Genomic DNA, 72,089 nt, shown 5'->3' on the forward strand with positions numbered 1-72,089 from the left:
CAATGTTCAGGATAATGCCATGTCCCCACACACAGTGACTAGTACAAAGGGCGTTAAAGCCTAACAAACGAGCACAACACGTGCGAATGACACAAATCCCATTGTGGACATCCGAGTCGATGCGCAGGAATAAAAACTAAGTGTTTATTCACATATCCAGATGCGCAATAGATAAGTGACGATGGTTAAACTTCAGAGCTTTCACCCATTGCTCTCTCCAGTCTTCCTCCAATAACCGTCTCCACCCCCTCTTTTCCTATTCGCTCGCTCTCTTATGATCAATTACACTTGCACTGCGCTGGGGCGAGGAGGCCATAGGCTGGCGTAAAGAAAATTCCCGGTCAGTTCCTGTGAAGACCAGCCGCCTTCACACATCTCAAGGTAATTCGTTTCCAAATAAAAAGAGAAGAAAAACACTGTAGCCTAGCTCGAGCGAATGCTCGTCCGTCGCGCTTTCCGGGAGCTTCTCAGAAAACAAAACAAATTGAACAGCCAAGACCTCCGACTTTGTAGTACCAACAGCAAAGCCTGCTTTGCATTCGAAAAGGCGAAAATTCCCCTCACTACTTCATAGGTCGCACGTAGAAGAAATGCCACACTTGAGTGACAAAGTTTTGAGTTCGTTTGGTTGCGAAGGCCGTCTCGGCGAACCATGCAGTACTGCGGAGAATATAGGGCGGAGACAGCCGTAGTACATACGCCGAGTTGGATAGTTAGCGAAACCTTTGTAGAAAACACGCCCTCTTCCTGTCCCAAGCGTGTGTGGCAACGGCGCTTCATGGTGCACGATTTAGTGGCGAGCAAACTAAAGCGGCCCACGCAGAGAAGGCCTGTGCGACCGGTGAAAGCGAGCAAGCTACCAGGAATGAAGAAGAGGATAAAAAAAAGAAACCACGGCCTCGCACTGCAAGAAGAGACTGAAAGAAGTGGGAAGAAAGAAAACGATACAGCCGGTTGCCGCTTGCGTAACTTGCGCCCGGCGAGTCGATAAATCGTCCGTGCGAAAGCGAAGACCGCGCGCAAGGCACGCGAACTGGGCAGAGGCGTTTCCGCCCTGCGTCGCTTCGTTGTTGGGCGCGCGCGCGCCTTGGGTAGAAAAGCCGTTCAGCGGATGCGAGAAGTTGCCGTCGCGTGTCTATGATGAATGCCGCCGTGTGCGCGACCGGGGAAAACAGGAGCGCGCCCAAGGATCGCGCGACGCGCTCTTGGCAAGCCTTCTCTCGGCGTTACTCTCTCTCTCTCTCACTCTTTTTCTTTTTTTTTTTGCGGCTGAGCGGAGCTCGTGCACGTACGCACGCGCGTGGAATATGGCTAGTGGGTGCACGCCCGTTCTTCATCAACAAGTGTGTTTTGCGTGCGTCCGCAATGTGAGCGTTTGCGAGTACGTCCCTTTGTAAGAGTGTTTGCGAACGGGCATACGTATCGCAGCGCGAATCAAAGTAGAGCTGGCTGCCGGTGCCTCGTGCGCGCTCTCGCGCCAAACCACGCGATTTGCATAATGGGCATCCGCCGACTCCCTCGTTGGCTGCACCTCGTAGCTGGCTCAAGTGCGCGTGTGCGAGCCCGGTGTCCCTTCACTGCTCGCTTGCTTGGCGAGCCATTACACTCCTCAGCATCCCCCCCCCCCCCCCTTTCTTTTACTTCGTACGGAGATCTCACGTGAGAGAGGGCGCGGCTAACTCTAACCCAAACGATCAAGTCTATCTGGCCTGTTCCTTGGGTCTCAGGCCTTGTGGCTGGCTCTGGGGTATTATCTGCGCGACCTAAGCCGGGTACGCCGTACGTGTGTGTTCTTTATTGATATGCGAAAGCGGTTTTTCTTTTCCTTTTCGCGTTGTAAAGTGCTTGCTTCGACGTCACCGATGCCTGGTTAACTGGTCGCGAGTAGGTTTCCTGTGCACAGGAAGTGGTAGCAAGCAGCCGGAAACATGTACAGTGTATCCGCCCGAGCAGAGACGAAGAAAAAAAGGAGTTTGCGCTAGACTCCCCGTCCACTTTTATACGTCTACCTTCGCGTCTTGTAGATAAGTCCTTGTTTGGCTGGAAACCTCGGTAGGATTATCTCTGCCGCTCTACCTTTGCCTGTGTCTGCTCGTAGCCTTGTCCTTATAAAGGTAAGAAAACATGTAGTTCATTCCAAAAAAAAAAAATCCAGTCGCGTATTTGCCAGAGAAGAAAAAAAAATTCCGGTTATATGCGTCTGACACGTGTAGCTGTACGGAGTATCAGTATAGTTGAACACTCGACAAACCCTGAGGAAAACAGCGACGTTGCCTACTAGAAAGAGTTAAGGAAACTGGCTCGCTTTGTTGGCTTTTACGTCTCAAAGCCACTGAGGCTATGAGGAATGCCGCAGTGGAGGACTTCGTGTAATTTCGACCCCCTTGGGTTTTTAACGTGCACTGTAATCGTACAGTGCACTGGCCTCTAGCATTTCGCCTCCATCAAAGTGCGACCGCCGCGACCGATGTTGAACCCGCGTTTTCCGGGTCAGCAGCCGAGCACCGTAACCACTGAACCACCGCGGTGGCTCAAAAAACTGTATCTATATTAACTGATAACAAGAAAAAATGAACTGTTAACGTGACAAAAATGACCAATTCTCTTGGCCTTGACATACTACAAAGACACAAATGCCAACAGCAGGTTAAAATATTTGTAGTGAATAAATAACAACAAGATACAAGTTTACTGTCAAACCGTCATTATCCCTCACTCACTGCGTGTAAACCCGCATTTTGATTATGGGAAAACCGACCCCTGATACAACAACAAATATCGAGATGACATATACATTTAAATCTTGATTTCTCCGAAGAACCATGACCTAGTGGGATATAATGAAGAAGCAGATTGCCAACAATTGTAGTGTTGGAGCGTTTATCCCAAATTCGGAGCAAATGCGAGTCGGTATCTCTTCTGATATTTTGCTTTAATTGCTACTGCTGATGGCTTGATGTGATGTAGTTTGTTGTTGTTGATGCGTTATTTATGTCTTTAGTTTTCTCTCTCTATTCTCATTTCTACTTGTAGTCAAGCGACTCTCTAGCATGTTAAAATAAACAAGAGTCTAAATAAATTCCAGAGTTCCACTTAAACAGCGGCAGCGCCATCAGGACTGAATGGAGGCGGACTTACCCATAGCATGTTTTTCTTGCATAGAATGTAGCACATCTTAAAAGGAAAAAAAAAACTTACCCGAGGCACATTTTTGTTCTCGTACCAAATACGAAATAGAAACACTGTTTTTATTTTGTACAATTTATTTCGTTTTCCGCTGCTCTGTCTCGAGTTCTCGCCTAAGACGCGAACAATGCCCCAAGAAAGGCTTTTCCTCAAGCGCGTCATTCACAATACCAGCGTCATCTTTTTCAGGTTTTTCACACATGCATATGAACGTACTAACTAGTTTGACTTGTATCCCTGCAGATCTAAAAGCTGCTGCTCAGACAAAGTAATGAAATCGCGGAGGGAAGACTAGGCTGCAGAGTGAAGTGAAGAGATCAAGATAAGAGGCATCGAAAGGAAAGTGGACTTAATGCTAGGTTGCACCCCGAGCATGGAACAGACCAAGGAACTTGCGAAAGAGAAAATTGGCAGTGGCTTAACTTGGCCAACCCTAGAATGCAGCAAAAAGCAAGCACACTTGCTAGGCGTCCAAGGCTCGTCCATGCCTGCTCCGCTACACGCTGGCGACAGCCGTTCTTATATATATCCACACGACCACGTTGCTATGACGTGTATCGCTTGGTCTTACGACACCCTCATCGGATGTCATCATGTGGCTTCACATCACCACATCAGGTGTTCTTAAGGTCAAAGGTCAAAAGTGAACCAAAAGGTCACCTAATTTCAAAGGTCAACTCAAAGTCAGAGGTCAAAGTTCGAAGCTCATAGGTCAACTAAAGGTCGTGAATAAAGGTCAGAGGTCAAGGGTTCGACACCATAACTTTACCACATATGGTCATACGCGGCTAACGTGGTTGGGCTGAAGGTCGTTCAAGGTCATTCTCCGACCTACGCGACGACAGGCTTTTGCTAGCGTGGTGACGCGTTTCGCTTCAAAATATATTGTCTATGGCGTTATAAGCTCACTCTCCTGGCGGCGCTTGTGGGTGGATAGCGAGAAGAGAAGGCGTATAGTCTGTAAGCGTATGCTCCGTCTGTACGTTCATCTCGGAAAGCTTTCGAGTAACAGAGGTGAAAAATGTTTCAAGCTCGTTTAGACCTGTCTCGGCTGAGTGTTATAAAGGTATACTTCGCAAGAACGACAATCCCATGAGCGCTAGTAAAAGGCACACAAAGAGCGCCCGAAATGACTGAAATCTGTAACACTGTTTTGTACCATATAAGTGCTTCCGCTGAACATTTTTTGAGCTATTGAAATGATGGAGCTCATAGAGGCATGAATATTCCCATTTGAAGAAACGAGAGAAAAGTGTCCAAAATATGTCAACATATCCTATTTTGTCGCAACTACAGGTTTTTCTGTGTTGTTACAGTGATTTTCTGTTGTACTGCAGCAGTTTTCGGTAGTTCTATGGCTACAAAAAGATACAGCACAATACTGTAGAAAAAATTATGTTGTTAGTACAAAAACTTCCGTAGTTACTACAAGTTCATAGCCAAAATCACTGCAAAAAAAATGGTTGTGATGACAGCAAATGTTCTGTTGTGTTATTCGCTAGGGCTGGGTCGGTTTTGATGAGGGAACGCTTCATAATACTTTTAATCTTAGGCCACTCTAGTGGGATTCCCGAAGCGTGAAATGTAACTAGTACCCTAAAAAGAAACGTCCGGCCATATGCAGCCTTCAAGTAGTCTGTCTGTGGCGCTTGAAGAATACAGTTGGCCGAGACAAAAGAAAAAAATTGAACGCACCGCACGTTATTTTCATTTCCTACGCTATCCTTTCAACATGTTTTGCTTATGTTAGAAACATTGGCGTGTTTCGCTATGTTACCTTTCCGTTCTCTTAAATTATGGTGCATGGATACGTTGCATGGGATTTTGGTTGCATTGAATCGCACTTGCTGCTTTGTTGAGTAATACACTGGGTCAGATAGCAAGAGCAGAGGGATGCAGCAGTATCCTTAGGCATCACGAAAAATTAAGGGCCGCACCCCCTCACTGTAGTTGATACTGTGGAACCTAATACGCAAAGATATGTATTATTTGCGTGTCAAAAGTGACTTCTCGGCAGCTGATAGTCGATATAAGATAAGGTCACCAGAAACTGAAAGCATAACAGGATATAATTCAAGACGTTTCGGCTGGAGGACCACCCTTTTTCGAGAAAACTTGTTCCTCGAGCCGAAACAGTTATTCACTTTTCTTCTTCTTAAATGCAACGTATCATAAACGTTCTGATAATTTTGAGAAAAGGAAAGGCGCATAACTGCGTCAATTTACAAGTGAGCGCCACCGCCTACTCACAGCGCGATTGACGTGTCCACTGACCCAGTGAGCCAGTTGCACTTGCTCCTCAGAGGATTCACACACACACACATAGACACCGCTGAAACCCGGGGAGTGCTGCTAGAAGTGAAAAAGCATGCGAAGGGTTCGATAACAGAATCATTAGAAAATATGATCCCAAGTCTTGTTTTACGAAATATCGATCGGCGCTGGAGCTAAGACCACTGCCGATTCGAGTCTTCGAACCAGCGTGCTGCAGCTTGCAGGTAAACAGTGGGTCCCATTTGTACTCCAGTTTTAGCCGACGCCTTAGTGGTAGAAGCCACCGAAGTGACCGTAACCACCGAAGCCTCCGAAGCCGTATCCTCCAAGGTGCCCGAGACCGCCGAAGTGACCGTAGTCTCCGTAGCCTCCGAGACCTCCGTATCCTCCGTAGGCGAGCACGGGGGCAGCAGCAACGGTCGCCACCTTGGCTACCGCGGGCACGGCCGGCACTGCGGCGACTGGCGCGACAGCGACAGCTGCCGCCTTGGCCGGTGTGCGGAAAGCGGCGGCAGCGGGCTTCGAGGGAGCCGTGCCGGGCTCGTTGGTGCTGACCACGGCGCGGAAGCCGTGCGCGTCAGCCACGTAATTGACCTTGCGCGTGATGCCGTGCGCGTCCCGGAAGCTGTAGGAGCCGACGCGGCGGTTGTACGCGTCCGACACCTCGTTGCGAGCCTGAGTGTTTCCGTACGGGTCGACCGTCAGGTAGCCGAACTTGGTGGCCTGCGGAGCCTGCGATCGCGAAGGAGGCGAAGCAGATAAAAGGTCAGAGCAGAGGAAAGTTTGAAGGCTACAAGATTATTAGACTCAGATACGTCTAACCTAACTCTAGCCAACAAATAATTATTTTTAAAATGAAAAATAACAAAAATAGAGCGAGAGAGATTTTAATGAATACGGGAGAGGTCGGCCTGGTTATTAACCTGGCATGCTACTCCAGAAAAGAAAAATACAAAAACTGAAGATACTAGAGAGAGTCAATGGTCTTAATACGTATCTTTAGGATTACTCAACCTATAAGGGCTATTATAATTTCGTAATAAATGGTTTTAATTGACATGTGTTGACTAGGTATCTATAAACTGTTCGGTCAAGAAGTCTTTTTTGTTTGCTTTATAATGTGTTTCGAGGCAGCTGCATCTGCTCTCTGCAATAAGATGGCAATGTCCTGAGCAGATGATTAGTGTAAGCGATTTTTGCTGGCCTTACGGTGTGGAGCTCTGACCGGCGCAGCTTTCTGCCATAGAGCCTAAATTTCTTGCTTGTGTAGACGGAAATGTGCATGTAAACGCCGCTCACAACAAAGTCAACGGCGGCCTTGGCGACGACGGGAGCTGCGGCCACAACCGGAGCCTTGGCAACCACCGGGGCTGCAAGGGCCACGCCATAGCCGTGGCCGTAGCCGTAGCCTCCTAGACCGCCGAACAATCCGAGCCCTCCATGGCCTCCAAGGACGCCAGCCGAAGCGGCAGCCACAGAGAGGCACACGAAAAATGCCTGCAATGCAAAACGCGCACCAAAATAAAAATATTGGAATAATATATCTTTGTATGTAAGACAAAGCTCTCTAAGAATGTCCTCAGGCATGACGTCAATAAACTATCCAGCACTTTTCCGCCGCCTTAAGCTCTCATGCATTTGACTTCGCTTCTTTACGAAAGCTGCTTATAGCGTCCAGTGATATCATCAAGCTGTTTAATTATTGTTATCGACATTTTAATGCGAAGTAACAGACGAATGGCATACTGAGGTGGGCAGAACCACGTGTACTTTCTTGTCAAGAAGAGGGTGGGCAATCTGACACCTATAAGTATCCTGTTTTACAGACAACGGTACTCCTTCTTGGGCAAGCAGAATTTTCCCAACACACTAGCTTTCACTGCCTATGTACTCGTACATCGTACATGCTCTGTTACGCATAGAAACTTGAATATTAATTTTATTGTGGCTGAACCTTAGCACTCAAGCCGTCGTGGTGGCTGAGTGGTTATGGCGCTCGGCTGCCGACCCGAAAGACGCGGGTTCGATCCCGGCCGCGGTGATAGAATTTCGATGAAGTCGAAATTCTAGAGGCCCGTGTACTGTGCGATGTCAGTGCAGGTTAAAGAACCCCACATGGTCGAAATTTCCGGAGCCCTTCACTACGGCGTCGCTGATAGCCTGAATCGCTTTGTGACGTTAAACCCCCCTAAACGAAACCAAACTTAGCACTCAATAAATATGCCGTGAAGGGATGTTATATCAAAGAGAAGCGCTTTCTTTTTCTTACCTTTGCCACAAAGCTTCTCAGGCCAAAGGAAGGAAGACTGATCACGAAAGTTTAGCGCAGTCGTTTGAATACTGAACTCAGTGGTAACAGAACATGCACAAGTATTGCGGCCCGAGACGAGAATTCGTCAGTGTGATAAAACTGCGAGTAACTGCATAACGAAACAACCACGAAGTAAATGTTTCCTTCCGACCAAAACCTAGAGCCTCTTAGAAGCGGGAGCCAAATGCAGCGTGGAAGTCAAATGTTTACCTCGGCCACATTTACCCATTAAAAACAAGACAAAAGAGTAAGACCTTGTACGTGATACTAGTTACATATAGAAGAAGAATAGTCTGGCCGCCTGTCAGCATTCTTATATGTGCCGCTGCAGTGGACCATTATATGCTCAAACAATATTAGTGGGTAGCATGGACCTTGTCCGCGGTAATTAATGAGTTGCCGTTTAATTTCTGAATGCGTCAACCACTAAGTGTAGCTGTCAGTCATGTTAATAAGGAAGGCAAGTATTGTCATTTTTGCGCGACGTTGAATTTGACGGTGACATCCTTGAACACCGGAGCGTGACAGGAAAGCGATAGAAAAGCGGCTGACAACACGGCACTGAAGTGAAATAAAAAGCGAAAAAAAATACACAAAGCAGTAAATGGCAAGAACAGTGCAAAATAAAACAAAATATTATACAGCTCAATGACACAATTTTTTCTTGGTGAAATAATTTATTCTCAAAAGCAATTTGTAGAAGCGATTAGTTAGTGCCAGTAAACGCCGCTTGGCTCATAATAGGCAGAGATAGCTAGTATCCTAAAGAGTGGAGAGCGAGTGAGAGTTTTTGGGTAGATTATAGCTTGTTCTTTTCCCTGACGCTTGAAAACAAGCTAAAGAAAACAAAAAGAATAATAAAAACCGCTCGAAAAACAATAAGGAAAGAAGTCACGCTTACTATTTAGAGCTAACTCCCAAGTAAAAAAAAAGATAAAATGGCCACCTATAGAAACCCGATTTGCACTCCTCGAAGTACATGGATTTTGCAATAATGAGCTCAGATATTATGCAAATGATGCCGTACCGGTGCACGCAGAAAAAAAAAACTCGACGTTTTATTCTGCCTAGATTTAGGGGGCTTGACATTTCATTACGTTCGTGGCATTAATATTGGCAACAAGCATTGCCAGCAAAGATTTGCTCTACCGATTAAGCGAAGGCCTAGAACTAAGAAATATGTCCGCACGTCACACTTTCATCTCCACTACATGCTGCTCATCATGATGTTTGAAATAAAAAACAAAAAGTTTCACCCGTCGTAAGAACAAAACAAGTCTAGTTGATGGAAATAATTATTTAAGTTTATGTGTTTTTGTTTCGTTTGCAGGCGTGCGTATCACAAATTGCACAACTCTCGCTCAGCAAGCGCTGCTCTCGCTTTTCAAACCAAGAATTACCATTTTTTGGACCAGAAGAAACGTTAGTAAAAGGCGGTTGGTAACAACGAGAAACTGACTCACTTGTGCGATCATGTCACGATGTGGGTCGCGTAATCCAACGCTCGCGGTGCCCTGAGCTGCCGGCGAGACTGTCTGCCCCACCTTATATAAGCGCGTATCGGAATACGGCCTAATTGCCGAGCGCTAAGTCGCGTCCTGCCGCACTGGCCAATGGGCGAGCTTGTTGCGAAGTGCGTGCAAGCCTTTCGAGAAAGATAAAACAAAATGGCCTGCGGAAAAAATAAAAGTGAAACAAACAGAAAAGGCCACGTGAAAGAACAAGTAAAAGCGTGCACAAGGGGATCGGCATCGGAAGTGCCCGGCTATTAGTATTGCGAACAAGGCCGCTCACCATACAGCCGCTTGCCTTAGCTCTGCGAGCGTTGATGTATAGGGGCGGTGATGTGTCGTGATCGGTCGGACACGTTTTCTTCCCATTCGAAAAGTTCTGTGCCAAAGTTTATAAGTTTAGGCGCTACGTGAGCTACCAGCACACTGCGGCAAAAAAAAATAAAAATACTTGCACAATGCTTTTATGAGGACATCTGCATGATTTCTAAGGGCTGCACCTATAGGCTCTTCATAGAGTACACGTTTTCTTTTCATTTGGACGGGCAGTCCTTCAGCTGAGATTAAATCTGTTGTGGCCAAATTACCTTGCGTGCAGTGTAACGCGCCAAAGGTCGTTATGGCGGTTGCGGATATATTTATTGCTTTTTAGCTGCTGTTATGGCTACTGCAGTTGTGGGTGGCGTCACAGCTGCAGTGTAATGCATTTCCTGGGGCATGCCCTCGTCTATGGCTCCTTTCTTATTTTACATCTCGTCAGAATAAAAAGAAACAGGCAAGAGGAAATGAACATATCTCGCTGGGTATCACCATAACTTCCCGTTTAGGCGGCGCCTTCCGGTGCACTGCGGAAACGTGTAATTGTATCGCTTAACACGGAACCTGCAATAAGCTGAAGATGCCGTTTAGCTAGTGCAAGCAAATCAGATACCACGCCTTCATCTCTCATGCTTTCTAAACGATCCCCTCGAGGAGGCTTCAGGCTCATGTTAAATGGTGGGCTCAGACTGCTGTTACTGTGCATTCCTGTTTATGGTCTTGTGCGTTCTTGCGCCATTTTATCAAAAGTACGCACTCGATGGTCTTAACAAGCATCTCAGTGATGTATGCCTTTAGACGGAGTCCAGTCCTAGGACAAAGACCGCGTCACCCACATGATTCTGATTCACTTTCAGAGCACTCTCATGGGCCTGCAGATAGGATTTTCTGTTACGCAGTGACCAACAGACAATGAACAATGCAGGAAACGAGTGTCATAGGAGAAGAAAAAAGCCCACCATAAAGGTATAGCTAAAAAGAAACTAATAAAAGTATAAGACAAGTGGGGAAAGGAAAACATATCAGCGGTTCAGAGAAAATCGGTACCAGTGGACAGCTTTTTATGTGGGCGAAGCACCTTACAAGGTGCGTTGAAAAAGTGTCGAACCTTCGTCTTTCCCGCATAAACCAATGGAGTGCGGGAGGCTTCCTTCGGTAGAGGTGTGGAGGGAAATTCGTGCGGATTCGCGAATTTTTTTCCGCCCGCAGAAAGCGTCAGTCGCTGGCAGTGGCCCTAAATTTGAGTGATGACGTAATTCGTAAAATGACAGAACAACATCAGCAGCTATGTTGCATCAATTTTTGCCAAAACCCTTCGCTATACCCAAATGAAAACCCTTCGCAAGATTCAACAGGCTTTCGGGGACGATGCCATGAGCAACTGAGCAATGAGTGGCACAGCCGCTTCAACGATGGCCGCACACTAGTCGACAGCGAACCGCATTCATGCAGACCCTCAATAAGCCGAAATAAGAATGTCATTCAGGATGTGTGGACTTTGGTCATGGATGACCATCGTACCAGAGTGCGAGAGCTTGCGAACAAGATAGGTGTAATCATTGGACCGGCACGTTCAATTTTGACCCAGGGCTTGGGCAAGACGAGAGTGTCCACGAAATCCGTACGGAAAGTGTTAGCAATGGAGCAGAAGCAACTCCGTCAGGGAATCGCACAAGGCATTCTGGACAATGCATGCAAACTCCAAGTTTCTGCATGCCATGATCACATGCGATGAGTGCCGCGTTTATGGGCACGGCGCACAAACCAAGATGTAGTCGTCAGAGTGGAAACATCCCACATCCCCGAGGCCAAAAAGAATGTTTGTGGTTTAACGCACTTAAACCGAGTACGTGTTCGAAAGGAGGGCTCACTTAAGCTCCGCCATAAGATCTTTAGTGGGTTAATGCCCATATATGCGGAATTGGTGATTCTCTACTTAACGTAGATAGATCGCGGCGAGTCCTCATACCACTACCAGGGCAGTGGCGCAGCGGTTAAGCGATGCACCGCTGCACTGGCAGGTGCCACCGGTGGGGCAGCCACCGGTGGGGCTTGTGCGACCCATGTTGCTCTTCGCGAACAATCTCTCGCGACCAATCATTAACTTAACTGCCACCTGCCACGCAGGTCGGTTTGCTTACAATCCGGTGGACAGGTTGACATGACGCCACAAGGTCACAAGACAAGATTCTTGCTCCGGTTTGGTACGTCTGGAGTCGTGCTTTCGCACCACAAAGCACGGCAGGTCCGCAGCAATGTCAAGATCCTGTTGGCCGTTTTCTTCGACTCTCGTGGGGTGGCGCAGCATGAGTACTCACCACAAGGCCACATAATCACAGAGGAATACTAAGGTCCATCGTCCCCTTCGTGCTTCTTAATGGTGCATACGACAGTGTGTGCGGGCAGCGAAACTTGGCAGCTCCATCACGAAGCACCCGCCCATTCTGCGCATTTGATTCAGACTTTCTTCACCAAACACACCATTCCTGTCGTTAGTCACGCTCCCTAAGCCCCCGACATGGCTCCGCGTGAGTTTTGGCTTTTTCCTAAGCTGGAAATGTCCCTGAAAGAACAGAATTTCAGTCAAGAAAAGACATGCGGAATTTGACGGCCCGACTGATTACCATTCAAAAAGACACGTCCCACAAGTGTTTCCAACAACACAGGGTGCGCTGGGCGAAGCGTGTAATCGCGGCTGACCGTTCAAACCGCCAGACCCCACATTGTGATCACGCACGCTACCGAGCGCACGCCAGCCACAGCGGGCCTTGCTCTGAGGGAACAAAGGAACGACACACTGGCTGACACAAACAGGCATTTATTGCTACAGCAAAACTAACGCCAGCTAGCAACAAGATACGCTAATTTATCGAGGTCATCCGACTCACCAGCAAGGTTACGAGCGAATGTTCGCCCACGCTAGGGCAGGGGATACTCCGAAGGCCGGACGGGACGAGATACGGGAGCATCTCTCTCCACTACGTGGCGCCGGGGAGGGTGCACCGCGGGAAAGCAAACCGTAAGATAAGGCTGCGGGGCTTAGTGCCCCACAACATGACGCTAACCATGTAAGGCGAGCCAATTAAAGAAGTACCATAAGCATCTCTGAGTAAATAACAGGGTGGGCGATGTAAAACGGGATAGCATACCTATTGACAGAAGAGTGATACAGCAATGATCTGACAGAGAAAAAAAAAAGAACAGCGCCAGAGCTACCAGCGACATACGAAACGCGCACATTGCAGGTGAAACACAAACAGCAAAATGAGAAGATGATAGGCGGAACACCGCAATACGAGCGCAGGTTAATTTGACTTCCAAGGAGCTAAGAATATCATTTACAAGCGTTAACGTCGTTCGTATTTCTTCCTAATAGCTGATATATTTGCGTGTTTCCGTTAGATTTTCAGTTTTCCTGTTCGCGTTTCATTTGTGGCTGGCTTTGCATTATCTTTATACATGTTTCGTCTCTTAACAGCCACAGGCAATTGAGTTGATGACCTTCCCTCCCCGCCCACCTTTCACTTCACCCTGTAGAATGCAATCCCACTACCATTGATCGCGTGGGAGAGTGGTTCTGATAAAATTGCAAAAGAGAAAGAAAGCACTGAAAAATAGCTAGGAGTAAAAAGAGGAGGAGGGAGAGAAGGAAAGGAAGGGACGTTAACCGGAATAAGACACCGGTTTGCTACCCAGCAATAGGAAAAGGAATGAGGGATATGAAGGTGAAGGAAAGAAGGGAGTAATAGGATTATGAAGTCAGTATGCGACGTCAGTAAGCACGCGGCGAAGTCACAGCCTATCGGCAAACCACACGCTCACAAGGAGCGGAGCAGTGCCTGGGAAAGGTTTTCAACGCCGACGATCGCCGCGGCCAGTAACCAGGACCTTCATTTCAGTTAGAGGGCGTTTATCTAGACGCTCCAGTGCACGGCAGGGAGTCTGTATTTCATATACTAAGAATGTGGGCTAAAGTCTCGCCGCACCCGCAGATGGCACATGCAGGGTTATGTGGAGAAAGAAGATAAATGAAGGCGAGCATCGGGCAGACATGGCCACACATGCACACGAAGAAAACAACACACTGTACTCTTTAAGTTCATCACACAACCCCTTTTGTCCTGGGGAAACCAATTAGATATGCCGTTGAGGGCATTGACGAGAAAACCGGCCTTTTCACCAGTGTCTCAGTCAATACTACGACACTCAATGTCTTGGAAGGCTCCGTTCTTGACGAAAGTTGTTTCCTACCTACTTTCCTTTGCTGCAAAGGTGGGAATACCCTGGAACTGCTGCTATCTACCTGTTCGCGATCCGCCGCGTTGTGCAATTCCTCCGGCCTGGTTATTCCTTATTCGTGCTAATCTTTGTTACTCGCCACTACACTGGTCATAAAGCTTACTCGACAAAAACATTTAATATATAAACCGCTACATGTGACAGATGCGAAGGATTTTCCGCTCTTGGCTGGATATTTTTATGTTGTGGACTTTAATTGAAGGATGATAAAGTCAACTGCAAACTTGGATGATTGACCGAACGTTGGGCGACATTCGTGGCTCTGTCCATGACATTTTTTAGCACTGTCGTCGTGAGCAGCGATATCATCATATTTATTGGACGTTTACTACTCTTGCAGTAGCGAGGTCTTTTATAAGAAAAAAAAAGAGAGAAGAATGCTTCGCAGTCGATGGCCGCTTGCTGAACTCCTCTTGGACTGAAGAGTGAGAAATGCCTGCACTCTCGTTATCGGCGCTTCCACGAAACGCAGCGCTACGCATTGTCTTTCCGCTGTTCCGGTGATCTGTAGCTTGTGCTAGTCTTCCTTACTCGCCCCTGCACATTAACAACAACGCTCAGTAACTATGTTTAACCGAATATGCTTGGAGGAATTGATATTTAAATCCCCATTTATTGTTTAATAGCCTAGGGTAGTGGCGGTAAAAAAATGATGAGTTTTGATAATTCCGCGTGTAATGAAGTCCAGCCTCGCGGTATCCATTGCTACAGTGGTCCCTGAATTCACCTTGTGGCTCCATGCGGGTCGCACATCGTGCCGCAAGTGCTGTCTCGACTTGGCAGGCTGGTCACATTCGTCTCTTCGTTTTATTTCACTTCATGGACAGATAAGCTCTCGTTTCCTCTAGAGCTCGTAATACTCTATCGCGAGCCTCGATTGACACTTTGATACCCTCAAAAACGATATCTTTATCAGCGAAAAATGCACCAGCGGTTTCGTGAACAAGTCCGCAAAATAGATGGCTGGACAACTTCCAGAACTTCTCGTAAATGTCTTCTTTTCTCTAGATAGGTTCAAGAGAAATGGGAGGTCAGCGAAATAATTATTTTCTTTGGGAGAGGGGGGGAGGGGTTGATTACACGCTATCGGCTTCAAATTTGTTTTCCCCTGCACTAATGTCAGGATGCATAAAATAAATTATTATAAAATTGCCGTTTGTTTGATAAAATGTCTAAACTGCGCACTCAACTATGATCCCTCCCCTAACATCCTGGCATTAATTTATTTCCTGTTGCTGGATTTTCGATGAGTGAATTTTCATTTCATGTGGGTAAGTTACGAGGTAATTCGTATTCTGCACGTGGCTGATTTTTTATTTTAAAGAATCAAAATGAGAGGTGTACATATTTGGTATTGCTTGAGAAAACAACCCCACATCATTGGTACCTATAGACTTGCTGCAAGTCAAATTCCTTGAATGGTGCTGACGCACTTCAGAAGACACTGCTCGCTGTAGGCCAAATTGTAATTTTACTACACACAGTTAGATATAGCGGCTTTTACTTAAGTCATCTTATGGGGTTAAATGAATTAAACATCAGTCTTTAATATGCAGAATGTTTTAAACAGTTACTCATACCCATGCTTATTTATCCAAAATAAGATACACCCCAGCCAACAGAAATGTCCTTCAAGCCCATGGAGCGGAAAGACACACATACTATATCGCACCACATTCTATTTTCTGCACTCATCAACCATCCCGCAGCACAAGTCGAACGGATATTGACACATCGACACATTCTCCACTGAACGACGACACAGATAAGGCGTTTTTTTTTTCATTCGGCATACGCGATTGTTGTTCAAGCATGTAGTACGGCCGCAAGGAAGAGCTTTCAATTATACACAATCTACGGCCGTGACCATGTGCATTAAATCATGACTCAAAGCGATGCAATTAAATGACCTCAATCTCTCGAGCTAAGACGTAAAGACGCACTCAAAGAGAACCATGCGCCGATTATTACTAGATTCTCCAGGTGTGCAGTTGAGCCTTTACCCTCCTATTTTATATCTAGAAGCGCTAGCAGATCTCATGACATGACCATGGAGTCGTCACAATGTTCCATGCATTTACTGTCTGGTAATAATGTCCCGCCATGGCGTAGGCATGCCATGGACATTTATGGGTCCTGTTGATATAAGATTGTGATGAACACTTTATACGGTAACAATGGGAAATCACATAACACTGCACTCAGACAAGATGGCTGAATCTCTATCTCTGTCCTCGCCCTCTTCTTGCTCATTATAGCCCTTGCTATTATCCCCTCCAACAGCGCGGCGGGACGACGCCGGCAACTAACAGAAGGTAAAGGGGGCAAATTAATTAGGAGATGCAACACAGCGCTTACATCCTTTAGTGGACAGTCTCGGTCTGATGGCGCCGCCATAGTGAGGATCTTTGTTCCTGTGGTACCAGCTTTGTAGGCAACGTCACTAAGACGCCGAGCTATAGACCTCGTATAGACCTAAAGAGCGGCGGAGTAACTTTTCGGAGAGCCCTCGATGGCGCACGGGCATCCATACCCACGCAGAATCACTGGGCTCATACAGGACGTCGCGGCGTGGGAGGTTGCAGCGACCGGCGTCGAGGTGTTGCTGGTGTTGAATTCGATTTCCTGTGGGCTGTCGAGCTTCCTAATCCAGTTGGTTGGATGCGTAGACGTCAGCAAAGGCGTCGGTTACATCTTGGGCGTTACGAGTGGGCAGCTTAGCGTCCAGCATAGTAGTGACATGATGCCCGTAGACCAGTTGGAAGGCGGTAAGACGGGTCGTTTCCTGCTCGACCGATTTGTAGGCAAAAGTAGCATACAGGAGAACTTCGTGCCACATCCGATGTTCAACATCTACCTATATGGAGAGCATATCTGCGAGCTTTCAGTTGAGGCGTTCAGTCAGTCCGTTTGTTTGCAGATGATAAGCAGTGGTCTTCCTGTCACTGGTGTGGGTAAGCTTAAAGGGAGACTGCAATAATTCAGCCGTAAAGGCGGTGCCTAGGTCTGTGATGACGACCGATGGTGCACTGTGACGCAAGACTATGGATTTTACAAAAAAATGGGGAACTTCTTCAGCAGTGAAGCGGGGAAGCCGCTGTGCCTCGGCGTACCACGTTAAGTAGTCTGACATTACGACAATTCATTCGTTCCCAGAGGACGACTGGGGGCATGGGCCAAGCATGTCCATTCCCACTTGTTGGAAGATGCTGTAGGCCCTGGTATGGGCTGGAGAAGGCCTGCAGGTTTCATGGGTGGCGTCTTCCACCGCTGATAATCGCGACATGTCTTCACGTAGTGCCGGGCCGAAGACAGCAGCTTAAGTCAATAGTACTTTTCATAAATGCGCGCGAATGTTCGAGCGACACCCAAATGGCTCGCCGAAGGACCGTAGTGGCAGGCGTGCAAGATTTCTGGACAGAGTTCGGACGGCACCTCCACAAGACAGGTTTACTTGTTATGTACAGGACGTGATATCGAATACTGTATGAGCACAAACCCCGGACGAAAGCCCGCGGAGCAGCGACGTCAAGGCTGTCGACATGCTCCACGAGTGGGCGTAGCTCGGAGTCAGCCTGTTGACGCTGGGCCATAACGGACGTCATCACAACAGCAAACAACGAGAAGTTGTCCTCGGTTTCGGGTGGGACAACACCAGCAGGTGCACGCGACAAACAGTCGGCATCGTTTTGCTTACAACCGGACGTGTGCGCATCCTTGGAGCCGGAGGTTCCACCTCGCAATCCGTCCCGAGGGGTCTTTGAGGTTGGCTAGCCAGCATACCGAATGGCGGTCCCTCACAGCTCGAAACATGCGGCCAGGGAGATGAGGCCGGAATTTGCTCAGGGCCCAGACTACCGCAAGCCATTCCTTTTCTGTGCTCAAATAGTTTACCTCAGGTTTCGAGAGAGAGCGCCTAGCATGCGCTATAGCGTTTTCATTGCCGTCTTGCATTGAACGAGAGTAGCGCTGAGACCAAGATTACTGGCATCGGTATGAATTTCAGCGGCAGCTTGTTCGTAAAAGTGGGCGAGTGTCGGGACAGTCTGTAGCCGCAAGCGTAGCTCGTTAAGGCGGCCTCTTGATCATCTTACTATGCGAAATGGACATTGTGTCTGGTAAGAAGCGTAATGGGTTCGGAAAGTGTTGAAAAATTTTCGACGAAATACCTGTGGTAGGCACAGAGGCCCAAGAACCTACAAACGGATTTCGGTCGGGAGAGTAAACTTTGCCACAGCAGTATTATTCTCGAGATGAGGAAAAACTCCTTCAGCACTGGTGACGTGGCCAAGAAAACGGAACTCCTGGGAACTGAAGCGGAATTTCTGTGGTTTTATCGTCTCCTTACCTGTCTGTAGCACAATTCGCAGCAGGTTGAGATGTTCCTCGAAACTAGCATCGAAAATGGCGAAATCATTATATTTGTTTGTTATGGGAGAGACTGACGACACAGCCCAGCCCAGTTATGAACAGAAAAGGAACTGAGGTTTATTCAGGATTGGGGTTTTGATGCTGTTGTATAGGTGGCGCTCGATGCGGGGTCTTGTTAGGTGAGGGATCTATGGATAGATGGCTTGACTGGAACAGATGTGGCGCTGCCGATGTTCGTTTACATAACACGCCCTTCTTTATCAAAAATTAAGAAGCTTGCACACAAATATATCCCGTTTATCTGTAGTCACTGCTTGTGATTGCATAACTCGCAAGAGGTTTGATTTTTCTTCCTGAGTGAATTGTATGCGGTTTCCGGGCTGGGGAAGGACCGAGTACTCTGGGCTATGTTCTGAAGGGCTTAGGTAGATTATCTCGTAGTCTTCCGGCGAAGTTAAAGCAGCAAGACGTTCCGCTGTTCGGAGTTCGGCGTAGATTTGATTTCTTATGAAGATGCGTCTGGTGTCCGTTTAGATGGTGTATTTTCTAGGCTCGTGGCCAACATTTACTACAGTGGCTTCTGTCCAGGTCCATTTAGTGCGTAGCCATACGGGCTGACAAGGATCAAGCCGGGGAAGGTTCCTGTTGTGCAGGTCAGCGAGCTTGGGCTGTTGCTTCTGCCTTGCTTGCAGGAGATTCTGGTGAGGTTTGGTTGCAAAGCTTGGCGTCAAGGCACTCGAAAGAGTCGGTAAGAATATTGATGTGGAGCGATAGCTTTGCCTCCTTCGTCTACTTTACTGATCATCGACTTTATGGTCTGTATGGTTCCCTGCTTGACCGTTGCTGCAGGGGTACAAAGGAGGAGATGGCTGGTGTGTCACGTCCACGTCGCAGAAATTTCTTAGCTCGTCGCTGTCAAAGGGTGGCCCCTGGTCTCAAATGATGGTCTTTGGAATGGTAAACCTGCCAAAAATTTCCATTAATACTTGTATCAGTGAACTTGCTGTGGTTGTCGCCATCTGTTGAACTTCTACATAGTTGGAAAAATAATCGACAATCAGTAGGTATGTCTTTACCCTCAGGTGGAAAAAGTCCATGGCGAGTTGCCACGGAGAACCGGTATATGTGCTGCGATATCGGGCTTATCTCCTCGTCGAGGATAATGCGGTGTTGGGCTACTGGGATGCGCCTAGCTTTGATGACATAGCAAAGCACCCGGCGAAATCCTGAATGGCCCTAACAGGCCCTGCCTCTGACCCGCCGACAAGCTGGGGTTGATGTCCATGGTAGACAGAACGTTGTCTGCGTCGCGTCCTGCTGGTGACGGCGACTCCAGAACACATGTTTCCACGGGCTCAACAAAGCCGGTAACATATGCGAATGTTGGGCCTTTCGCAATGTGCTGAATAGGCGTTGTCTGATCGTAAATGCCATTGAGAATGTTCGACTGTTCGGTCGTCAGCGGCCTCACTTTCTCAGGCCGCTGGTTCTAGTTTTCCCGATGGGGGCTCGGTGAGAGGCCAAAACGGCTTGTCGCGGGACGTGTGCTCGGTGAACAATAGCGCAGAGAGGTAGGTGAGGAAGTCTCGGAACGAGGGAGATCAGCGTAGTTCCGGCACGTGGACGTGTAATACTAGATAGATTTCGCGTGGACGTTCATCACTGCTAGGACCCGAGGACCTCGGTTGAAAACCACGATGGCCAGCTCGGCGATAAAGACACAGCCTCAACGTGTGGGTTGGTGGTGCCCACCACACGTCAGTGTTCCGGAGGCTTGCTTCAGCCAGCGGAGGGACACGGCGGGGGCTCGGCTGGAACGCAGTTGAGTTGGCATTGGAAGAGTTGCGGCCACTGTTCTGCCGGAGCACCGACGCGCATGTCTGCGGGATGGGCGGCGGCGGTAAGAACAGCCGCAACCAGTTCAGGGACCGCCTGCTACACTTTGTCGCGATAAACTCCCGCTAAGGACGGAAACTTCGGCGTTGATGACATTTCAGAGAGATGCATTTGCGCAGCTCTTATTTCACAACAGACCGCAAGAGCTACCCCAGGGCTTCGGCGGAGCCGCTGAAGCCTTACACAAAGACACCTGGTGATACGGCGTTCACGTCGCGGTTGTAGTAGCGAGCGCGTTGTTGACAGGTGTTTTTGACGGTGGCGGGCTCCGCTAGAAATTCCGAAGTGGTCCCAGGTGGGTTGCGCACAATCCCAGCGTATAGTTTCTCCTTGATGCCACACATCAGGTCGCGCATTTTGTTGTCCTAGGTAATGTTCGGATCCAGCCTTTTGAACAGGCGGGTCAAGTCTTCATAGTACATTACGATGCTCTCACTCGGTCGCTGGTTCCTGGATTGCGGCGCTGACTGTGTTCGTTCCCGTCAGTCGGTGTTGGCGTAAGTCGCCAGTAGCTGGCTACGAGACCTGTCCCAAGAAAATAGCGTTGTCTCGTGGTTCTGATACCACAACAGCGCCGAGTCGTCGAAAGAGAAATACACATTGTGGAGCTTGCACGCCGCATTCCCGTCGTTCTACCTGGCGACCCGTTCGGACTGGTCAAGGCCGACCTCTGCGTCCTCGAACACCTCGCCATGGAAGGTCTGTAGCGCTCGCGGCTGGAGGACCAGAACCTGAGCGGGTGAGCTTCCGCCGCTAGCGGTAGTTGTGGCATTCCCCCTGTGCATAGTCTCTGCTGCTCTGTTCGTAGGGGATGAGGGCCCGGACTCGGGTGACTGACCTGAGAGTGGGCGGCTCACACTGCGGTGAGCCATAGTTAAATCAGCGTTCATAGACGATCTTCAAAGGGCGCGTAGGAATTCAAATCAACCCAGCACATCCACCAGATTGTCTAACGAACGCCTCGCACGTAGCACTGGGACAGCACAGAAGACAAGATGGCTGACTCGCACACAGCCACGCTAGATCATCATGATGGTCATGATGGATTTTTATGGCGCAAAGGCATCTATGGCCAAAGAGCGCCATGATGCAAGGTATTCTCTTTTTCTCAAGGTGGGGTCAAAGACCTATTTCCCAAGAATTTCACCCTAAATAAGCCGAGCACCAGGGCACGGGAAAGCTTGTACCCATTTTATCACTGGTGGGTACCCGGCGGCACTGGGGATCGAACCCCGCACCTCCCGCATGCGAGGTGGATGCTCAACGGCTTGGCCACCGCGGCGGTACAGCCCCACTAGAGTCACGAAAACTGGTCTAGTGACTCTAAGCCGCACACACACTTTGTCCTCGTTGTCAGCTCGCCCATTAGCGCGTGGCAATATGAAGTATAGCCCTAATTTGTGAAGGATTTTTTGTCATATTTATTATATTCTATTTTTGCGGGATACAATGTTGTTAGTAAATATATAGTAGCTATTAAGATTGACAGAGCGGCGCAATGTCACAAAGTGCACGACAGGTAGTGCCCTCAAAAATGGCCGATGTTTTTATCAGCGCGGCAAGCGCCAACAGCTTGCTCCGCTACAAAGCCAATCTCTGTTCGCCGAGCTCTGGGATCCAGCCAAGTGCCGGATGCCAAGATGCAAAGCAGCTAACTGCACGCTGTGCAAAAGGATTGCCCAGCGTCAAGCCCTTTCTTTAGGCAAAGCGAGCTTTTTTTTTCTTTTTGGCACGACAGAAGGTCGCTAAAATTTCCCCAGTCGGGCGACTCAAACAAACAAATAGTACTCTGCAACAAAGCGCCCACTGCTAACAGGATATCTGATCCTCAAGTGTCTTCAGCCGAATCGAAACTGGGAACTGCGCCGGGCTCTGTACGGCCGTCGTTGAAAAGCAGATATAGGCGTCGATTCAAGAATCGCACTTTAATAGTCGAGGGGATGGTAACGCAGCAGCCGGGAAAGTGTACATGATTATAATACTGCAGTGAAAGCAGCTGCTAGCGGCGCCGCTCACGAAGGTTTGATTTTTCGCAGCACAAGCGTTGCTCCAGAGTGAGTTAGAACTCTGCGATGTTGTCGCTAAAATGCGCAAATTTAGACCTACGTTCGTGTATTGTGCACTGTCATCGGTATTTTGTCCTTATGGCGAGGAAAATACGCCTTATCGAAGGTCCTTTGTGGTATATCCACCCACTGATTCGGGTAGCTCTTTTGCTTCGTGGCTACCGTTTTTTTTTTTTTTCGAACATGAGTGTACGAAGCACAACTACACGAATGATTGGGTGGATATGCCACAAAGATCACTCGAGCAAGCGAAGTTTCACCAGCAAAAAAATATAACAGTGATGATAACGCGCAATGCTCGAACGGATGCCTAAATCTGTGCTTTTAACGGCCGCGTCACAATGTTCTAGTTCTTGGCGCATTTGTTAGCACCGCTTCTTGCAATGGGGATTTTGCGCTCAAGTTTGCGGTACCGATTGCAGCGCCATAACACTGCCTAGCGAGAAGAGCAAGCAGTCCTGGGTAGTACTCTTAGAACTTTTCCGCGCCACCTTCAAGCGCTTATTGGCGTGAGCCTCCGCGCTCTGTCGAAGGCGCACGTGCCGTGCGTCAGCTATTTAGGCTACGCCGAGATAAGCTAGGCAATGAATTCTGTCAGCCAAACGCGGGTATCTAATCGCGCAGAATGTGTTCTCGCATTTGCAGTGCACAAGCGGCTGACAAAAGCAGTTTTGAGTCACCGAATGGAACAATTGCAGTGCCACCTTGGCAGCGCAGGTTCCCCATATTCAGCTAGAGCGCTAAACTTCAAGCCAAGTTGAAAATGTTCGAGAAACACTTATGGTTAGCACCGCTGGCGCTGACTAAACAAAAAGAAAGGAGCTGCATTTCGCAACAGATGATCGCTACAAGCAGCGCAGTGCTTGGCTTTTGAAATTCCACTCACGAGATTCGATGAAGCTGCACTGGAATAGCCGATATCAAGAACGCTCACACACCAGATGACCAACTAGCGGCGCAGTGTACTATTCTAGTTAACTATGCCAGTGACGCGAGGTCGACAGGACCAATATGGCGAACGAAAACTGCATACGCAGTGTTGCCAGACCTCCAAGCAGTTTCACATATCCAGTGTTGCTGAAACTTGTCTTAGACTGTTTCTTAAACGGGGCTCAATTAGCCTGCTTTACTTCTATTCGATTTCACTCTGATTCTAATGAGCGTGGGCTATAATCGGTGAATTGTTCAGGTTAATACGAATAAGGGCAAGCAAGCTACAGTGATGCATTCGACAGTTGATTCATTTCTTAAAAGAGAGAAGTAGTAAGCGGCCGCAAAAATTCTTCGTCCAGCTGTAGCGGTGAGCGGTCAGGTCAGGGCATGTACCTCACCTCTCTGTTGGCCAGGTCTCCGGCTAAACTCTGAAGTTTGTCTTGAAAGCGCCTAAATCTATGATGCGTCTGTTTGGTCACGGTCATTCGGAATATATAACGGGAGAATCTTCTACTGAGATGGGAGAGGTAAGTGTAGAATGTGTCAACCAGGCGTGGACTTTACTCGAGCCTTCAATTTGTAAATACCCTTGCCTTACAGTCAATGTCATTTTACTCTCTTGAATGAGGAACTATCAAGACGTTGTCAGCTAGGAATAATTCTGTGAATGAACAGCAGCTTTTAAATTATATATCTGGGGGAACTTTATAAGCTGATTACATTCAAGTCAAGATAATAATTATTTCCTTGACTTAATTACGCATGTTTTAAAGACGCAGTTGCGCTCAGCAGAAAGCCCAGGAAGTACCTCGTGTGATTTTGTCCTGCAGCAGTACCTGCAAACGCACGCCAGCGGGCTTACGGTATAGAGAGACCTTAGTTTACGGAGGAAGCTAGCGCCGACTGGATGCACTTGGTGCAGTCAGGCAGCTCCTTTCCCTCTCACTTTCGAACCACCTCTCCCTGGCACACATATCGGTGAGCGCACGAGTGACGCTACCCGTGCTCGTCGTGCCATCTCTTGAACAGAGCGCGAAAGACGCTCGCTTTAAATTGACCTCGGTGAGCTGCAGAGCCAAGTGAATGCTCCTGCTTTTCTGAAGCCGTTTAATGTCAAAGGTAGTTCTACAAGATTGGTGGACTTTTCAAGGATTAGATGGCTGTCAATTGTAGCTCGGAAAGCTTTCATGGGCAAGCGTTTTAAATTCTGGTGTATTAAAGGCAAGGCAATTTTATTTCTTAATTTTTTAAAAGCAGCGCTACCAGTGACGAGACACGGAAGACGAGAGGACACACAACAGTCCTTCAAACACAACCGGATTTCTAAACAACACAACAGTGTATAGGAAGCTGAAAAGAGATACATTATAGCTACTGTCATATTTCCCACTGTAGATGGCGATAAGTCAAAAAGTTTATGACAAACGCTTACTTGGCACCCTTAAAAAAGAACTTATTCACCTACTTCACATTAGGGTGCATAGACCATTGTGCGTGTGTGTGTGTGTGTGTGTGTGTGTGTGTGCGTGCGTGCGTGCGTGCGTGCGTGTGTGTGTGTGTGTGTGTGTGTGTGTGTGTGTGTGTGTGTGTGTGTGCGTGCGTGCGTGCGTGTGTGTGTGTGTGTGCGTGCGTGCGTGCGTGCGTGTGTGTGGGGGGGGGGGCACTGTTTGAATTTCAACAAATGCTAGGTGATGTGCACTAATCTAAGCAAATCATGCGTTCTCCAAACGCGGGAAATGCTGGCTATGCTAGCGGCGCTGTGGAATTAAGCTTGCGTTCGTAAGCCAATCTTGCGCCCAATTACATAATACTTATCATACGTAAACCAGGCACATCGTAACAATTACTCTTATCTAGAAAGATTCATGGACGGATTTGTGTCATTAATTTCGTTACCATTTCTTGGAAACCTTCCAGTAACTTCCTTGTCGCAAGACAACACCCTCATTGGGGGTAGCGACGTTGTCTGGCAACCAATCTTGAGTTTGCCAGGAGGACTGAGGCTCTTTGGTTTTGTACGTGAAATGCCGAGGTATGTCCAACAAAAAAGACTGTTTAAGGCTTGTTGACCGTGCGATGCACGCGTTTTTAACCCGACTCGCTACAGTGTCATTTCTTTAAATTGTGTTTTTTTTTCTTCTCTTCCACGGCGTACTGCAGCATGACCGCAATAGCTTTCATACACTCGATGCTAGAAAGATACCGAAAAGAGCGTATTAAAAGGACACTGAGGAGAAATTGATGTTGGCCTGCATTAATAAATTATCGCGTTATAATGACAAGAGGGCTACTTTAACTCGCAACGGAGGTTTTATGTGCAAGAAGAGGTCAGATGATAAAGTACAGCTATCGCCACCATTCGCTGCTTTTACAAGCATACGGCGCTGATGCGGAGGCAAATTTTAGTCCCAGACCCCTGAGTCCGGGCTATACTTGCAGTCAAGGAATATTTTAGTCCCGGATCCCTGAGGCTAGTCTCTATTTGGTGTCAAGAAAAATTGGTCCCGGATACGTGAGGGTAGGATATACTTGATGTCGAGGGAAATTTTCGTCTCGGACCTCTGTGGCTAGGATATACTTTGTCAAGGAAAATTTTTGTCCCGGATTCCTGACACTAGGCTTTACAACCATTCACTTGCAAACGGTAATCAGGAAGTCTTTTTCGGTTTTGGTGACGCTAGTTTGAGCTGAGTGGCGGGAAAATTTTTAAATCGAATTATTCAGCAAGCAATGTGTTTTTGCTGCTGAACAAACGTGAACACATCCAGAACGAGCCATATAATCGAACTTCATTCGAAACAACAAAAAGAGATTGGCCTGCCACAATACCATTTAAGAGGCATGAAATTATGTTATGTTTCATGTGCATACAGATCGTGAAATTGCACTCAAAATATTGGGTCAATTGGATGACATCATTTTCAAGCCATTTAGACAACTGGTTCTATAGAAAAAACAGGTAAAAATTTGCACCAATGGATCCGGAAACAGATGTCATATGCGGTACGTATCTATACTTCAGTCTTTTCTATGCATAAGAGAACTTGCAATGGAATTGAAAATTGCTTAAATTGTGAGGCAATTGAATGAGGGAGAAGGCTTAAAGGCTCAGCAATTTTTCATTCTTTTTTCTCGTCAAAATAAGCCTCTTTGAAGAGTTGACCCGCGCTTGTAAATAAGAACACCCAGGAGCCCAATTAACGAAAGATAAAAACAAGGTGAGTGGTGTCTTTGATAGGCCAGTTGTGTTCAGCACGCAAAAGTGGTACGTAAGTGCACCGTCGTCCGTTTGCCGGAATTTGAAGCAAGTGGGGCACATATGTCCAACTGTCCTACAAAGTCAACCATTGTGTGTAATAAGAAAGCCATATAAATATATTATTTTATATAAACTCAATGAATGGAGGGAAACATACACCCGGACAAATGGCGCTAATTCCGGTATCAGGCGTCTGCGCACCATATATACGGTGCTTTGCAATGCTACCGTTTGCACCAAATAGTTTTTATTAGTCTGGTAGCATTTCGGTGGTCGTCTCACAAAAATATCCGGCTTCTCTGCCACGCAATGTCGAGATTGGCTTTGAGAGGTCACGTCACTTTGTGACGTCATCATGACCTGCCCACCGTGGCCCGTGGCAACCAGCCTACCAGATTATGCGCAAATTGCCCCCAACTTTAGAGCAATTGCCACCTGCCCAACATGGCTCTGTGCATAGCGACCCCTGAAAAGGGGGGGGGGGGGGGGGGAAAGGAAGGCGACCGCCCCCCTCCCCAAAAAAAAAAAAATTCTGAGGAGCGGTAGCATTATGTACAGTTTTGAAGCAGTTGCTGGAGAGTTTGAGCAGTTGATAATGCTGGTTCGTTGCGTGCAACACATTCAAGATCATTAGAGAGTTCAGAGAGAACGTACCTGAATGTGTTATCAACATTGTTTTGTTTTATGACACACTAACATCATTATAACTGTATACTGCAGTGCGGGTGGTTAGAAATTACGATGGGGGATAGAGGATGACTAGGCTTGACGAGAAAGCTTTTCGTAGCAAATGTGGCCGACATTTTGCCGCATTCACTTCTATGACATAAACCCTCGACGAGCGAGTACTGAACAAACAACGCCCAGGATCACGATGAGGTGATAAGTGGGGTGTCACGCGCTGTATTATTTTTTGACCAACGAGAATTATGGTTAGAGGATGCCCTTCTCATTATTTAAAATTTAAGAATATTAAATTTTTAACTTTGTTTACCAAATACCGCAGGCCCTTACAGCGGGCCCTATGAGTAGGTCAAGGAAGAACACAATATTGCCCATTATGAAATCATCGCAATCAGGGCACGAAACATAAGTGACAGGTTAGTTGCAATGGGGCATGTTGAACAGTAACATAGAAACGATATCTAAATAACTCCCCCCCCCCCCAAAAAAAAAGAAAAAAGAAAAAAAGAAAGGATGTTTCGTTAGTTATGAATATTGCTTCGCAAATGGCCGTTTCACTATAGGTCCAACTGTAGTTCATGGCCTGCTTTCTTGTTGTCTGTTTAGTGTACCTAGAGTCAGAAACGTACAACGCAGGGTGCCGCTATGCTTATCAACTGCTTGTAAAAAGAAAGAACTCCCTCATTTGCAGTCCGCCCTCAGAGGTGGAGCATGCATAGCGATAACTGTGCGGAACCGTCGCATCTCGCAGTGAAATTACGCGCCGTTTAATGCCACATACCTTCAACGTAAATCATACTCGGTGATCACGAGGTAAAGGCGGCATGCTCTTTTGTTAGGTCATTGAGTTTTTGGTCACGATAGGCTTACTACTAACGAGTAGATAAGCAGTAGTGGATACTAATGATAAGATAAGTATGAGCACGTAGGTTTGGGGAAGATTATTTTATGGGTGTAGCATTTTATGCTGTGTTGTAGTGCCACAGTGGTTACGTGCTCCTTCCCGAAAGCTGTCAGAGGTAATTGCTGTAAAATCTGGTTATTCCAGTTATAAAATGTTCTTGAAGGGAAAGTTACACATACTTTGTTGGTTTCATGGAAGCTGTAGTCCTTCTGGTTATGATAGAAAAATAAATTTCTGCTCACTACAAAGATAAATGTACTTATGTTTCCCCGGCTTGCGTTAATAATAACAATAATTGTTGTACGAGTGCTGTGAGCAAAAACCGTAGTAACAGCACTACCTAAAAGCAATACAATTACAAAAACCGTAAGAACAGTGCAACTGTTCGACTTGCCTGCCTTTGCCACGTTATTCAAAAAGCCTGCTGAACTAAGAAAATGGGTGCTTCTGTAGCATTTGAAAGAGATGTGAATCTCTGTATGGTGGATAGTTATTTAAGTCCAGCTTTTAAACAAAACAAAATTGTTCGGGTTTTAACGTAATTAAACCGAGTACACGTGCGGAAGTAGGGGTTCATTCTTCATTCCGAGGGGACAGTCAAGCTGGGTTAATGGGCTAGTGGGTTAATGACCATATATGCAGTATTGGTCATTCTCTACTCAACATTCATAGACTGCGTTGAGTCATCATGCCACTAAGAGCGCAGCGGTTAAGCGATGCGTCGTTGCACTGCCAGGCCGCTGTTTCTTTATCACAGCCACCGGGAGTGATTTTGCCACCCATGTTGTTCCTCCCAAGCAAACCTCTTGCGCAGTTGGCGCAACGCTCCTCTGAGCTTACCCGAGTTTCTGTTTGAGCTGCTATAAGCAACGGCACAAGATTGGAAGAACGTACCTACGTAGAGTGACAAGATTCTGAGTCGTTGTTGGTGAGCGTATGACTACTTTCGCACTAAAAGATGCATATAAGTGCCCCAATACCTTCTCATCTGGTGTGGCTTACGGTTTATGGGGTTTAACGTATCAAATCTACTCAAACTTTAAGGGTACCTTCGCATAGAATTGACAAAACATACTTATATTTATTCTGCTCGTAGCACTTTCGATATATTTTAAGTCTAGGAAAATTCCTTCACCTCCACTAGTAGTTCTATTGTTTTCGTCGTTGAAAGTTCATCGCAATCGCCAAAACGCAACGGTGGTTTGACAGTGAGTAGCCGGATCTTCGTGAATCGCGCTTGCGCGATTACGGTTATCTTTGAAATATGGCAATAAAAAGATCTACTAACTGCAGTCAAGGAACTTGTTCACACTTATCGAAACTTGCACATGCACAAACATGAAAAAGAGGAGGAGGATTTTAATGGATCAGGAGAGGTCTGCCTGGTGGTCGGCCTGGCATGCTACTCCAGGTGAAGGTGAAAGAAGAGAAGAGTAGAGAAGAGGATGGTGAAAAAAAAGGGAAAAGAGAAAAAGGAAAAGTGAATGGTGAAATCAAGCACACGCACGCACCCACAAACACACACATACACATAACTGTCAAAGAATGTCGACCAAACCAGTTTCTCTTAAAAACACTAAAAATGGTTTTGTCCCGCGCACACCCGAAGCCGCGTCCCTCCAGGGTCCAAGGACATGCTCCAGGTGCACGGGGCCATCCTGTCGGAGTCCTAAAGCACTTAAAAGTGTCTTGCGATGATTGTTGAAGCGTTTGCAGCGGGAGATCAAATGTTGAAGATCCTCGGGCACACCACATGTGGGGCACAGAGGGCTACTTGATGCGCCAATTTTATGTAAATGGGATTTAGTGAAGGCAAACGTCCAGGCGGATTCGGTGGAGGCAATTTTGATCATGTCTATCCATACTGCGTGCCATGCGGAAGTCACAAGTGAGGTCGATGCGTAGAAGGGGTCTATTTTGATGCTGCGGATCACACCACAAAGAGCGTTGCGTCTGCCAGGATTTTGTAGTTAGAAGCCTCGCGCCATCACTGCGAGAAAATGGTATAGGTAGGAGCAAAGTGGTGTCGCCATGCGCCGACCTCGCTGCAACGTCAGCGTGATCGTTGCCTGCAAGGCCACAGTGAGCGGGTAACCACTGCAGCACAACACGGTGGCCAAGCTCACAGGCCTAGGAGTGGAATCTGTTTCAATCATCGACGATCGGCTCCTGAAGGCTTCCTGTTGACTTTGTAGATTGTAATGCAGCCAGAGAGTCACTGAACATAACCCAATAACAATTGAGCCGCTAATATGAGCCATTTTTCGTCCTTTTTTTGTGCGCAACAGTTTCTTCAAAAATTTTCCAAAACCAGTATGTCAAACACTGTTTTATGCACTACGTTTTTACTAACGGCACTCGTACCAACAATTATTGCTATTAACAACGCATACAGTTGAAACGTACAGACATATATATTTCTAATGAGTTAGAGCTGCTTTTTATAGCGTAAGCAGGACGATTGCGGCGGCCGAGGGAACATTGTGAACAATGGCCTGTGGCCGCGAAAGCGCTGACCCCCATCCATTAAGACGTATCGTTTGAGTGGTGCATGATGTTTGAGGAAGGTTAGGATATATGGTAGACTGCATGTATTATTACTTTTTAACTGAAAAAGAAACATTTCTTTAACGCTCTGGTAACTCTTTCATAGCAGGATGTAGGCTGTTACCGCTCCACATAGCGAGTGAAGGGACTCGATCAATACACGTTAAATTACCATTCGATACAGCCTATCAAGAGAGCTCAACTGAGCCTCAATTGCACCTCTGTTTTGTGTTTCAGTATGAACGCGGTGACCAATTCGTTCGTCATAGCTACTAAATAATAATTTATTGTTTGTAGCGATCTATTGAGCACATTGAATTATACGTCAATTTAAACTCAAAAATGTTTTTGTAAGTCCTATAGAGGCCCGTGTACTGTGTGATGTCAGTGCAAGTTAAAGAACTCGATGTGGTCGAAATTTCCGGAGCCCTTCACTACGGCGTCCCTCATAGCCTGAATCGCTTTGGGACGTTAAACCCCCATAAACCAAACCTTAAACCGTTTTTGTAAGTGGCATTTGTTCCTTTTTTTTTTACTTCCACCTTCCTCGATTCTTTCAAGGAGTGGTGTTCACCAACAAGTGAGACAAAGTGCTTGTGCTTCAAGTTTCTTGCCAAACCTCGTTTCCATTTTTGTTTGCAGCTGTCATTGGAATCATGAGCAGCAACAACAAAACGAGGTCCTTTGTGATGTTAGGATCAACCCAAGCAGGCACGCCGCGAGGTGGCCGCACTGAAAACTCCATTCGTGCTTTTATAAAACTTCTTGCAGAAAAAAAAAGCGCTTTTCAAGTATGAATTCGCGTTTCTTCTTGGAACTTTCGTTACTTAGGAGGAAAAAGGCAGCGTAATTTGAATTAAGGAAATCGGGCGATTTTATCAATGGGACAAGAGTTCGTTATTGATTACCGTTTTCCTTTTCCTGTTGCGTTGACATAACAATCTATGTCACCTCGTCGAAGGCGTTGCCCGCAATAGTCGGGTACAATCGGAGGCAATTGTCACCAAGGTTACCGGCGGCATTCAAACACGCGCCCAAACAGGCGTGGCAAGGTCATGTCTGCCCCGAGCATATATGTAAAGCAAGCCCATTTTTTATTATCTTCAGCGTTAGCCTTCCTATGTCTGCGATAGCTTTAAGTTGGGAACTGGGGTAAGTAATATTCAAATGTTGCCAAGGCTTTAATAACACCTTATTTTTTTAATGCGTGTTATGTCATTTTTTTTATTAGAATACCCTCAAGGCTCATGGGGCGTTATATATGGGGAGATGAACAAGAAATTTGTGCATTCAAGAAAAATACAGGCAAAAGATAAGCATGACATAGGTACTTGTTAAATGACATGTGTGGTGATGACCGTCTTGAAGGATGATCTTGTTCACAGCAGACGATAGAGGGCGGGAGGCGGTTCTGCTATTGTATCAAACACATTTTTTAATTTTTCATTTGCAGTTACCATTCGATGTTAACAGTCACACGCTATCAGGAAGAGTGGCAGGGCATGAGGCTCCTCAGCTGGGCTTCTGTCGGTGCTGTAGATGGCAGGACAAGCGTTCATGCTGAAATAGTTTTTATGTGAAACTAATGCAGTGTATATGCGGTCTTAATTTTATCACACGGCTTGATTGGTTACTAAAGATGAGGTTTTTTGCTGAAAAGCGACTCTACGGACTTCTGAGAGTGTTCGAAATTTATAGTTGGATGTGAAACATGCAAAAATTTCTGCCTTTTCAAAGAGTTTTTAGAGTACTAACTAGAGCGAGAAGAAAAAAGGGAGAATAAAAGAAGTTTATATAATACAGTTAATGGCTGCAGAGAAGTCTACTGCGCTCAGAACGATCACACGCACACAAAAAAGAGAAAAGCGAAGCGTGTCGTGAAACAGTGTTCTGCCCTTTATTGCAGGTAGCATCAAATTTTCACAAAATATTTTACGCGTGTTCTTTCTCGATATAGGCTCTCTCTACATTTTCTAGGGTCATGGAACTTGAATGGATTTTCACATTGTGGGTGATCCATATGCGAAATGAGGAAGTGCTTTGTAGCGTCCTTTAATTACCTTCCGAGATCGTAATAGATTTATTGTTGAAAGAATAAAACGAACGTTAGAAATTCTTTTCACGAGTGAGTTAAACTACAGAGATATATTTAAAGATCTGAAACAATCGCCAATTAAGTATATTAACATACTTATTATATATATATATATACATATATATATATATATATATATATATATATATATATATATATATATATATATATATATATATATATATATATATATTAATATAGTCAATCTCTACCTAATTCAGAGTATTAGTTAAAAATTAGGAACACTTAAGCTCCGCCTTTAGGGGTATGACGTAATAGTGTTAATGGGCCCCGTCAGTCGCTCCTCTTGCACACGCAGACAGGTACACATTTTCCATATTATGTGAAAGAACACACGACAGACATACAGAGCCTCGCTTTAACGATGCTGTACGAACATGCCTGACTCGCAACTAAAGGGTGAGGGGTTCCTTTTCCAATAAATTACCCAAATTCAATTTTCCCCACGATTCATTTGCTTGGTATACCTATTTACTTTTCCTAATGAAGTTTCAGTCATGATACGACCTCGTAATCAGCGGTTTCCTAATGTTTTAATCAGTTTTCAGTCCACGGCTTTTCACGCCGCGTCACGGCCCTGCCGACCGATCCGGATTTTTCTCATACATTGTGACGACGCCAAATACACCGGGCTCCCCGCTGAACGAGACCCTTAACGCTTTCGCGGTAAAATAAATCGTGTGAAATCTTCATTCAAATGCCGCAGAACGGCTTCCGGTGACATACCCTGCAGGATGGTTCTAACAATTTCCAGTGAACGCTTTCTTATCTTATCTCTTACACTTGCAGATGGGTTCAACGCGGCTGCGGTCCAGGCTCTACATTCACCGGTGCGCAGTCAATTGGCTCACAGCAGTGTTTAAATGAGTATTTTTGACGACTTGCACGGAAAACGATCTTCGCTCTATTCTCTGCGGCTTTAGTAGGCGAAAGTCTTCTGGCTGTGATGGTATTTCAGTTAATGTACCATGTACTAGTTAATGTATATTAACGTGGTCATTTCCACTCATAAGGTACCAGACGGCTTGAAGAAGGCGCTGGTTATTCCTCTGCATAAGAATGAAGTAAGAAACAAAGCCGAAAATTATCGTGCCATCTCTATTTTACCGGTCGTTGCGCATGTTTTAGAAAAACACATTTCGTTTGGTGATTACCGGTTTTCTTGATGCTCATGACGCCTTCTCCTGTAATCAGTTTGGTTATATCAAACGTCGCGGCACGCAGAAAGCACTAGAGTACCTCTGATCTTCTAAATAGTACCACTGGAGAAAATTAATTTGCTTGTGAGTTATTTTTGGATGTTAACAAAGCTTTTTATTCCGTCAATAATAACGTGTTTTGGGATAAATTTCATAATTATGGCTTGAGATGACCTTTTCTGCATCTTCTTGTCAACTATTCCCAAATCGTTGTTCAGCAACTAGGAGCCGGTGTTCAGCAAGGATCTACTTGTGCCTATATTCTTTAATCTACATGTCAACGCTTTGAGTCATTCCTGTAAACATTCCTGATTTGAATCATTCCTGTGTGTCAGTATGCAGATGACACTCTTCTGGTTGCCAGACACAGAGACTATGCTACTGCATTATCATACAGTTTGTGGTTTATGGGGGTTAACGTCCCATAGTGGCTCAGGCTATGAAAGACACTGTAGTGAAGGGCTCCGGAAATTTCGACCACCTGGAGTTCTTCAACCTCGACTGACATCGCACAGTGCACGGGCCTCTAGAATATCGCCTCCATCAAAATTCGACCGCCGCGGCCTGGATCGAACCCACGTCCTTTGAGTCAGCAGCCGAGCACAATATCTCCTGAGCCACCGCGATTGCAAGGAAGTCATGGAATGGTTCAACAGTAACCTAAACAGTTAACGACAAAATGATTCGCTTAAGTATATTCCATAATTACGCAACGCCAATTCTTCACGATCTACGAATTTTTTCCCACCGAACAAATCGTCTACATTATACATGCTCTCCAGTCATGCCCGTCTCAACGGTGAAATACTTGGGTGTATTCTTTGACACAAAGATGTCTTCGAATAGCCATTTGTCTTTCGTGTGTTCTCAGCTCCTTAAAGCCGCGTATTTGCTCCATTCTATTGTGATCCTTTGCCCTTTGTATGTTCGTAAGCAAATTGCCTACGCCTTAGCCTGCAGTGTGTCAACTGTACCTGCAGTGTGTCAACTGTATATTGAAATCGACCTCTAAATCAGTAATGCATGGTTTGTAACGGGATCAAGAATGCAGTGTTTCTCAATTTTTACTTATGGGTGACTTTTGCCATCTGTTCAAGAAAACAGTTCTTTTAAATATATCTGAGGAAAAGATTCTTGCACACCATATGCTCCCGTTCGTGATCTTCGCACCCGTGGTCTCTTTATATTTCCTAGAATGCGTACTAGATATACAAGCCCCTCGTAAGTATTATCCGCCACTAGATCTTGCCCCAAGCACCTAAAGAAGCATTTTCTCTCCCCACTGGCAATAAAACGAATGTGTTCCTTGTTAAGATACGCTGTTAACTTGAGTATTTTGTTTCCCTGCTTGTATTTTTCTTTTTCGTTTTTTTTTACAAACTTGCTTCCCTTCCTCTTTTCTTTCCTTGATCATTTCTTTTGCGCTGTCTGTTTTTGTTGCAGTATATGCCTGTAGCGTAATTTGCTGCCAGGTGCTGCCATTCAAGCCATTTGAGGCTTCGGCAGGCCAGCGTTTGTATTCCTGTACGGGAAAAAACAATACAATTACTATTACAATTATTCATCCGGTTTGGTTTATGGGGTTTGAAGTCCCAAAGCGGCTCAGATTACGAGGCACGCCGTAGTGAAGGGCTCCGGAAATTTCGGCCACCAGGGGTTCTTTAATGAGCACTGACATCGCACAGTACACGGGCCTCTAGAATTTCGACTTCATCGAAATTCAGCCACCGCGGTCGGGAATGATTAAGGGTCCTTCCTGCGTCTTTCGGGTCAGCAGCCGAGCGCCATAACCACTGAGCCACCGCGGCGGCCAATAATTATTGTAGCGATCGCTACATTGCGGTAGCATTTCGAGCCTTCAGCGTGGAGGCGCCGCCACCCTGTGGGTGCGCTGGGACGCCGTGGCTGCGCCGCCACGCTCGCACGTGGTTGGCCACGTGGTGCAGAGTAGCTGTCGGCGGCGCGGCGCCGTTGCCCACGTGACCAAGTTCCACTCGGCCAGCTGTAGCTATCGCGTCACTCCAGGTTTAACCAGAGCTAAACCAACGCCAATTTTTTTTCCATCCTTCTACAACCCGAGCGCCGCGACAGTTTGAGCCGGACGCTGAGGCTCTTAGGTCGTTATGAATTTGCCGTGCTCGAACAAACGCTCCAGCTATGCATCACAAAAGGTCTCCTTTCAGCGAAAGTTGCTTTACCCAGCTATTCCTAACGCACTGACTTGTGATGAAATTTTTAAAAAAGTCGCTTCCCATCTTGCGCACCTGGAAATAGTACTTGTTATTCCTGTAGATTCTTTGTCGTGTCATCCGAAGAGTGCACGGGGATTTTGGAAGTATTTCTGCTAAAGTAAGTTTCAAAACCTGGAATAGTAGTTAAACCAACTCTTGTGAATTGATAGTGGGCTTAGGCATTGTTTAGAATCTGACGGCTTTTAACTTCAAGGCTGATAAATAAAGGCGTTCAGGCCAGGCACGGAAGTCAGCTTCAGCCAGACTATAGCGTCAAGTCCCACATGCCCCACCATGCACTGCAATGCGCGTGTTCAATCTTACGGTGCAGCTTCTAGTGCTATCAGTTCCCATTCAAAATAAACTAGAAGCACGTGGGCTTCTAGAAACCTTAGTAACGCCTCGAGGTTTACGATACACTAATGACTAAGCGCCCTATTGGCTAAAGGGTTACCCCCAAAAGGGGAGACAACTGCAGATTACGTGTGACAAAGCGATAACGTAGCCGCTCCTAATAGGCATCCATGTCATATACACTTATAGTATGACCATCTCCCATAGACACTCATGCATGTATTGATTGATGGCTCGACTCTCATACGATGGTTGCGCCAGTTGTGATTAGCAGTTTCGTGCTAGATCTCAAGCACTTTCTAACGCGTAAACTCCTGCACTTGTCCGACAGTTTCGTGGCCCCAGTTGTTGCCAGACGCCCATGAATGAACTGGTTTACGGTTAGACTTCCAACCAATTGAAACGGAAGGTGAAGCTACTGGTTCGGTACTAGATGTCACGCTGATTCAATGGAGTCAGTTCCGGACTTGTGCTAGAATTTGGGGGCCCACAACGTTTGCCCCGGAAACTGCCGCCTCACTGAGTGTGACAGCGACAAAACAACATAGCCAGGAAAACACCTCAAATAACAATAGGCGCGATGATGACATCAGGGAAAGGTTTCATCTTCTGCCCGTGCGGGTGTAATCACTCCCTCAACTCTGATATGATTCGTCGAGGTATGCCGTTTAATATATGCAATAAATTAAATAAATTTCGGTAAAGGTAAGGAAGTAGCGCAAGCAGTCAAGCGGTGACACGATTGCGCAGACCATCGCGGGTGAAAAATGGTGCCAAGGCTGAGCCCACCGGAGTATACGACGAACCACGACAAGTGTCATCGGGCAAGACGACGCAACTCAAAGGTGGCGACCCAGCCTGAGAAGTGAGTGCGGCGACACCCCCGGGCACATCAGGCGCCTTCCGACTGCGCATCCTCCCGCGTCAGCTGTCAACACTACATCCTAGAAGGAGATGCGCCCTCATTCCTGGTGAGGGTGGCGCAGGTAGGCCGCCGAGAGCAGCCCCCGTAGCCGCCGCGCTCAGCCGGACATCATCGGAAGCCGTGACCGCGCAAAAGCTTACGCGATGGGCACGGGCAGCTACGCTGCGCGCAAATATGTGCCCAACCCTTTAGAAGCGCGCGCGTGCGCGCGCTCGCGCCATTGCCGAGCTAGTTCAGCCCACGAGGAAAGCTCACGGTCTCGTTGAGCGCCCGCATCCGTTCGTCAGTGCGCTCGAGCCGTGCCTCTCTCGCGCGTAATCGGGGCCACGCGAGTTTACGCTGCTCAACCTACTCGAGGCTCGTTTGCGCCGTCCGAGCCGCCAAGGTGAGTCGGCGCAGCTGACGGGCCCGGCTTTTGACGAGGTTGTTTTTCAATCTGCCCAATAGTGACACGAGGCGGTGCGGTGCGTACGCGCTCGCTCCAGTGCCCGCGTTAATTTCGCCACCTCCGGATTCGATTGCCTTTTCTGGTGGGCGGACGGCTTCGGTTCCCACGCACTTCACGCGTTCCCGCAGTCCGGCGAGCTTCTGCGTATCGGCACTTGATTGACACAGCTGCACACTTTTCCCATCCTGCAATGCACAGAGAGATACGCTGTATATTCTGGACAGCGCAGGAAAACACTGTTGCACCTCCATTAGCCATAAGGTCATCATACGCAAAAACGAACGGTATACGGAGGGTGATCTCTTTATCAAGCTGCCTGTCCTTCGACTGATAACTTTCTCTGGGGTTGAATATGAACTATGCGTTTTGGTGCATCAAAAGCTAGGGTATCAGTGGGAACAGTTACTAAGACAACGGACAAGCAAATAGGCGGGCCGAGCGCTGACTATCAAGTGAAGAATTCATTCGCTGTGTTGTTGCAGCGGGGTTTGGTTTATACTCGACAAACCATTTTTATAACCACGAAATAAATTTTTCTTCCCTGAAATACAAAAGCTAGTTTTTCATTAATGTGCGTCAACGAAACCCCTTATATCATCTAAATTAGATTAGAAACCTGGGCTAGTTAGTTTAATAGCTCTGTAGTGCTCACCTAGTCATTGTCTTCTTCCGGCCATAAGATTATTGCGCTGATGTATTAATTATGGTTGTATCAGCTGTTTGCGAATCTGTCTCAGTGGATTGCAAGATATTTATTGAAAGTTTTAAAAAGAAAAGTCCTATGTTGACAGGAAATGCTCAATAGTTACGTCCTGTCAGACATCCTATCATTGTGTCCCAGCTAACACGATGCAAGAGTTTAAAGAAAGGTGCACATTGCAACACTGGAACATTTAACATTAGTGTAAGATTTTGCCAATGTTCACTTTGGCCTCGCACTCATTTAGTCCATAGTTTCGTATTTAATAGTTATTTAACTTTCATAGTGCAGACGAAAAGGTTGAGATCAAAATTTATTTCCGAACACCTCGCGCGATGTCAAGAAAAAATGAACAATTTTCTTAGCTTATCCTAATGCTGTACAGCTTCCAATGTGAACATTTCCTAATATTATCAGCGGTATTAAACTTCCATTCCTTCTTTCTTTAAACGGCAAAAAATGTTACTGCCTTGCTTCTTCATATGGTTAAAATTAATTTAAGGCATTGGCGTAAGTTGCCTTCGGAGTTTGTGGTGAAAAATTTATTATTGCGGCACTTTCATTGAGAAAAAAATATTCGCTGCAATTTATTGCCCTCCTGCGGTCTCATTGGAGCTCCAATAATTGAATTACTGCTGGCTTCAACACTTACGAAGATTTACATCCTATTAATAATGTTCGGAAATCTAGTGTAGAAGAAAACCATGACACTAAGATGCCACCTGCACTCCCGCCTCCTTCCGGAACAATAGCATATTTAGCGAATTATACTGAGAGAAACTGGTCTAACGTGATGAGCAAGCTAGAGAACACCGCCGCGGTGGCTCAGTTGTTATAGAAAACGGCTGCTGACCCGAAAGACGAGGGTTCGATCCTGGCAGCTGCGGTGGAATTTCGAGGTAGGCGCCGCGGTGGCTCGGTACTTAGGGCGCTCGGTAACTGATCCGGAGTACCCGGATTCGAACCCGATCGCGGCGGCAGCGTTTCGATGGAGGCAAAATGGAAAGGTGAATGTGCGCTGTGCGATGTCAGTGCACTTTGAAGATCCCCAGGTGGTCCAAATTATTCAAAAGCCATCCAATACGGTACCTCTATCTTCCTTTCTTCTTTCACTCCCTCCTTTATCCCTTACCTATTGCGCCTTTTGAGTTTCGCCTCCATCGAAACGCGGCCGCCGCGGTCGGGTTCTAAACCCTGGTACTCCGGCTCAGTAGCCGAGAGCCTCAACCACTGAGCCGCAGCGGAGGTACAAGTGCTTTCGCAATAGAACTGCTGGCGAAAGCCATTTGGACCGTTACGAACGCGACACCACATCCGGAAAAACCGAGGCCCGCGTTTGGCTAAAAGCATTCCTTGCAGCCAAAGCTAGACAGGAATCGAAAGGAGATGTTACTGCGCCGACTAGTCCTGTCTGTAAATGAAGGTTTGTATGCAGTCCATACAGGATGGGTTCTATTGTCTTGCCCTTCTAAAGGTTCGGCCTCTTCAAGCGCGCTACGACGACGTTCAGAAGGACCCTTTTGCTACAAAAATTGGTCGCCCTGTGTTTCACAAGGACCTGGCATGAACCCACCGGTGCTCTGCCGATGCCCGGCTTCACGTTCGTTAGCGGATCAAAAAGGCAGAGAAACAAAGATGCTGCAGTTTTCATTTACGTCCGGACCGATGTACTAAAGGCAGTTGAAGAAATTCAGTTACCAAGTGACCAGCTCGAATAGATAGATAGATAGATAGATAGATAGATAGATAGATAGATAGATAGATAGATAGATAGATAGATAGATAGATAGATAGATAGATAGATAGATAGATAGATAGATAGATAGATAGATAGATAGATAGATAGATAGATAGATAGATAGATAGATAGATAGATAGATAGATAGATAGATAGATAGATAGATAGATAGATAGATAGATAGATAGATAGATAGATAGATAGATAGATAGATAGATAGATAGATAGATAGATAGATAGATAGATAGATAGATAGATAGATAGATAGATAGATAGATAGATAGATAGATAGATAGATAGATAGATAGATAGATAGATAGATAGATAGATAGATAGATAGATAGATAGATAGATAGATAGATAGATAGATAGATAGATAGATAGATAGATAGATAGATAGATAGATAGATAGATAGATAGATAGATAGATAGATAGATAGATAGATAGATAGATAGATAGATAGATAGATAGATAGATAGATAGATAGATAGATAGATAGATAGATAGATAGATAGATAGATAGATAGATAGATAGATAGATAGATAGATAGATAGATAGATAGATGGACGGACGGACAGAGACGGACAGAGACGGACAGACAGACGGGCTTTAGAATGCGCACTGTCGAAGGGGAGCAAACCTTTCTTCGACCTAACGTTATATGACCAACACACCCGCTCGTCGGTAAAAACCAGCATCAGATCTAAAAATTGGATCCTGTTCTCTTTTGGCATTTCCCACGTAAAGTTCATTCCACCAGACGAGGCCTTGAACACGCCGACGATGCCCTTTACTGCTTCAAGCATGTCGATGGCCGCTTCACTGTCTAACACAATTAGGAAATCATCCACATAACGGCATATCTTGACGATGTGCTTATCATGCAGATGTTCTTGAACTCTCCTATCCATGGCGAACAAGTAAATGTCTGTTTCTTCTACTCGTCCTAGTTCCGTTGCGCTTTGTCAGTCTGTGTCGTAGCAGACAGACAGACAGACAGACAGACAGACAGACAGACAGACAGACAGATAGATAGATAGATAGATAGATAGATAGATAGATAGATAGATAGATAGATAGATAGATAGATAGATAGATAGATAGATAGATAGATAGATAGATAGATAGATAGATAGATAGATAGATAGATAGATAGATAGATAGATAGATAGATAGATAGATAGATAGATAGATAGATAGATAGATAGATAGATAGATAGATAGATAGATAGATAGATAGATAGATAGATAGATAGATAGATAGATAGATAGATAGATAGATAGATAGATAGATAGATAGATAGATAGATAGATAGATAGATAGATAGATAGATAGATAGATAGATAGATAGATAGATAGATAGATAGATAGATAGATAGATAGATAGATAGATAGATAGATAGATAGATAGATAGATAGATAGATAGATAGATAGATAGATAGATAGATAGATAGATAGATAGATAGATAGATAGATAGATAGATAGATAGATAGATAGATAGATAGATAGATAGATAGATAGATAGATAGATAGATAGATAGATAGATAGATAGATAGATAGATAGATAGATAGATAGATAGATAGATAGATAGATAGATAGATAGATAGATAGATAGATAGATAGATAGATAGATAGATAGATAGATAGATAGATAGATAGATAGATAGATAGATAGATAGATAGATAGATAGATAGATAGATAGATAGATAGATAGATAGATAGATAGATAGATAGATAGATAGATAGATAGATAGATAGATAGATAGATAGATAGATAGATAGATAGATAGATAGATAGATAGATAGATAGATAGATAAAAAGGGGGAGGGAAAGGCAGGGATAATAACCAGAAAGGGGTTCCGGTTGGCTACCCTGCACTGGGGAAGAGGGATTAGGGGACTAAAAGGAGGAAGAGAGAAGGGAAAAAAGGCATAACACACACGCACAACGCTGTCACAATTTGTCACTCAATCCAGCAGCTCTCAAGTAGGCAAAGAGTGCCTTGTATGCCTTGAGGGCAGTCGACTGCTGTGGCCACGGACTGAGGATCTTTTGCTCTGTTAATGGGCGAGGGTCGAGGCGGTCCAGGGCACAACACAGTGTATGTCTTGCACTCGCAAATGCAGGGCACTCACAGAGAAGATGAGCGATGGTCTCCTCACAACCGCAGCTTTCACAGGCAGGACTGTCGGCTATCCCCATCCGGAAATCATGGTGGTTGGTAAAAGCAACACCGATCCATAAACAGCATAACAATGTTGCGTCGCGACGTGCTAAGTTACGTGGAAGACGAAGGCGCAGTCCAGGGTCCAGTGCCTTGAGGCGGAGGTTGCAAACCTCTCCCGTGTTCCACGCTGAAAGTGTGAGCTCCAGCGCCAAAGGGCGAAGCCCACATGCAGAGTCAGGTCTTGATATTGGGATCCTCACTGGAAGTGCGTCGTTGTGAGCAGAACGCGCAGCCGCATCGACCTGGTGATAACCGTTAATACCACAGTGTCTTGGCAGCCATTGAAAAATGATGTCATGACCTTTGGATACGGTGCCTTGATACAGTATACGGATCTCAGCAACAAGTTGTTCCTGCGACACGCGGCGTAGCGCAGCTTGCAGGGCTTGAAGGGTTGCTTTAGAGTCTGTGAAAACCGTCCAGTCATGTGGAGGTTCTTGACTGATGAACTCTACCGCAGCCAGTAAGGCTGCGAGTTCCGCACCAGTTGAAGATGTTGGATAGGTCGTCTTCACTTTCATGAAGATGGATCTGGCCGGTATCACCACCAACCCCGCAGAACTGGTCGAGTGAACTCATCCATCTGTGTAAAAATGTATGCGGTGACTGCGGTAAGAATGCAGGTGATTCAATGTCATTTGTTTGAGAGCGGGCAGTGATACACCAGCTTTCTTCATAATGCCAGGAATATAGAGGTGAACCCGAGATTCATGAAGGTGATTCATAAGGGTGAGCACGGTCTTGACGCAGGGGTGAACTCCGACGGAAGATATGCGCGATGGGCTTCAATGACTTTGGCGAATGCAGTACGCGGTCTAATTATTGGGAGTGTTGCGAGGTGATGACAGGGAACCCGTGTGAGGTGCCGAATATGTGTTCTCATGGTGTCAACAGCGATGTATGTAGTAACAGGATGTTCCCGGGCAACAAGAACAGTTGCTGCTGTTGATGTATATTTAGGCACTCCAAGGCAGATACGGAGAGCTTGCGCTTGCACACTTAGAAGAGTCTTGATATTTGTCTTTCTAATCGAACTGAATATCGAACACTGTACCGCATGTTGCCCAGAAGTAGGGAACGGTACAGTTGTAGCATCGAGCGCACTGATGTGCCCCAGGACTTTCCCCTGAGGAAGGAGAGGACGTGGACAATCGTAATTAGTCTCTTTCTCCTGTCGTAGATATGTGGACTCCACGAGAGGTTCCTGTCGATGACAACACCAAGGAATCTGTGGCTTTTCTCATAGGGAATGGCTTCACCTTTTATGCGAATGGGGTAACGTGACATTATTTTGCGTGTGAACGCCACAAGTGAACACTTTTCGGTCGAAATGTTCAGGCCCTGCAAGCGAAGATAAGATGTCAATATCGATGCCGCCTTTTGAAGTCTTACACGAACTTGAGGATGGGTCACCCCTGATGCCCAAATACAGATATCTGCATATACAGAGATCTGAGCAGATTGTGGCAGCACTCCACCCTGAGGGACTCCGCGCGAATTCCGGTGTAAGGACGTTGGTCCGTCCGCAGTCAGGACAAAAAACGACCTCTCTGATAAATAGCTGCGTATCCAGCTGAACGTGAGGCCTACGATCTCAGCAGCTTCCATTGCGCCCAAAATTGCCTGATGCGTTACGTTGTCGTACGCGCCCTTGATATCCAAAAACAATGTCACGGTCAATATTTTCAAACTTTTGCTGTGTTGCACCGACATTACAAGGTCAACCACGTTGTCGATAGAAGAGCGACCCTGTCGGAACCCAGACATGAAGGTTAGATAAATCTGATATCGCTCCAAGTACCATTCCACGCGTGTGAGCAGCATTCTTTCCATGACTTTGCCGACGCAGCTGGTGAGTGCAATTGGACGGTATGATGAAAGGTCGAGCGGTGATTTCCCCGGTTTAAGAAGTGGAACCAGACGACTAGTCTTCCAATCATGATGAACTGTGCCAGCAGTCCATGACTTGTTATAAGCGTGCAAAAGAGCCCGTCGAGCTTCTTGGCCAAGGTTGGCAAGTGCGGAGTACGTCACACCATCGGGCCCTGGTGATGATGACCTTCTACAAAAAGCCAGCGCGGCATCAAGTTCTTCCATGGAGAATAGTACATCCATCCGAGAATCCAGTGAGTGTGGAACATTGTTGCAGTGCAGCGTTGCGCCTGGATTCGGAGGGCCAGTTATTCTTGCGCAGAAATCTTCGGCTACCTCAACCACACTGCGCCTTTGGTGGAGCGCTACGGATTTGAACGGGTAGCGCTGTTGAGGGGACGTGCGAAGACCCCGAATTACACTCCAAACGTGTGACAAAGGCTTCCGTGGATCAAGTCTTTGGCAAAATGTCCTCCAGCGTTGTGTTTGCAGTGCCTGAATTCTGCGCTGAATCTTCTTTTGTATGCGCCTAGCATCTCTTAGATCTAGGCGCGACATTGTGCGTCGGTATCTGCGCTCTGCCCTGCGCCGTTGTGATCGCAGTCGCTGCAATTCGAAGTCAAGATCGGTGTAGTTAACGACAGGTTTAAAGGGGCAGGTGGCGTGTTCCATGGCCCCCTTAATTTTTTTTCAAGACCGGTAGAGGAGCCCTCTGTGCAAGCAGCCTCCATAAGTAATTTAAGAACTGTCCAGTCAATTCACTGCCTACACGGGCTGGGAAAAATGTGGAATGACCGGTAATAATCAGATATGTTGGGATATGGTCGCTGGCATGGATTTCTACATCCAAAAACCACCGGACGCTGTTGGTAAGGCACTGTGAAACGAAAGTCAAGTCCAAGCAGCTGCTATAAGTCACCCCTCGAATATAGGTCGGGCTTCCGTCATTAAGGCACTGGAGGTCATGGTCAGAGGCGAAGGACACAAGCTGTCTTCCCCTAACGTCCATCCTAACGCCTCCCCACATGGTATGATGAGCATTGAAGTCACCCATAATGACCCACGGAGCAGGTGTAGCTGCCATCAAACCACTCAACCTTCTGGCGTCGAAACGACTTGATGGCGCCAAGTACACCGCCAGTAGCGTAAACGTCAGGTCTCGGCTCTTCACTGTCAGGCAAACGTACTGATTGACTTCGTTCGGAGGAACTGAATGTTGTACATATGTAAGTTCACGTGAATGTAGACGATGACTTTGCTGAATCTGTTGCGCGTGGGTGATGCAAATGCCTCGTAACCGGATATTCGCGAAATTGCCGGGTCTTCGGTTCAAAAATCACAAGAATGGGGAAGTGATTCTCGTAGACGTAGTGCCGTAAATCGGAAATCCGGGACTGAAGTCCACAGGCATTCCATTGAAAAATGAAAACTTGCTTGACTTTCTTTTGAAAAGACAGGTCCAAAGGAGCCATGATGCCTTCTACTGTAGAGCCGCAAGAACTGTATGTAGCGCGTCCAGCACTTGAAGTGCGCTATTTGCTGCCGGCGTGCGTAGGCTGGAAAGCAGAGCACGCATGGTATTCATTAGTGACGTTAGCATTGCAATCACTTGCATATCTGTGCCATGGCCTTGATCGTGCCTGTTGCCTGGATCAGTCGTAGGCGCTGCACGCTGCCCTGAGTGCGCCAACATCCCTGACACAGTAGGCGTAGAAGGCTTTGGCAGTGGTGGCCAAGTTGCATCTGAGGCAGCAGGTCCATCCTAACCAAGCGCCGGGCTCCCTTGATTTGGTGCAGTTTTTGGTGGAGGCGGACAAGCTGCAGTTGCATCTGGGGCATTCTTCTCAAATGTGACTACTTTCTTCGACGACCTTCGGCGGCGCGAACGACGTCGTCGCACCTTTGCGGCGGCTTCTTTGTGCGTAGAATGGTCTCGCACCATTTGCTTCAGTACCGCCCGCTCGGTCTTTAGACGGGGGCAGTCTTTCGAGGAAGAGTCATGAGGGCCGTGGCAGTTGGCGCACTTCAAGGTAGTCGCGCGGCAAACGTCACCGCTGTGTGACTCGGAGCATCGCGGGCATACGGTGGAGTTGGTGCAGACGCTGCTCACGTGGCCGATCCTCATGCACTTCCTGCATTAAAGTGGCTTAGGCACAAAAGGTCGAACTGGATGACGAAAGTGTCCAACCTTTACGTACGATGGTATGCAGTCACCCTTGAAGGTCAGCTTGATGCATGTAGACCTTCCTAACCGCTGAACTTGAATGATGGAAATGCCGTTGGTTGCCGGCTTGATGAACACGGGTAAATCTGCGTCAATGATGGCGATGTCGATGTTTTAGATTACGCCAGCCGTAGTGCAGCTGTCCTGGAGAATAAGGGGGCGTACACTGATGTTGCCGAGTTTGGTGATTGCGGTTAAACTCTCTAGCGCACTTCGCTCCACCACATCATAGGCAATGACGTTATTGAATGGGTTTATTCTGATATCTTTAATGCCTCCCGGTACGAGGCTCTCCAGATAAATAGAGGTGGTTTGCCTGCTCAGGAGGTTCAAGTTGTCCGTTGAGTTGAACGGCACAAACAAGTCTGTATGAGCCGAGGAACTTCGCGCCGTGATGATCAATGGCGTTCTTGATGAGGACACCGTTGACGTGCTCGATGAGGACGGTTCGGCTTATCTACGCAATCTGCGCTTGGCCTTCTTGCCAACAACCGGTATAAAACCGTCCTCGGCCGAGGACGAGGAGTCTTCACTTGGCACCGAGTACACAACAGTGCCCTGGCTGCTCGAGTCACTGTGGCGGTCAGGCGCTTCCTCTGGGCGGCTGCTGCCGACCCACCGGGTTCCAATAGAGGCCCGGCAGCCTCCACTTCCATCGCCGTGGCAAAAAGGGAGCGGCGCCTCCCTGATTATAGCACAAATTACCAAAAAACTGCAGAGACGTGAAGGCAGCGTTCTGATACAGAACAACTTCCCACCTCGAATATGCGGACATGTGTGCCATGCGGTTTCCAAACAATTTGGTTGTAGTTACTTGTCGCCAAATACTAGCGAAACCCGCTCCAAACTGTTTGCGACAGTCATCCATCGCGTTTCAGAAACAAAATAATATTGTCAATGGGAGACTTCAACCAGGATTATTCAAAACATCCTCACTTTGTAGAACGGTTTAAAAACGAATGTGGATTCTCTTTAACAACCCCGCTAAACATGGTCGCGATTGATCGTAAAACGTATAGAGATATAGTTTTACAAAGCAGGTATACAGCATAAGGCGTTTCCTGTTTCTCAAATTACTTTCGCGATGATAGAACATAGTGTTTGTTCTGATAAAAACTTCGGATTGTCAACCGCATTTCCATGCCGAAAAATGTCGCGAAGACATGAGGTCTTCGAACATTGTTGATATGTTGTAATATAACAATAAAACAAGTTGACGAAATCTTGTCAAAATAGTTCTTCGTAGTGAGATGCGGATAACGGCGTCTCGGCGGCTTAGTCGCCATTGTTGCGCTTAGGCCTCTCTGTACTGTCTGCAAGTCGCTGACGTAGACGGTGAAATGTAGCCGGAGTAGCAGCTTTCGAAATGTGCTACATTGCCGTCTAGAACGCGCAAATGTGGACAAGCTCGCTTTTGAAACTATCCCGGAATTCCCATTTGGTTTTCTCTATACAGCAAATTTGTTTCGTTCTAAATGCTTGCTTTGCCAAAAAAACACAAATGTGTTAATCAATTACCATCCGGATTCGAGTTGCTTGAAGAGTTCAAAGAAAATAGCGAAGAGTTCTTGTGTTTGTAAAGAGTTGTGTTTGAAAATGAAATGGCGCAGTATCTGTCTCGCATACCGCCTGACACCTGAACCCCGCCGTGGTGGTGGTAGTGGTTTTATTAAAAATAATAGTAAAAAAGAATATAATATATAATTGGTTTTTTTTGGTGGAAAGGAAATGGCGCAGTATCTGTCTCATATATCGTTGGACACCTGAACCGCGCCGTAAGGGAAGGGATAAAGGAGGGAGTGAAAGAAGAAAGAGAGAAATAGGTGCCGTAGTGGAGGGCTCCGGAATAATTTCGACCACCTGGGGATCTTTAACGTGCACTGACATCGCACAGCACACGGGCGCCTTAGCGTTTTTCCTCCATAAAAACGCAGCCGCCGCGGTCGGGTTCGAACCCGGGAACTCCGGATCAGTAGTCGAGCGCCCTAACCACTGAGCCACCGCGGCGGGTAGTAGTAAGAAGGAAGGAAAAGATTTTTGCTAGCCCCGGCATCTGCCATCGATACTGAAGCACCTGAGCTGGGGCAGCGGAAATAAAGGGTAGCAGGCAGAATGGAGAAATGAAATAAAAGTGGTGAGGGTACAGGAAGAGAGGACAGGGGGAGATGTAATATGTACAAACTATTTACACAATAAGAAATGTGTCCAGGTTGTGCGCGTCATGAAGGGATAAAGGAGGGAATGAAAGAAGAAAGGAAGGCAGAGGTGCCGCAGTGTAGGGCTCCGAAATAATTTCGGCCACCTGGGGATCTTTAACGTGCACTGACATCGCACATTTCACAGGCGCCTTTCCATTTCGCCTCCATCGAAACACTGCGGCCACGGTCGGGTTCGAAACCCCGGGTGCGATCATTTATGGATGGACATTGATTATGGTCCAGATTGGCCAAGGAGAAGTTTTGGAGGTGCACCGCACGGCAATTTGGAATTTTGTAAAATTTGAATTTCGAAAAATATAGAGTTTCCAAAATTTCAAATTTTTGCCCGGCGCACCCTCCAAATTTCACCTTGGCCGATATGGACCATAATTTTTTGGAAACTGTAGAGATACCCACCGCTGTGGCTCAGTGGTTAGCGCGTTCGGCTACACATCCTGAGTTTCCGGGTTCAAACCCGACTGCGGCGGCCGCGTTTCAATGGAGTCGAGACGCAAAGGCGCCCGTGTGCTGTGCGATGTCAGTGCACGTTAAAGATCCTCAGGGGGTCGAAATTATTCCGGAGCCCTCCACTATGACACCTCTTCCGTCAGGCCCGCTTCGCGAGCGAGCCGCCCGTTTTCGGCCGCCAGGCAGACGTGGGGCGGAAATGTGTTGTACGATCACTTTGGCGCTTGGGAGCGAGGCGGATGGTCCCAGCATTCCGATTGGCGCGCCCGGCAGTGCCTGTCATCTAATCCCGTACGGCGGTACAGGCATGCATGCTTGTAGGAAAACACGCCGATATCTTGCAGTAGGAATAGCCCGTATTAATTGCGGCGTACTCGAGACATCCGTTCCGTCAATGTTTTTCTTTTTTTGCCGCGGGATTTTCGTCGGAGGTACAATCGTGGTCGGCTGTGATGTGTGGGAAACGACATGTGGACCATTTATATCCAAGAGACCGAAAAGCGCGTCACATCGCGAACTCCTCCTCATTCGATCGTGATGTTTTCACAACGGTCGACGATTTGCCTAAATAACAGAAGGTCCTCTCTGAAAGTTAGGCTACGCTCAGGATTTCAGAACAGCGATGCGATTCTTATTGCGAATTCTCGATAGGGTCAGGTCACAGTACAGGCTGCTATCCACCGACCGTAATTATAACTGGGATAATCATATTTTTCAAATAGTTTAAATTACATACTTAAAATTTTTAGTCAGTTATTTAAAATTGCACACTGCAGTGTTCTTGCACTGCTGAGAGAGAAAAAATAATTGCACTTGCAGCCTTTTGTAAGCATTTGCACAGTTGTCGTTTTAATATGCAAACACCCCCCCCCCCGCCCCCCCAAACTATCTACAGCCAGCTGACTGTTAATGCAAAATACATGCTTATCTATTCAATATATAAGTTGTGTGTATGTGTCGGAATTGTGTAGGCATTAATTATTATTATTATTATTATTATTATTATTATTATTAATATTATTATTGGTTTTGAGGAAAGGAAATGGCGCAGTATCTCTCATATATCGTTGGACACCTGAACCGCGCCGGAAGGGAAGGGATAAAGGAGGGAGGGAAAGAAGAAAGGAAGAAAGAGGTGCCGTAGTGGAGGGCTCCGGAATAATTTCGTCCACCGGGGGATCTTTAACGTGCAATGAGATCCACAGCACACGGGCGCCTTGGCGTTTTGCCTCCATAAAAACGCAGCCGCAAGTACGTGCCCACCGCGGTGGCTCAGTGCTTAGGGCGCTCGACTACTGATCCGGAGTTCCCGGGTTCGAACCCGACCGCGGCGGCTGCGTTTTTATGGAGGAAAAACTCTAAGGCGCCCGTGTGCTGTGCGATGTCAGTACACGTTGAAGATCCTCAAGTGGTCGAAATTATCCTGGAGCTCTCCACTACGGCACCTCTTTCTTCCTTTCTTCTTTCACTCCCTCCTTTTCCCCCTTCCCTTACGGCGCGTTTCAGGTGTCCAACGATATATGAGACATACTGCGCCATTTCCTTTCCCCCAAAACCGATTAATATTATTATTAGTAGTACATGCTTTCGCACTGATTCGAATGTGGTTAACATTCTCTACAGTTTATAAATGGTTATTGCGGAAAGCAAATGGCTCAGTATTTGTCTCACATATAGGCGGACACCTGAACCGCGCCGTGAGGGAATGGATAAAAGAGAGAGTTAAAGAAGAAAGAGGTGCCTTAGTGGAGGACTCCGGAATAATTTCGACCACCTGGGGATCTTTAACGTGCACTGACATCGCACAGCACACGGGCGCCTTTGCGTTTCGACTCCGTCGAAACGCGGCCGCCGCGGTCGGGTTCCAACCCGGGAACTCTGAATGTGTAGCCGAGCGTTCTAACTACTGAGCCACCGCGGCGGGTATCTCTAATAGTTTCCAAAAAATTATGGTCCATATCTGTCGAGGTGAAATTTGGGGGTTGCGCCGGGCAAAAATTCGAAATTTTGGAAACTCTATATTTTCCGAAATTCCAATTTTCTAAAATTCCAAATTTCCGTGCGGCACAGCTCCAAAATTTTACCTTGGCCAATCTAGACCATAATCAAAGTCCATCCATAATTGATCGCAGCCGGAGTTACGAACCCGACCGCGGCGGCAGCGTTTCGATGGAGGTGAAATGGAAAGGCGCCTGTGAAATGTGCGATGTCAGCGCACGTTAAAGATCTCCATGTGGTCGAAACTATTCTAGAGCCCTCCACTACGGCACCTAATAATAATAATTGGTTTTTGGGGAAAGGAAATGGCGCAGTATCTGTCTCATATATCGTTGGACACCTGAACCGCGCCGTAAGGGAAGGGATAAAGGAGGGAGTGAAAGGAGAAAGGAAGAATAGGTGCCGTAGTGGAGGGCTCCGGAATAATTTCGACCACCTGGGGATCTTTAACGTGCACTGACATCGCACAGTACACGGGCGCCTTAGCGTTTTTCCTCCATAAAAACGCAGCCGCCGCGGTCGGGTTCGAACCCGGGAACTCCGGATCAGTAGTCGAGCGCCCTAACCACTGAGCCACCGCGGCGGGGTGAACTACTGCACCTCTATCTTGATTTCTTCGTCCACTCCCTTCTATATCCCTTCCCTTTTGCGCCTTTTGCGTACCGCCTCCATCGAAACGCGGCCGCCGCGGTCGGGTTCGATACCCTGGTAGTACGGCTCAGTAGTTGAGAGTCCCAACCACTGAGCAGCCGCGGAGGGACAAGGGCTTTCGCAATAAAACTGCTGGCGAACGCCATTTTGACCGTTACGAACGTGAGGCCACATCCGGAAAAATCGAGGCCCGCGTTTGGCTGAAAGCATTCCTTGCAGCCAAAGCTCCTTTCTTCTTTCACTCAGTCCTTTGTCCCTTCCCTTACGGTGTATTTAAGGTGTCCGCCGATATATGAGACAGATACTGCGCCATTTACTTTTTTCCCAAAACCAATTATAATAATTATTATTACTATTAGCCCAAGCCAGGCAGGAATAGAAAGGAGATGTTACTGCGTCGACTGGTCCTGTCTGTAAATGAAGGTTTGTATGCAGTCCATACAGGATGGCTTCGATTGTCTTGCCCTGCTAAAGGTTCGACCTCTTCGAGCGCGCTACGAAGACGTTCAAAAGGACCCTTTTGCTACAAAAATTGGTCATCCCGTGTTTCACAAGCCCCGCCGCGGTAGCTCAGTGGTTAGGGCGCTCGACTACTGATCCGGAGTTCCCGGGTTCGAACCTGACCGCGGCGGCTGCGTTTTTATGGAGGAAAAACGCTAAGGCGCCCATGTGCTGTGCGATGTCAGTGCACGTTAAAGATCCCCAGGTGGTCGAAATTATTCCGGAGCCCTCCACTACGGCCCCTCTTCTTCCTTTCTTTTTTAGCTCCCTCCTTAATCCCTTTCCTTACGGCGCGGTTCAGGTGTCGAACAAAATATGAGACAGATACTGCGCCAATTCCTTTCCACCAAAACCAATTATTATTATTATTATTATTATTATTATTATTATTATTATTATTATTATTATTATTATTATTATTATTATTATTATTATTATTATTATTATTATTTCACAAGGACCTGGCATGAACCCACCGATGCTCTGCCGATGCCCGGCCTCACGTTCGTTAACGGATCAAAAAGGCAGAGAAACAAAGCTGCTGCAGCTTCCATTTACGTCCGTACCGGTGTATTAAAGGCAGTTGAAGAAATTCAGTTACCAAGTGACAAGCTCGAATATGCGGACATGTGTGCGATGCGGTTTCCAAACAATTTGGTTGTAGTTACTTATCGCCAAATACTAGCGAAACGCGTTCCAAACTGTTTACGACAGTCTTCCACCGCGTTTCAGAAACAAAAAAATATGGTCAATGGGAGACTTCAACCAAGATTATTCAAAACATCCTCACTTTGTAGAACGGTTTAAAAACGAATGTGGATTCTCTTTATCAACCCCGCTAAACATGGTCGCGATTGATCGTAAAACGTATAGAGATATAGTGTTACAAAACAGGTATACAGTATAAGGCGTTTCCTGTTTCGCAGATTACTTTCGCGATGATAATACATAGTGTTTGTTCTGTTGAAAACTTGGGATTGTCAACCACATTTGCATGCCGAAAAATGTCGCGATGACATGAGGTCTTCGAACATTGTAGACATGTTGTAATATTACATACGAAATCTTCTCACAATAATTCTTCGTAGTCAGTGAGACAGGCCTTCGTAGAGAGCATCTACAAACAGGGTTAAATCCTTAAAAAGTTTTGTGTGACTCATTGTTCAGGGCCAGAAGTACTTTTCACCCCAAAGATTTGTTGAAATGAAAGGAAATGAAATGAAATGTTTGCCATTGTTGCGCTTAAGCCTCCCTGTACTGTCAGCAAGTCCTTGTGGATGACTGTGAAATGTAGCCTGAGCTGTAGCTTTCCAAATGTGCTGTATTGCTGTCTAGAACGCGTAAATGTGAACAAGATCGCTTTGAAAACTATCCCGAAATTCCCGATTGGTTTCCTCTACACAGCAGATTTGTTTCATCCAAATGCTTGTTTTGCCAAAAAAACACAAATGTGTTAACCTAATACCATCCGGATTCAAGTGGCTTGAAGAGTTAAAAAAAAATACTGATCAGTTCTTGTGTTTGAAAAATAGGCGGTGGTGGTGGTGGTGGTAGTGGTTTTATTTAAAAAAATATTAGTAAAAAGGAAGGAAAAGATTTTTGCTAGCCCCGGCATCTGCCATCGATACTGAAGCACCTGAGCTGGGGCAGCGGAAATAAAGGACAGCAGGCAGAATGGAGGAAAAATTGAAAATGGAAATGGATTTTTTGGGGAAAGGAAATGGCGCAGTATTTATCTCACGTACCGGCTGACATCTGAACCGCGCCGTAAGGGAAGGGATAAAGAAGGGAATGAAAGAAGGAAGGAAGAAACAGGTGCCGCAGTGTAGGGCTCCGGAATAATTTCGACCACCTGGGAATCTTTACCGTGCACTGACATCGTACAGCACACGGGCACCTTAGCGTTTCGCCTCTTTCTTGCTGTCTTCTTTCACTCCCTGCTTTATCCCTTCTCCTACGGCGAAGTTCAGGTGTCCGTCGAGATGTGAGACAGATACTGCGCTATTTCCTTTCCACTAAAAACAGTTTTCAATTTCAGACGTCGCACAGCCCACGGGCACCTTATTGCGGGAGGAACGCTGAGGAGCAGAGCGGATCAGACGCGCTCCTTATGGGGTCCGTCAACTCTTCATTCAGACCTCCCCTACTCTACCCGACGTCATCTGCCTTCAAGGAATCGGAACGCAATCCGCTGCCCTAAGAAGCTGCTACAGACTTTTTATTCGCTGTGTATGTATCCAAATCCATAGCCTCTGTGGCCCACTCCACCTCAGTTACTGGGATTGCCCATATATTACTAGAGGAACGCTACTAACGTCCCATGGACTAACCTCAGTGAGACCCTGGGGAGTGATCATTACATCCTGAGTACAGCAATCTCCGCTCCCAAGCTCATACATTTCATTGGGGATACGAATATCACTAATCGAGAAACTTTTCGTAAGTTTTCCCCCCTCTAAGGAAGGATCATGAGCGTAACAGTGTGGACACGACACATACGAGATACTCATGCTTCCGCAACTCAAACCATAAAACGCAATGCTGCCACTCCGGAAGTCGATCGACGTGTACAGTTGTGGGAGACGACAAAGAAACTCATAAGACGTTGGAAAAAGCAAACTCAATAAACAACTCCACCTGCGCATTGCCTCCTTCACCCAGAAAACTCGGCAATATTCCACCAACCTTGCTCAACAAAAATTTCGAGGACGCTTAAGCTTCGTCTTTAAGAGTGAGACGCGACAGCCTGTTGCAGCGTTGCCATTGGGTCCACGGAATACCATCGCCCGTTCGGCGCGACGCGTGGCCCGTTGGGCAATTTAAGAGAGAGAGAGAAGTTGTTGCCAGGAAGAAAGAAAAGGAAAGTGCACAGGCCTGATCACTGGCTTAAGCCTAGCCACAATCGCTACCACGTGCAGATAATAGGAGAGTTGAAAGATGGGATAGAAAGACTGGATAGTAAAGACGCACTAAAGACAAGGCGGTGGTGGTAGTGGTTTTATTAAAAATAATAGTAAAAAGGAAGGAAAAGATTTTTGCTAGCCCCGGCATCTGCCATCGATACTGAAGCACCTGAGCTGGGGCAGCGGAAATAAAGGACAGCAGGCAGAATGGAGAAATGAAATGAAAGAGGTGAGGGGACAGGAATAGAGGACAGGGGGAGAAGTAATATGTACAAACTATTTACACAATAAGTAATGTGTCCAAGTTGTGCGCGTGATTAGTTCATTTTAGAGGAATTAAATCACATACGCGCACAGCACTGTGTAGGTTACAACTGGAGTGGGGCGTCCAGTTATTAATCGTTCAAGGTAGAACTCGCGGAGCGTTCGGTCACTGCGTGTAACTGCCTGACGGAGAACAGACGGGACGTCAAGCCCGTGTGTTCGAGGAATGCACAGAGGCTCACCAAAGTTCGCTCACGAGTGCGCGCACTCTAAAAACAAGGCCGATCCCGGAGGCAGTGCAATACCGGGCCAACCGGTGGCGGGAGTGAAGCATCCTTCAAGCTCTCCGCCACATTTCCAAAAATAAGACCAATTGGACCCGTAACAGATACTCTACGGGGTCCGGACGTAAATTTAAGGAAAGGACGCTTGTCTCGCATATCTCGGTGGACACCCGGACCGGGCCGTAAGGGAATAATTGGTTTTTGAGGAAAGGAAATGGCGCAGTATCTGTCTCATATATCGTTGGACACCTGAACCGCGCTGTAAGGAAAGGGATAAAGGAGGGAGTGAAAGAAGAAAGGAATAGGTGCCGTAGTGGAGGGCTCCGAAATAATTTCGCCCACCTGGGGATCTTTAACGTGCACTGACATCGCACGGCACACGGGCTCCTTGGCGTTTTGCCTCCATAAAAACACAGCCGCAAGTTCGTGCCCGCCGCGGTGGCTCAGTGGTTAGGGCGCTCGACTACTGATCCGGAGTTCCCGGGTTCGAACCCGACCGTGGCGGCATATATATATATATATATATATATATATATATATATATATATATATATATATATATATATATATATATATATATATATATATATATATATATATATATATATATTTATGAAGGGAGCCAACAGTCACCGAACACTCAAGGCTCGCTTACACCCAGTAAACATAAATACCCACGAGAGCAGCAGATTGGACAGCCGTCGCCGTAGCTCAGTTGGTAAGAGCACCGGACGCGATATTCGGAGGTCGTGGGTTCGGATCCCACCGGCGGCATGGTTGTTTTTTCTGCTGCTTTATAAGTAATTTTCTTTAAGCGATTTATTATTCTAAGTATTATTATCCCACTGATAAGCATAACACATAAAAATAAAATTAACGTTCCTCTATGCACCTTGGTTTCGGTGACTGTTGGCTCCCTTCATAAATTTGTCAAACGGGCCCCTCGTTTCATTTAACTTGTCTGCTAATAGCTTAACGAGGGTCTCGGTTCTGGCAGTCTTAATGCCATAGGTAGCATAAGAGGGCTCTCGCACAGTTTCCGCCCTCGCCGTTAGATGACGTTCTACGTCACGCTCGCGGTATTACAGGACGTGCTACGTCCGCCGCTATGGTCGAGGGTGGCGCTGGTGAACACTCTCAAGGCTCGCTTACACCCAGTAAACATAAATACCCACGAGAGCAGCAGATTGGACAGCCGTCGCCGTAGCTCAGTTGGTAAGAGCACCGGACGCGATATTCGGAGGTCGTGGGTTCGGATCCCACCGGCGGCATGGTTGTTTTTTCTGCTGCTTTATAAGTAATTTTCTTTAAGCGATTTATTATTCTAAGTATTATTATCCCACTGATAAGCATAACACATAAAAAAAATTAACGTTCCCCTATGCACCTTGGTTTCGGTGACTGTTGGCTCCCTTCATAAATTTGTCAAACGGGCCCCTCATTTCATTTAACTTGTCTGCTATACATATATATATATATATATATATATATATATATATATATACCTGATTTAATATATGCCGCGGGTCCTTGGACCTAACATATTAAACTTGCTTTTGGAATATGGCGGAGTGCTTGGCTTGAAGCATTCTGACACGGGTCGGCCCGCTATTGCACTGCCTCCGGGATCGGCCCGCGGCATATTAGCGCGGCGCGTCTTTTCTTTCACTCTTTCCTCTCCTATCCTTTACCCCTCCTACTTTCAGCGCACGGTAGCGAGCGTGGCTCGGCTTGAGCCAGTAGGCAGGTCCGCACACTTTCCTCTTCTTTCTTCCTGTCAGCAACAGCAACAGGGAGAAGGTACTGTTGTGTTGTGTTGTGTTCTCTTGGGTTTTTGTGGCACATAGGCAACTAAGGCCATCATGCGCCAACCTCGAGGTAAAAGATCTTAGGAGGGATACAATTTGAGGTGTATATGTCGTCAGTTCGAACCCCTGCCACAAGCTAGCCTCAACTTCTGTAGCGCATGCAAGCTACATGCAACGACCTCTATGATAATGCATATCCAGGCACGGAAATAATAATTGGTTGGTTTTTTGTGGGGAAAGGAAATGGCGCAGTATCTGTCTCATATATCGTTGGACACCTGAACCGCGCCGTAAGGGAAGGGTAAAGGCGGGAGTGAAAGAAGAAAGGAAGAGAGAGGTGCCGTAGTGGAGGGCTCCGGAATAATTTCGACCACCTGGGGATCTTTAACGTGCACTGACATCGCACAGCACACGGGCGCCTTAGCGTTTTTCCTCCATAAAAACGCAGCCGCCACGGTCAGGTTCAAACCCGGGAACTCCGGATCAGTAGTCGAGCGCCCTAACCACTGAGCCACCGCGGCGGGGCACGGAAGAAAAGTAAAACGTGGTTTCCGACTGGCGCTGGTCGAGGTATGCTGCTCGGCAAACGCGTACACCGAGAGACACAAGACAAAAGACAATACTGCTTCCGACTGCGTCTTTTCGGCCCATGCGAAGGCACAAGTAGCGTTCTCATTTCCCGATTATGGGCTGTTGTACACGTAAGAGAGCAGTTTTTCTCCTTACTGGTGTCGCTTATCTCCCCGGTGCATCTTTTCGCATCTAATTTGCAGTTCAGCCGGTTAGTAAAGGTACCATAATGCGCTCTTCTCCTGCAAAATTACCTCAGGTAACCCAAATATGTATTTTTGATGTTTATGAATAAAAGACCCTGCTTAGGCACATAAATATTATTCTTATTCGTGGTAGCCACCCGTTGTATATTATTCCATTTATGCCATGGTTTGTCGAAGCTAAGCTTGGACTCTCAGAATAGAAAGATTGTTCAATGTTTTACAGTCTGTCATCGAGAAAATGAAATGCGAAAATGGTAAGAACGTTATCAGGATTGTAAAATGAACCCGCCGCGGTGGGTCAGTGGTTAGGGCGCTCGACTACTGATCCGGAGTTCCCGGGTTCGAACCCGACCGCGGCGGCTGCATTTTTATGGAGGAAAAACGCTAAGGCGCCCGTGTGCTGTGCGATGTCAGTGCACGTTAAAGATCCCCAGGTGGTCGAAATCATTCCGGAGCCCTCCACTACGGCACCTCTCTCTTCCTTTCTTCTTTCACTCTCTCCTTTACCTTTCCCTTACGGCGCGGTTCAGGTGTCCAACGAGATATGAGACAGATACTGCGCCATTTCCTTTCCCCCCAAAACCAATTATTATTATTATTGTAAAATGAGCGTTTTGCGGAACTTTTCGTGATAAAACTGTGTCATCCGTTCTCCAAAAAGCTTTACGCACACCCTTGAGAACCGAGCAGACGTAGCCACCGTTCACTGCTAAACTTATTTCCAAGGAACTCATAAAAAAGGGCCTTTGGGCGCCAAGAAATGTTACCCGAATCGCCATCTGCAGACAAAGCTGCTGAAAACAATTTTCGGAGCTATGATTAGTCCATGTGCTTCAGCTGCTTTTACAGCAAAAACTTTCCCAAGCACGGGACGGATGATACACTTACGCTTGGTCACAGATGGTGAAAAAGCCGGCTGACTGCATGCAAAGGCAGAGTGCTAAATTTCAGATTTTCAAACAATTTTATCAAAGCAGGCGATGGTGTCAGTGCACGTAGTGCGCAGTATTTTTTAAAAACGGAAATGTTCAAATTACGCCGAATAAGCCACCTCGATTTCAGGAGTTACCGGAGTTTTATGTTTTCAAAAAGCAATAACCAGTGAGCACTTGCATTTGCTTATTGGCGGCATAACCGACCACAATGGCCTAGCAGCCATTAAGCCCTTTAGTCCCATTTGGTCCTTTTCTAGCGTCCTTAAACCGTTTGCACCGTTCAAGCGTGCCACTGAGAGTAAGCATCATTACTGTGCACTGTCTTCGAAGTCTTCTTTAAATTTGACTAGCTTTTTTTCTTTCACGTCCCTTTAGCTTTTTGACAGCGCAATGTTCTGCGATGTCACGCGCAGCCGTGTCTGCCATCTTAATTAGCCACTGCCTTAGGAAGCCTGTGCAATATGCAATCACGGACACTCGAAACATATCAGCAAAAAAAGCGGCTCGCGCCAAGTTGTTTGCAAGTAAAAATATGACAAGGCATTACTGTTTGAGTTGAACAATCCTCGTACTTCGCCTCAAGCAACGTCAGGGAGAAATACCCTGACGCACACGGTTGCCGATGCACACAGAGGAGCCCAAGCAAGAGCGCGTCCTTCTCACACGACAGGTGCAATTTTATCAGCCAGACTTCGTCGAAAGCAAACAGTAGCGTCAAATGATACACACTGTCGTTCCGCGTCGCTGGCTCCAAGAGCAGCGTAGGCGCTCACTGCAGCTCTGCGCCTTCTTTTTTCTGCGAGGTAAGTTCAAGGACTGAGTAACATTCTTATGGGGCTGTGCCTGTGTGCGCAAGGTCTAATTATAGGATTTGTTTGCGACGGCCCGACGAATAATTTCATGCTTTGTCCTTGGACACTAACCTCTTTCCAGGCACGCGGACCGGGCTGCTGCGAGTTACACCAGCTGTTCGCATATCGGTGATCACGACAATACGGTTCTTCATCACCTCTAGGGCCTCGCAAGGGCACGTCCACAGGGCTTAAGTATATGCGTAAGCCTCGCGAGTGCTGACAAGCACACCATCGCCTCACTGCAGAGATGCTCAGATACGTGCCTCCGGACCAGCTGGTAACGCGCTTACGTTTCAGAGAATGACCTTCTACATGGATGACTCGGTTTGCACGCAGTTGAACCCCTTTGTCTCAAAGTGAACAAAGCGACGCCGCTGCTCCTACGATGGCACTGAACTTCATTCCAGCCATCTGGCGTAGGTTTCCGGTTGAATTTGTCTCTGAGAGAGTTTGAGAACAATGCAACACTATAGCAGTTACAAAACACGAAGCTGGGAAATTTCCCGTTGATTTATAAATGGAGCCCTTGAACTGACAACCAAAAAAAGTACAATAAACGAGTGCTACACGCAATCCCGGATTTAATACGCGAAAAATAGGCATTTGCGCAGCAGAAACAATGTCTACCAGGAAAGTAGATTGAGGCACTCAAAACATCAGCGGAGACAGGTCGTCGCAGTATATTGCAAAGCTGTTTATAGCCCTATATTACTGTTTATCGCACTATAGAACTTCATCTTCGTGCAAGCACATGTAGAAATTGCGTTTTTTTTTATTCGAGAAGCGTATTTTACCTTTACACCTTCAAATATAAGTGAATTATACAATACTGCGTTATAATCAGTCGTTTAGGAAGACAAAGCAATCATCAAGTACAGAAAGCGTGAATATACGCAGAACATGATATCGAACGGCTGATGAACACAAAATTGCGGGCATTCGAGCAAGCTGAGGGGCGAATGCGGTGGTACGAACCTAAAATCGCCGTGTCAAAAGGGACCGTCTTCACACAAGGAATTTTAAAACTCGTGCTTCTTGGTACTAGGGAGCACTTGGGGGAATACTGAACGCGGGTTATGTTGCCTGATGCCTGGAATTACTCTCAGCGTACAAAGGTAGGGGTAAGAGGACGTGAAAAAGGCTGAAGAATAGGGAAGTTTGTGGACGAAGTCGTAGCGGGCACCAAGATTATATTTACAGTGCCTTGCGTTAGTTTTGGGTTAGCGTCCCGCAGTGCACTGAAAAGAAGTAAGATTGGCTGGATTGTTCGCATAAAGGTGGTGGTGGTGGTAGTGGTTTTATTAAAAATAATAGTAAAAAGGAAGGAATAGATTTTTGCTAGCCCCGGCATCTGCCATCGATACTGAAGCACCTGAGCTGGGGCAGCGGAAATAAAGGACAGCAGGCAGCATGGAGAAATGAAATGAAAGAGGTGAGGGGACAGGAATAGAGGACAGGGGGAGAGGTCGGTCTGAGCTGTGGTGCCCTGGCCTGAATCTCTTTACTGGCAGGTGGGAAGACGGAGAGAAATGCATTTGATGGGTGGTGATGTGCGGAAAAAAGAGGTGGAAACTAAATAAAGACTAATGCGTTTGATCTCAAACGCACATCGAGACTAGCGCTGCATAAGCCACTGGCCTGGTTTCGAAAGTTGTTAAGGCTCTAGCTAAGCGGCCAGTGCAAGGTTCATGGTCAATGACCTGCTTTCAGTGTGTGCCAAGGATGTGACCAGCACCAGTATATGCAAAGAGTAATTACGCAGAGCATCAGCCTCATGTATGTCATAAGGAGTACAGATTGGAAACTCTCAACGCACAATTGAATAAAGACATCGCCGCGTGCTATATATTCAACAATGTAGCTTTAGCTGTCAACATTTCATTTGTTGCTGTCTTTAATCATCTTATAACGCTAAAAAATTTTTGTCATTCATAGAGGGCAACGAATTTTCCTAGTTCATCGGTCTAGTGTGCACCTGAAAATTCTCCACCTCGCCCTAAGCTACTTCCAATAATTTGAACACCAGCTCTTAGCATGGTTTTGCCGGACAATCTAGGACGTTGCCAGCCGGCATCTAAATTGGTCTTTGCGAGCTTTTTATGGTGGTTTTGTCCCGCTCATCGTCCTAAGCCTTAGAGACGCGTTCGGCCCTCTTCCCGCGATCGCATTCTGTCCCGCAGTGCCTCCGTTCCCAAGTTATTGGGCACTTGTTTGCTGCGTTATCAAGCCAGTGTCACATACTGAAATATGAAGACCTCATGCAGTAACTGCAGCAGTGCTTCTGCCGATCCCATTGATAGGGTTATTTATACAAACACCGCTTAAACGCACCTTCTGTAGGCTCGCTGCAATACCAAGCGGTCTAAGGTGTCAGCCACGCTGGTGTGATTCCGAATCCCACTCTGGACGCACGGAAATTTCTTCTCCGATCTGAAATCATGTTGCGTTCTTTCTTATTTTTTGAAAATACGTGGCCTCATGATAATAGCGTTGCCAGCCGCAACTCATTCTGTGCATCTATGTTACAAGTGCACAATCGGGAACTCCTTCCTTTTCTTCTGGTCGTTATTTCGTCTCCTTACGAGGTTTCGCGCCTGGTCCACTGTGATAATTCACTAGTTAGCGCTGTCATCACTGTAAGGCGCTTCGGTTTTGCATTTAGAGGATCGACGAACGTGCCCAGGATTTTAGGCCAGGTGGCTATAGTTCCAAAAGCAACGTGTGTGTACCAATCTTTGTTTATTTTTGAAAAGAAAAATATAGGAGCTGTTTCAAAATGTTCTGGAGGCTTTCAACAAAGCAGCTTTGGTGCATCCTAACGTTTACGAATAGTTTATTCAGTTCAAACGTAGCTACACGCCGCTTCAAGGCCAACCCCGATATGGGTGGCTTTCAACAGGTAAAACTCTAATGGCGCATTATAGTTCATTTTATCTTCACATAGTGGAGCCTCGCATCAGGCTATGAATGACAATATCATGTCATGATAATGTGAGAAGAACATAATGAGGAAAAAAAAACTGATGTTGCGAGCGTTGAATGCTGGCAATGACTTTGGATGATGGGACAAAATATCAGTCTTATGAAAGGCTCTGTGGGGCGAGAACGTCCTCCACACTGTAGGACTCCAGCCCACGCCTATTTTGCCATGCATTATCGATCTTGCCATTACAGTGGCGTTTGCTGCGTGTCACAAAAGGCAATGACACAAACGAGAAGACAAGTTATGCGTCTTTTCAAGGGCGCCTATTATTTTTTTGAGAACACAGCGCTTGCAGACAAAGGACCAGAACAAGAAGGACACACACCTGCGCGAAGGACACACACATAGCGCAGGTGTGTGTCCTTCTTGTTCTGGTCCTTTGTCTGCAAGCGCTGTGTTCTCAAGATGTACCCCAACCAACTCGCCCAGCAACAAACCTTGCGCCTATTATTGACTGGGATATGTGTTGTGCGCATTTGATACAGAAGTTGTGACCGTACGTAGCGCGCAGTGCACTGAACGCCTCCCAAAGCTGTTTCAACGTTGCGTGTGTGTGCTTGATGTCCACCACCTGAGTCGGGGCCCTGCAAGCTTAGCAATATTTTACAGCCGGTAACACTTCCAGTCACTTCTAGCAGGTTGCACCAGCTGCCAACGATGCAGATATCTTCTCTGCTTGTGTGCTGAGTATTGAGGCACATAACAGACTCGGTAAAAACAACCGACATGTAACAAAACAAGCCACCACAGGCATGCAAAAAAAAATCCGGTAAATGGTGCGTAAAAACATGCAAACGCACAGTGTCCTGAAAGCAGACGCGTAATGCAAGGACTTTATGTAATGTATTTCATGAATAAAAGGATGAAGTTATACACGATTCGGCATCTGTGAATCATTATTCAGTCCAGTTAATTATGTTGCGTACAATGGAACCGAAGTAATTTTTCTGTAACATGGCAGACGTGGAAGTTCCTTGGTTTTCAACGAGTGCTTGCTTCGAGCTGTTCGCTCAAATACGATGAGAGAAGAGATAAAGTATCTTGGTAACCATGCACGCTGTGAATTCTCAGTAAGAGAGCACTTTTTAACAATATAACTGTCTTCTAGACATGCCTTGTTTTCCAGTTGGCTAGGATCAGAGCATTCCCAGCGCCGTCCAGTGCGGCGCACTGCGAGAACCATTGTGGTTGCATTGTGGCCAGGGCCACATCAACCACTGTAGCCGGAGTGAAGCTATGTCTTATCCAGTGTGACCCAAGAATTTCGAACGTGGCTCATTCCAGAGCACTCAGTAACTGCTCCAACGCGTTCCAGCGGATCCTACAGAACTCTAGTATACGTGACAGGAAAAGCCATTGTCGGCAACATAAGTGTTTCGCCGTGGAACTACAGGATAAGGTTAGCTTTTTTTTTTCCAGATTAGGAATGGACAACTCTGAAACATGACAGGACTTTCTTAGCATTAATAGACTGTAATTGGGCAGAACAGCTTCGCGTAAAGCTATTCAGTGAAAAATTATTTCGGCGCTTCCTCTTTGCGGATCGCAGGGATGACAACTTTGGGGTGAGCTGCGGAAGGAAGGAACAGTTAGAAACAGAGCAATATGAAATCGGTGAAAGCCATGCCAGTAGATAGGCAGTGTATTTAAAGTACACTCTAAACACGAAAGGAGTAAGAATGGAGCAAGCTGTCTTCTAGCGCACTCATTTTTGCACAAAGGGTATGCGCTAGAGGACAGTTCAATCCCTGTTTCATTCCCACGCAGACGTATGTGTGCTTAGTGTTTAAGACATCGGACACCAAACATGCAACACAAGCGTGCATCATCTCCGAACTACAAGAACGCAGGATTGGTGGCATCAGACGTGAAAACACTGTTAATCTGAGGCGTGCCGCAAGGGTGTAATTTGAATTTGTTTACACCACCGGAGGTTCTTCAACGTGCATCGTAATCGTCATATGTTGCCTTTTTTTGCGCTTAAACTCCATAAAAATTTGGCCGCCACAGCCGTGTTTGGATAAGTGACCTTCACGGCTCTTCGCGCTTTCAGTGTCATTAGCATTGTTGGCATGCAGCCTCCGAAACAGAGACGCGGCAATTGAACCATTTGCCTCAAGAACTGGAAGCAGCGCTCTCCCGTGCACTTTGGCTTTTTGAAGTTTTCTTTTTGACGATGTCAGCTTCTTTAGAATTGTGCCGTGCGCATGTAGGCTCCATAGCTGCCCTTGCCGTGCGTAGGGTTGCCTCAATGCGTACCATCCCCGCCGGCTGGATGGTGCGAGTGCGAGTAAAAATAAAATAAATGTCTCGTAAATCTGTCAAGATAGAAGTTCAGAGTAGCCACTAAGTAGCCAGGGATCCAACCTGCAATTTTCATCGTCAGACAGGTTAATAAAGAAGCTAATTTGGCGCGGTATAGCCACCAACGGCAACCCTGTCTCCATGTCGATTTTGTTGGTGTCAAAATACGGTAACGAATTCTGATTGAACTTTTTATATCCGTTTGGAGCCTTAATAAATATCTGAGCTACTCTTTTGATGCAAGGAGCACTCTGGATAAGATATTCAACACAGTCTACTCGTAGAGCACACTTTATCGCGGCTAAACGTGGTGGTTATCATAGTGTTGTTATCATCATTCTCATGCCGCATATTTCAGCTCCTGAGTCTTGTCACCTTCATGGAACTCTAGCCGGTGTTGAACCCATAAGATTTACACTTACACATGCTAGTTGAAAGCCCCATCAGGCAGTAGCTTACTTACGGCTTGATTGCGACTGTGTATGCTTACTTCCTTTTTATTGTTCGTCAAGCACGATATGTTCTTAAGATCCATATTTCCTAATCTTAATCAGCTACAAAATGGTGCCACCATACCAGTCCTCAGTACCGCTCTCCACAGTCGCGCCACTGATATTAATATCACCGCAAAAATCCTTATCTGCGGTACTGCCTGAATTGGTTTTTCTCATCCCTGCTTAACTTCCAGAATTGCGTTGAGACATTTTGGCGGCCTACTTGGTTATGAAAATTGATGAAGCAAACAGAGCCATCCGGGACACACACAACAGGACGAAGAACGGAACGAACATAGCGCACAGCAAGGAGAGATCAGATTAAGCGTTGCCATAGGTCGCCACCAAGGGTCTGCCTGTGTTTCCTCTTATAGTTTGCATACATGCTTTGACTAGTTTAGAGTGCATCAAGTGAATTGTCACGAGGTAAATGGGTTCTGTGAAGAGGGGTCAGATTGGCTTTACAATTCTGTCATGAAAGCAAAGCTTCACAGAAAAATTTGACTCGACACTCACGTTTGTGGTCAATGAAGGTAAGCGTTCATGATGTGCAAACTTAATGCTTCTTCACATCTTAAAAGGCTAACTTCTCATCCTCCTTTCTAATAATAATAATAATTGTTTTTTGGGGAGGGAAGAAAATGGCCCAGTATTTGTCTCATATATCGTTGGGCACCTGAACCGCGACTTAAGGGATGGGATAAAGAAGGGAGTGAAAAAGAGAGAGGTGCCGTAGTGGAGGGCTCCGGAATAATTTCGACCACCTGGGGTTCTTTAACGTGCACTGACATCGCACAGCACACGGGCACCTTAGCGTTTTACCTCCATAAAAAGCAGCCGCCGCGGTCGGGTTCGAACGCGGGAACTCCGGATCCTAACCACTGAGCCACCGCGGCGGTGAATCCTCAAAATGAAAACGGGGTAGAAAGGAGGGCCCCGCCGCGGTGGCTCAGTGGTTAGAGCCCTCGGCTACTGATCCGGAGTTCCCTGGCTCGAACCCTACCGCAGCGGCCGCGTTTCGATGGAGGCGTAATGCTAAGGCGCCCGTGTGCTGCGCGATGTCAATTCGCGGTAAAGATCCCCAGGTGGTCGAAATTATTCGGGAGGCCTCCACTACGACGTCCCCAATAGCCTGAGTCGCTTTGGGACGCTAAACCAAACCAAAATGAAATGAAAAATTCATTCATTCATTCATTCATTCATTCATTCATTCATTCATTCATTCATTCATTCATTCATTCATTCATTCATTCATTCATTCATTCGCTACCTGGTAAACGCAAGTTAAACGCACTAGATGTGAAAATGTTACCAGGCGACTATCAAAGATGCTAGGAATTAATAAAGTGATAACTGGTAGCTGATTCCCACCCACTGTACTGACGCCGATGATTGAGGCTGTTAAGCCCGGGATACATGCGACGTTTTTTCCGACGATGTTCGTGCGGCAGAAAACGTCGTGGCTTCGCGACGCCCGGCCGGAGATACATGGAGCGAAAAAGCGGCAGCCCGCCGCCGCGTATCTCTCAGCGCGAAAGCAATATGATCAACAAGAGGCAAATACCATTGAGCGAGGAGCTGTTTGAGAGCAGCGACGCTGACTCCTTATTCAGAATAACGAAATTGTTCATTTAGACACCACTGTACTGATTGCAGGACGCGTGCATAGATATCTACAAGGTTTTGCGTGCTCGAATGCATGCGGTCGCGTACCTTTCGATGCCCGCTAAGCCGTGGCTACCATCGGCTGCGGTTTTCTTCGGCACCTTCGCTTCAGGGAGGAAAGGTGGTCATTTCGATCCAAGATTCGGTCGTGTTCTTAAAAAAAGTGACATTTCATGTCTCGTGAAGCGTTTATTTTCACAATAATAACATTTCCGTGCAATAAGCACACCAGTGCTCGTCGGCCATGGCGGCCATGTTGGCGGCGGAGGCAGCCAAACCGGAAGAGCGGGCTTTCTGCGCTGCTATTGGCTAGCTCCGGCTGCCGCTTCCGGTCTCGCCGGACGCCGCGCGTCAATATCTGGCGGGGCCAGATGGGCGGTGGCGGGCGTTTTTTTCGAGGCCGAGCGTCAAATGTGCGCCGTCGGGCGAAAATCGCCCAAACAACGCTCCATGTATCCCGGGCTTTAGGCGTATAGCTGCGAGTGAAATTCGCAACATATTCGAGAGTATGTCACAACCCGAAAACGCAAAACCGAACAGAGAGGCACCATTCTAGTTCGCCTGTTTTTTTGCTTATGGCTTCGACTTGGGCTTTGGGCTTTGCTACTGCGCACTGCCTGATGTTGTTGTCATGGTCTCACCTCCTTGGCGCTGCGAGCTGGCAAGTTAACATCCTAACGTTGTTAACGATCTCGCTTCTTGTAGACTTCGCTTTCTACGGCATTCGAGGCGAGTTCGCGAAGTTCTTCATCAGGGCACTGCTTCCAGATATTTGTCCTCTTTACGACAGAAGGCGGCGACTGAGTGGTGGCATGCTCTCCGACCACGCATCGCTCAGCGCTGTGACCTATTGACGTCAGGGTAAATTAGAAGCCCAACGTTGGTAAACCGGCCTACCTTCCGTCACGCTGCAGGCGCTGCAAAAGGACAACATAAACGTAAAGTAAAGAACTGAAGAAGCGAACAGAGCGAGACACGCGCTGCTCATTTCTTCAATGTCGTAACGTTACTTGTGCACTCGCTTCAAAGCTATGGCCCACCTACACCAACGACCAGCCATTCTGCTGAACATATATGCCGCGGATAGCTGGGAATGTTCTTGCGGTCGCACATGTCGTGCGCCTTGTTACAGCTGTCGGAGGGCATCTCCGCCGCCGCAGCGCGAACGTTTCGCGCTGGCCGCAGTCGTCTATCGTTGAGAGGGAGAGGGAGAAAAAACTGCGGCGCGCGAGAAACGACCACGTTCCGGCATTCGCGTCCGGCCTGTGGGTGGAGCTGTCCGGGAAAATCGAACACCAGGCGATCGCCTCTGGTAGCTTTCGACGAGCTCGAGATCGATAATCGAAGGAACTCCGCGCGTCACGCAGCTGGCGTCGTTGACGCAACGCGCAAACGCTCGCCGACGCCGTTGCGGCAGCCGCTTCCTGGCTACGTTTCCTAGAAGCTCCGCAGGGGAATTGCCCGCAGTGATACAACGTTTATGGGCTGTAGGGCAGCAGGGCTATTGTTTCAATCCACCAATCTTTTGTAATTATCATTGATGTAAGCGTAGAATGATAGACCGCAGCAACCTTTTCTCTGCTACATGCAGGCATTTTCACCTGCCAAAATGAAACTAATGGATCGCGAGACCAGTGCTGCAGTAACGTTTTATGGGCAGTCAGTCTTTCACAAGTGCTCTGATTAGTTCCGACGGGGTAGGCTCTACTGATTGCTGTCCAGTTGAGGTCACATCACGTAAGTTGCACAATACTCTGCCTACGAGGCACTGGAAGATACAATCACTTCCATGTTCTGTCGGAGTCGTGTGGCATGCTAGGCCGCATGCGTATTGTGAGCACTGTTCTAACTAAAAAAAAAAAAAGGGCGCTGTTTCCTAGTATGAATTCGATCTTCGGTATTGACGTCTCTAATATAAAACATTGCAGCGGGAAAAGTAAAAAACAAGGCCTCAATAATATCGGGGCGAGATTCTTGTCTAACCTATTACAAGTTCGCACACCCTTCCTTGAGCAGAGCTGCCGTAACAATCTGCAAAGGGGTGTGGCCGTGGAGGAATACGGGTGTCAAAATTCGTAATTACATCGAAGCAGTTCGTAACCACTGGAATGCCACGTCGCTGCCACCGAGTGGAAACATGCCTGCTGTCATTGGTCATTCAGGGCACGACTCCCAGCGCACTGATCGCAGCAAAAAAGCATGCCCCGAACGAATTAGTCGATGGCGGCCGAACACACTCCCGAGGCGCAACATCTGGATCAGTCGCCAGCGCTGAGGGACTTTTTCTGCTCTTTCTTTTCTCTTCTTGTCTTGTGTACCGTTACTGCTGCACTTCTTTCTTCTTCCGTTCTCGTTTGCGGCGCGCTCGGTGAATAGCTCGACGTCGGCGCTGCGCCGTGATTGGTGTGGCCTCGTAAAATCAATGTGTGTAGTTACGTGCCTGGCGAAGGAGCGCCAGACCCTTCCACTTCGGCGGGCCCCGGTCGCGATAATTACGACGTTGTAGGTCGGGTGATTAATTAAGTCACCGCGTGCGCGCCACGGCAGCGTCTCAGGAGGAGGGCTGGGAAAAAAAAGGGAGCGGACAGCAGCGGGCGCGAGCGCGCGCGCGCCAAGCCGTTAGCCTTCCGTCTGAATGACCGGCCGCTGCCCGGAGCAGTCAGTCGACCACATGGAGTTTGGTATTTTCTTTCGGCGTCCTTTCTCGTGTTATGGTCGTCACCGCCGCCTGGTTCCGGAGACGCCTATCGAACGCCGGCTCTCTTATCGCGGCGGCCTGTGTTGCAGTCCGGGCTATGAAATGCCTGACCGGACCGGCGCTCTCGATCGTCCCTGCATCGAAAGTTAAAAGTGCCGCGCGTCCAGTTATGCGCGGCGCGGCACGCCAAGCCATTCGGAAGCTGACCGGCGAGAAACAAGACCCCACCCGTAGCTCACTGCCCGGTAGGTCTCTCCCTCTCTCTTGCGGCGCGCTCCTCACTTTCTGTTCCGCTCGGAAGCGACCACGTTCATGCGGGAAGGAAATGCGCTTGACGTTTCCTTGATGAAAGTCGAGATAGGCCGTCGGAATGGCGAGCGAGTCTTTTTTTGCGGTCTGCGCCCTTTTACAAGCCCCATCATTAGGGTGCGCGTCACATTTGCCGGTGCTCGTTGTATCGCCTTGGTGCTGTCCACTTCACGCGTCCGGGGCGTGGAGTCGCCAAGCCAAGCTAGCTGACCGGAAGGAAGTGGCTAGAACCGGGACGTGCTCAGTGCGGTGAAGCTGCAACACCCAAGTCGAAGGCGGCAGAGGGGATCGGGAACGCGATGGAAAGGGCGTGACTGAAAGGTGCGGGTAACCAGTGGTCATGAAGTCTTCCTGCAGCGTCCGTGGACGCGATGCGAGGAAGCAAGCACACTCGTGAGTCGTGGATGGAAAACGTAAAAGAACAGACAACATACTTTATTTGTAAAGCATTTTATAATACAAACAACGTGACAGAACACCGCAATGTAATTTCCAGCGGGAGAAAACAGACAGGACGGGGGAGCCAGAAGAAACGAGTTGTGTCGTCAGGACGTTGAGTGTAGAGGGAAGAAGACGAACAGTGCGGCGACGTTGAGACAGAAGGGAGACGAAGAGGGAGTTGAGGAGAGAGCAAGTACTACGAGACAGGAAGGGAAAAGCCACAGGGAGAGACGGGACAGCTCAGGCGGGGACGGAGGGAGACAGACGTGGTGGTGCGTGGCCAATCTTGCAGTCCGGGAAGAAGGAGAGAAGACCCTAGAAGGCGCGGACAGATGTGGAGAAGACGGGGTGGACAGATTCTGCTTGCTGGCGGCGGCGGCGGCGGCGACAAACGCACATCACACTTGTGTGTCGGAGGCGGGTAGAGGGGAGACGAACGAAGAAGGCACATAAATAATAGTTATAGTCCTAACAAGATGACACATGATTTAGTGGTAGCCGTAGCCGTGGCCGTAGCCGTGGCCGTAGCCTCCTCCGTAGTATCCGCCGAAACCAACGGCAGCAACCTTAGCGACGGCGGGGGCAGCGACGACAGCGGGGGCGTGGTAAGCGGGGGCAGCGGCAACGGCGACGGGGGCGACGGCGGCCTTAACGGCGTGGGGGGTCTGGTAGACGGCTCCAGCGGGGTGGGAGGCGGCGGTTCCGGGCTCGTTGGTCTTCACGGAGGCGCGGAAGCCGTGGCCGTCGGCGACGTAGTGCACGCTACGGTGGCGGCCGTAGTTGTCGGTGAAGCTGTAGGATCCAACGCGGTTGTTGTGGGCATCAGCAACCTCGTGGCGGCTCTGGTGGTTACCGTGTCCATCGTTGACCTCATAGCCGAATTTGTAGGGCTGGGCAGCCTGCATCAAAGAAGAGGAAAGTGTCAGAGCAGTGGGGTGTCCTGAGCTATACGA

At 47.1% G+C, this 72,089-nt stretch overlaps 2 protein-coding genes and 1 pseudogene across 2 annotated transcripts in view; all 3 read right to left on the minus strand.

Moving 5' to 3' along the window:
* Nucleotides 1–4,710: 4,710 nt before the first annotated feature.
* On the minus strand, nucleotides 4,711–9,390 carry LOC144125547 (uncharacterized). The gene is made up of 3 exons (XM_077659034.1): nucleotides 9,235–9,390; nucleotides 6,760–6,957; nucleotides 4,711–6,192 (listed from the first exon to the last, which is right to left on the minus strand). The coding sequence occupies exons 1-3, from the start codon at nucleotides 9,244–9,246 to the stop codon at nucleotides 5,728–5,730; spliced, it is 675 nt and encodes a 224-aa protein (XP_077515160.1). The 5' UTR covers nucleotides 9,247–9,390; the 3' UTR covers nucleotides 4,711–5,727.
* A 46,466-nt stretch (nucleotides 9,391–55,856) lies between these two features.
* LOC144126408 (U2 spliceosomal RNA) lies at nucleotides 55,857–56,012 on the minus strand (annotated as a pseudogene).
* Nucleotides 56,013–71,100: 15,088 nt separating this feature from the next.
* The window catches only part of LOC144125548 (uncharacterized), a 2,349-nt gene continuing 1,360 nt past the window's right edge, over nucleotides 71,101–72,089 (minus strand). Inside the window, exon 3 of the mRNA XM_077659035.1 lies at nucleotides 71,101–72,035. Within this exon, the coding sequence (XP_077515161.1) occupies nucleotides 71,625–72,035 (411 nt within the window). The 3' untranslated portion in view covers nucleotides 71,101–71,624. The remainder of the gene's footprint in view (nucleotides 72,036–72,089) is intronic.

Source organism: Amblyomma americanum, chromosome 3, assembly GCF_052857255.1.
Source record: "Amblyomma americanum isolate KBUSLIRL-KWMA chromosome 3, ASM5285725v1, whole genome shotgun sequence".
In the NCBI taxonomy this organism is placed as follows: Eukaryota; Metazoa; Arthropoda; class Arachnida; order Ixodida; family Ixodidae; genus Amblyomma; species Amblyomma americanum.

Excerpts from the sequence above, each read along its gene's own strand:
- LOC144125547 (XM_077659034.1), bottom strand. Across the intron at positions 6,193-6,759 it reads AGGCCGCCGTTGACTTTGTT|GCTCCGCAGGCCACCAAGTT; the intron begins GTGAGCGGCGTT and ends TCGCGATCGCAG.